Source organism: Ochotona curzoniae, unplaced genomic scaffold (genome assembly GCF_017591425.1).
Source record: "Ochotona curzoniae isolate NIBS_2020 unplaced genomic scaffold, NIBS_Ocur_1.0 scaffold_3438, whole genome shotgun sequence".
NCBI classification, from domain to species: Eukaryota; Metazoa; Chordata; class Mammalia; order Lagomorpha; family Ochotonidae; genus Ochotona; species Ochotona curzoniae.
This window is the reverse complement of record NW_024467110.1, coordinates 109,471-181,559: the sequence shown is the minus strand read 5'-3', so window position 1 is coordinate 181,559 and position 72,089 is coordinate 109,471. Positions and strand designations below refer to the sequence as shown.

The window sequence follows — 72,089 nt, the reverse complement described above, 5'->3', positions numbered from 1 at the left end:
TATATCCAAAGCACCTGCTATACAAGAAACCAACATGCACCCACATTTTCATAGCAGCTCAATCATTAAGTGCAAAAGCTTAGACGCAAACGAAATACCCATCCACAGAAGACTGGATAAGAAAGCTATGGTTCATTTACTCCATGAAATACTACTCAGCTATTTAAGCAAAATAATGAAATGCAATTTTTTTTTTTTGTGGCCAAATGGGCCCAACTGGAAACCATCATGCTAAGAGAAAGGAACAAATCCCAAAAGGTTAAATACCACATATTTGTCTTGATGTCTTGATGACAATGATATCTTGATGTCTTGATGTGTTGATGACAATGATATCAATCTGGAAAATAGCACCTATATATTGCAATATTATTGCAATCTCAAACAGTCTTATCTAATGCAATAAGATAATGTGATGTAATCTATAAATCAACAATTAATGTGAGTCAGACTGCTTATGATCTACTTCAAAGAACTGTAAAGCCTACAACACTCTTAATATCCTATATTATTCTGTAAAATAGGGTGGGAGTGCAGAGAAATCTTTCATCTCCCTAAAAAGTGAGAGGAAGATGTGAAATATAAGCTATCAGGTGATCAGGTCATACCTGGTAACTCATAGACAACAGACTCGAGTTGGCATTAGACAATAGTAAGCTACAAAGGCATAAAGGGAGAATCAGGAGTGGTCCTTACACTCTCTTAACAGGAGGTTGTGCGCATGGAGCAAGGGGGCGACCGCAGAGTGGAGCAGGTGGAAAATATTATGCCAGGCAGTGGATTTCATTGCGTTTGGAACACTGAGATTGGTAGTAATTCAATACTGTTGAACTATCAAAACTGCGTTAGCAGGACCCTCAGAGCATGCCTCAAATCAGGGACCTGGCATGGGTGGGATGCTTCGTGGGGCTTCTCTTTCTCCCCTCACCCCTGAAGTAGGGGGTGGGAAAGTGATGGTATTAGTGTAGAAACAATGGTCTTACTCACTCTCCTGTAGCCCTTTACTCTTTGTACCCTAATCAACTAAGCAAAATTATATTTTAAAAATGTAAACCAAAGACATTGGCAGCTGGAACATGGTTGCAAGACTGAAAATGTGTCCTCAGTTAAAGAAATGATTGGGAAAGAGAGAGAAAATTTTGGGTTTCTTGTATTTTTTCAAGAGGAGAATGGTTACATTACCCTGCAATGGAAAGGGAGTGGTAAAGTGGTAAAGATCTGAGAGGAATGTCTTATGTTGATACACTAATAAAATACTTGACTTAGCTGAGGCTTAATTTTGAAATATACTTGCAAAAACATTCTTGAAATTCAAGTATGTAAGTAGGCTAGCAAATACCTGGGAATAGATATTTCAGGGAAAAAAATTCTTAAAATCTCAATCTGATTGGAGGGTCAGAGCTTAAAAACTTCTGACTTTGGCTGAGAATAGTATCTCCAGGAGTATAGCAGTAGCTGGTTTCAATAAACTTGGAAAACATAACCTTCTACTAACATCCTATACTTTTGTTTAACATGATGTAACTCATTCTCTGTGAAAGGATCATCATCTGTTGCATTCTCAGGTCATTGGGGAGCTGGACTGTAAACAGAGAAGATGGGAGTAGAATCTGTGTATAAATATAAGATGCCAGCGTTACAGGTGGCAATTTATACTACTGTGAAGACAATATGAGACAGACAGACAGAGAGACACATGGAAACTCTATCTCAGAAAGTATAAATAAAATGTATCATTCTACATACTGTCTGCATACTGTTTGCATTAATCAGTTCTACTGACCCCAGAGATAGATAATGCTATTATCTCCACTTCACAGATAATTAAACTGAAACACAGAAAAGTTAACTAATCCAAGGTTGCAAAACTAGTTACAAGTTAAGACAAGAGCACATTTTAAATTGACACTTAACTAAAAGGTTATTTGTTTTAAGTTTTTCTCCTATTAATATGAATTGTTTTTATTTTAAAAATCTTTTTAATTATTATTATTATTTTATGATACAGTTTAAAGAATCTCTTGGGATTTTCTTTATCCCCTCCCCAAACTCTCCTCCCACCACCTAGTTCCCCTATATCATTACTAAAGTGTAGTTCCGCATACACATTTGTATGTCCATCTTTGCAGGCATGGACAATGGCAGAGAGTCCAGCATCCTATCTTCAAGATATAGTAAACAGTTTCATTGTAAGTCCATCTTTGTATCCTCATATCTGGATATGTTAGTCTCCATTTCACAGTTACTGTACATCCCCTTCAATGTAAAGCCACAGTACAAAATCAACAATAGGAAGAAAAGTAGAAATTTACAATGCTCTGAAGTTAAATAACATGTTACTAGATGACAGTCTCCATTACACAGCAACAATACATCCCCTTAAATGAAAAGCCACAAAACAAAATCAACAACAGTAAGAAAAAAGAAATTTGGACCCAGCGGCATGGCTTAGCGGCTAAAGTCCTCCCCTTGAACGCCCCGGGATTCCATATGGGCGCTGGTTCTAATCCTAGCAACTTCACTTCCCATCCAGCTCCCTGCTTGTAGCCTGGGAAAGCAGTTGAGGATGGGCCAAAACTTTGGGACCCTGAACCCATGTGAAGTTCCTGGATCCTGGCTTTGGATCAGCACAGCTCCGGCCATTGCAGTCACTTGTGGAGTGTATCATTGGACAGAAGAGCTTCCTCTCTGTTTCTCCTCCTTTCTATATATCTGACTTTTCAATAAATAAATAAATCTTTTAAAAAAAAGAAAAAAGAAATTTACAACACCCTGAAGTTAAATAACAGGCTACTGAATGACTAATGTGTCACTGAAGAAATGAAAAAGAAAATCAAGAACCTTCTTGAAGAAAATGATGCTAATGTATGATCTATGAGTCATTGAATTTCAGAAGAGACTGCTTTGAAGAGATGAAACTAACAAAAACAAAAACAAAAAATCAAAATCCAAGAGATAAAGTTCCGCTGAGTTTTGTTTGTGAAATGTGTCTCTTCTAGACAACAAATAGCTGTGTTTTGTTTTTTTAATCCAGTCTACTAATCTATGATGTTTGAGCTTAAGCCATTTACATTCAGGGTTAATATGTGTGAGTGGTAATTCGGTCCTGACATTTTAGAAATGGGTTCTTCATTCATTTAGACTCCTGTTGTGCCTTTACTGGGATGTTCTTCCCATTTGTCTTTGGTTTTGTTGGGTGCTATTCTCTGTCAAGAGTACATCTGGAACTATCATTTATAGGGTAGGTTTGAAAGAGGCATATTCTTTTGACTTTTCTTTGCTGTAAAAGAATTGTATTTCATTTTCAAAGACAAAAGAAAGCTATCCTGGGCTGCCTTTTTCTTTTTTATTTATTTTAGAATCAGGAATATGTTACCCCATTGTGTTCTTGCCTATAGATTTTCTTGTGAGAGATCTCCTGTGAGTTTACTTGGCATTCCTTTATATGTCAATTGAATTTTTTTCACGTGCACATTTAAGGATCTTTTCCTTATGTTCAACTGAAGAGAGTTTGATGATCATGTGCCTTGGTGAAGATCACTTTTGATGAAGCCTGTTGGGAGTTCTGTGCCCACCCTGGATGCTGTTTCAAAATTCTTTTTCTAGATTAGGGAAATTTTCCCTTATTATTTTATTAAGTATATATATGAAAAACTAGTTTCTCTTTCTGCACCTTCTGGGGCTCCCATATAAATTGTTATAGGAGAAACACTGCAATTTTACCAGCCTCCTCTGACAGGTCACAAATAGACATGGGGAAACTCACATGGGAATAATTCTTACCTTCACTTGCTTCAAAAATACCAAATTGCTGTCACCAGAGTTAAGTGATACATCACAGCAATCTGTGGTCACTGCTGACTTTATATTCAGGATGTTTCTCAGTTCACACCTAGGTTCACACCAAGGCTCCTGTTCCAAAAGGCAAATTACAGGACAAAAACACAAAATTCTACACAAGCTTATAAATAATTAAATGTGTATAACGTGACATAGCTCATGCAAAAGCATCTGAGGATAGTCCAAGTACACACAGAGAAGCTCCTGGCTTCAGATTAGCTCAGCACTAGACATTGCGGCCAGTTGGGGAGTGAACTCATGAATGCAAGAATTTCTCTTTGTGTCTCTAATTCCTTCTTTAGATCAATATGCTTTAATAAATCAAGGAAGGCATGATAATGCAAGATAACATGCAGGGCCTATTTGGTCAGAGTCCTCTCTGTGTCCCTAGATTATTAGAAATGACATTGTTTCTTTCCTCATGTTATCCAGAACACTCAACAGGAGAGCCTTATGACCTGATTCAGGATTGAATGACTAGGGAAGGCGACTGTGTCCTTCCTTCTGCTGCTTTCTCGGGTTGTATGTAGCCATATTATACAAATATGTGTCCTGAATCCAATCAATATTAACCCAATCACCCCAGAAATGTCCCTTACTGACATTTCTCTACAAAATCAGAGATATAAATGCACAGAAAGAGAAAATCAGCCATGTACATTTAGTGGAAAGCCTGTCAATGTGCATTGAGGATAGAGTTGGGAAGGGTCAGTTCAAGTGGAGGCAGATGTCAGGGCAGATCTTCAGTCCAGAAACATGAGTAGTAAACAGTATTAACAGTAAATCTTCACAACTCACGGGGCAACATCCCTGTGGTTAATAGTAGCAATAAATCAAACTCAGTTACTTTCCTTCAGAATGAAGTAAGTCACTCTGAGAAGTGTCCTCCAGGAACTTGATCTAGCATACTGAACTTTCATTACTTATTATATATCTCCTGGCTCCTGGTTTCATTTTGATATCATACCACCCATTGCAGACATAGGAGAGTGAACACAGATGGAGTAGCTCTCTGTCTCTCCCCCACCTCTCTCTAGATCTGGCATTACAAATAATAAATAACCTTTTTAATTTTTTAGAGATGAGGAGCTGTCCTGTTTTTCTCCTATTGTGACAAAAAAGTTTTTTTTAATTATTTATTTAGCATTAATTACATTGCATTATGTGACACTGTTTCATAGGCTCCCAAATTCCCCCACCCCTCCTTGTACCTTCCCCCCATGGTGGATTCCTCCACCTCGTTGCAGTATTATACTTCAAATTCAGTCAAGATTCTTTCATTGCAAGCATATTTATGTTATCATAGCAATAAAATTAGTATTATGAGAGATCAAAAGTGATAGGAATCCACTCAGCTTTACTCATTGTTTCTTGAATAATATCTCAGCTATAGCATCAGACCTCAATTTCAAACTCTAAAGAAGATGACTAATGTTTTCTTTGTCAGCAAATAGCCACACCACCCTAGATGTGAAGCTTATTCTTGTATCAGACATCCTGGACCAACACTGCTACACAAAGATGATAGAGTTCTGTGAGCAGCACAAGCATTCTTGTTGCTCTATGTGTTTTTCTCTATAAATCATTTCTAAAATGCCAGTGAACATATCAAGCTCCACACATTTTACATCCCTTCAGCAAAATAGTACTGAGGAGGCATTCCCCCACAATTCCAAAATATGACCCACTCACCATATTGGGCAAAACAGCATCAACTTCCATCTGTAGTTTCTGCTGGACATTAGGAGGAGTGGCCAATAAATAGATAAGGAAGGAAAGAGTATTGCTAGTGGTCTCATACTCACCATTTAAAAAGGAAACTGGGGCCCGGCGCGGTGGCGCAAGTGGTTAAGTCCTCGCCTTACACGCCCGGGATCCCATATGGGCGCCGGTTCTAATCCCGGCAGCCCCGCTTCCCTTCCAGCTCCCTGCCTGTGGCCCGGGAAAGCAGTTGAGGATGGCCCAAAGCTTTGGGACCCTGCACCCGCGTGGGAGACCCGGAAGAGGCTCCTGGCTTCAGATCGGCATAGTATCGGCCCGTTGCGCTCACTTGGGGAGTGAATCATCGGATGGAAGATCTTCCTCTCTGTCTCTCCTCTCTGTATATCCGCCTTTCCAATGAAAAAATAATAAAAATAAATCTTTAAAAAAAAATAAAAAAGGAAACTGATTGGGCTAAAATCTCAATATTACGCATTTCTAAAATGAGAGGAAATGTCTTTTACCTAAAGCAGACCAGTGTGAATCAACACACTGCAAATGAACAAATTCCACACAGTGATAGGCATGGTAATGCAGTAGGCTAAGCAGCAGTACATATGAATGCTGGATTCAAGTGCATATGCTCCACTCCTAATTCAGTGTTGTGGTTCTGGGAAAACAAAAATGATGGCACAAGTGCTTGGGCACATGCACACCAAAGGAGTCTTGAATGGAGCACAGAACCTTAGTGTAAAATACTGACAGATGGAATGCAGTGGGAGGATAGCACTGTCTGTAAATCATGGCCTGAATGTCCTCTTCCTGTGTGCATGCCCCCTCTTTTTTTCTCTCCACCAAATCAGTACTTTCACTTATAAGCTAGCATCCTTTTTTATTATTATTATTGTTGTTAACATTGTATTATGTGATACAGTTTTATAGGCGCTGGGGATTCCCCCCACCCCTCCTACACCCCTCCCCCCATGGTGGATTCCTCCACCTTGCTGCATAACCACAGTTCAAGTTCAGTTGAGATTCGTTGCTTGCAAACACATATCTAGCATAAAGTCCAGCGTCTTATTGTCCAGATAAGTTCAGTGGCCTCTTGGGGAGACCTTCTCTAGTCTGAAGATAGGTCTAACAGAGTAAAGATCCGGTCAGTTAAAAGCCCCAACAAAACCTCAGTATCAATATACAACATTATGGAATTAATTGACATAGTATTGGGTAAACAATATGTTAAAAATAATGCAAGTTCCATTCTTCGAAACATCTGGGTTGAGACAGTATCAATGACAGGTTCAAAAAGTAACAAACAACCAAACAAAAATTACAAGTTAAATCAAGGCAAACATGTGGTATCTAACCTTTTGGGATTCGCTCATTTCCCTTAGCATTATAGTTACGTTGTTTTTAAGAATATAAACATTGATGTGAACTGTTCTGTATATTCAAAACTGAATTATGACATTTTTATAGCCAGAACTGTGAAATACATAAATGCCGACTCTGATTATACAATTCATGATGTACAATACTCTTAATGGCAAAACATATATGCAGGTCTGGCTTACGATGAACTACTGCTATGGTGTGATTATTGCTAATTCAACAATCAAATGCTTTCTCTGTTAGCAGAAACTTTCAGAAGCATCCATGGCCATTGTGAAAATGTGGGAAGTAGATTAATTAATGCAAGGGTATACTCACTCACCTGCTTTATCTTATTTCTCTCCAATAATAATAAAATTTCAAATAATGCAAGACTATGTAAAGAAAAATTCAAGTCAAATATATACAACAAAATGTTTACACGGATGTAATGGAATCAGCCAGTCTTACACCTTTATTTATGTAAAAATTTTGTGACATGACAGTCAAAATCTCTTAGGTTGAATGTCAGTACGAATAGAATGTGAATTGTGGTAACTTTTTGAGAGAGGAAAAATGTAAAGCATAAGAGAGAAAATGAAAGCCCGACACTTGGAATGATACGTAGGGGAATATTTTATTTCCAGTTACCTGTGGATACAGTTGATTTTCCTCATTTTGATCAAAAAGTGATCCAGACAACAAAGCCATTATAGTAGCAATGATCACTTACAGTTCCCAAATATGATGGAATTAGGTAGCCATTTTACATCCAGTACAATGACCATGGAATCACATGAAAGCCACTACTGCACATCAGACTAGTAGGTAGAGGCTTACAGATAAACTGAAAATATACAAATGCTTTAAATTTTCCCATACACAGTGCTTGTGTTATTCAACATTAAAAAAAATAATTGTTAGAGGATATTAGGCCAATGAGCACATTTATACCAAGTAGCCCCAGCTAGTAATAACAGAGTTCTGGACAGAGTGACTGATTGTATGTCTAAGTGAATATTTCCAGGCAGGGGCTGTGATTCAGTGATCTGTATGTGACTGGGGATCTGCCTCCATTCCAACAATAACTGATCCATTCACTTTCTTTCCAGCATAGAATACCTTGGTTCTCAGGCCACAGACTTGAGAATTCACTCTAGATACCACTGCTAATATCTGAACATGCATGATTTGGCAGTCTGGCAGAATGCTCCTCTGCAAGGAAAATTGCCTGTTTATTTTCAAACAAGCCCTCCTCAGAGATTCCCATCCATTCTTGGTTATTTTTGTAGGAATCAACCTCTTTGGAAATCTGGGAGTTAAGCAACAGTTGCAGAAAAATCCACTTGGTGCTAAAAGAGAAGTATAAAACACAAAGAATAATCAAGATGGCAGAATAGCATAAGGACACATTTAAACAGATAGAGAAATATTAGTCAGTATGAACAAGAGAGGTTACATTCCAGAAATTAAGAGAGAACAAAACAACAGCAGAGGGCTACATGGAGACTGAGAATCACAGTAAAGCAGTGAAAACAATGGTGTGGTGTTCCAGCAACATTCAGGGAATGGTGATTTGAACTCCACCAGCAGCCAGTACTCCACAGCAACAAGGTGGGAAGAGATGTTTAAAAGGAGCATCAGAGGTGAACCCAGGCAAAGAACTGCCCATCATGCTAACATAAATGAATGCCAATCAAACTCACAGGAGACCACTCACAGGAAACTCTATAGGACAGAAGAGAATGGAGCAACATATCCCAGATTCTTTTTTTTTTTCCATTTTTCAATGTATTTTTTTTGTTTGTTAGTTTATATATTTATGTATGTTGACAATCTTTACATAGTTAATTGGAGTGAAAAGGATCAAGGGCTATAGGAAATTGGGTATTAAAGGAGAAGGCCCATCCAATATCGCATCCTCCACAGGTCCCACAGGTAGGATATGCTCCGAGATTCTTGCTCAAGTGGTTTTGATAGTTCACCAGTTATAAATTGCTGCCAATCTTGCCACTCCAAGCACTATGAAGTCTTTGAAGAATCCACTGATTGACATAGTCCATCATAGAGTCTCCCTTTGCCCTGTATTTCACTACCAACATATAGCAGAGATGGTTGATTGACTTGTTCTGTCTTCTCTCTTTTCTTGGCTAGGGTTTTGAGACTGGCACTTCGGTTGGGGAAATCTCCAAAGAGACTTTGTCTGAGGTGTTTTCAAATCAGATTCTTGTATGTACTAGCAAGTACAGGGCCCGGCTCAGTCCATGGCCCCAACCAGCTGGTGGTTGCAATCCCTGGGTTGGTTCAGTTTCCAGTCCTGACTTCCAGTGGAACCAATGGGTGTTGCAGTCCAGCCTGGTGTTGCCCAGCACATACTCAACCCTCTCATTAAAAAGTGGGAGTTGCAGCCTAGTTGGGGCGACCCACAATAACCCCCACCAGGGTTGCCCCCTACCCTGGTTTGCCAATATGTGTAGCAGTAGTTCAGTCTGTTCCACACCCCATTCCACCCCAGCCCTTTTCCTGATTTTCATGCCCTCCAGTGGAAGTGGTAGCCTAAGAAGGATGAGCCCACTACTTCCCTCCCAGGCCACTCCCAATCCCAAATTATGCACTTTCCAGGTAGTTCTGTGGTTTGACTTGACAGAACTAGCCCCCAGTGCCAGCTTCTGCCAGCTGATGCTGTGGCTAAACCCAAACAACCCTCACCCACTCTGAATTTGTTTGCACCAGTAGGAATAATCAGCCCAGCCTGGCTTTGCTCTGATCTAGTCCACATGAGGCATACAGGTGTTATAGCCCTGCTTAGTCTGGTCTTCCCACATCCCAGCTCATGCTCTCTAGTGGGAGTAGTTGTCCAGCAAAGGAACTACTCCTTATTCCCCTGCTGGCTCCGCCCCTCCCTTCCTGGTTCTAACGCTTGCTGGTTGAGTGCTGTGCTCACTTCTGGCACAGGCAACCTCACCTTGGCATTCCGTATTGTGCACTAATTTTTGTTGTTACATAACCCGGCTCAACCCACACTGTTCTGATGTCTGGATTTGCCAGTGGATGATGTGGACATATTCAGCCTGGTCTTCCCCCAAACCATGCCAGATGTATGCCCGTGGATACCTTTCCATGGCCTGTTCTGGGCTGTTTCCCATCATGTTTCTTTTTTTTTTGTTGTTGTTTTTTTAAAGATTTATTTTTATTATTTTTTATTGGAAAGGCGGATATACAGAGAGGAGAGACAGAGAGGAAGATCTTCCGTCCGATGATTCACTCCCCAAGTGAGCGCAACGGGTCGATACTATGCCGATCTGAAGCCAGGAGCCTCTTCCGGGTCTCCCACGCGGGTGCAGGTTCCCAAAGCTTTGGGCCGTCCTCGACTGCTTTCCCAGGCCACAGGCAGGGAGCTGGAAGGGAAGCGGGGCTGCCGGGATTAGAACCGGCGCCCATATGGGATCCCGGGCGTGCAAGGCGAGGACTTAACCACTTGCGCCACCGCGCCGGGCCCCCCATCATGTTTCTTGCACTTTCCTGCCAGGTCTGTGTCCTGCTAGAGGAGTTGCCCAGGCTCCTCCATCAGAACCTCCCCCAATGCCAGATTTTGCACATACCAGTGTGTCCATGAGCCAGCTCTATTCAGTTCACCTCCTGTCTTAGCAGCAACAGTGGCTTTTCCTGACTGGCCTTCAACCCAAACCCATTCTTGGGATACTTCATCTGTCTCTCTTACTCTGCCAATCAGATATATAAAATAAATCCTAGAAAAGTAATTATTATATGTGAGGTTAACCTGTGATGTAGGACTTAATATTACACACATGGAAAGTCATTTCTAATAAATATACCAAGAACAAAAGGCCATAAAAATTGATGAGAATGGTGATTTCATTCTCAATAATGATCAAATCCAGCATTTGGCATTAAATTTAACTTGAAATTTGCAATTTTTGTTTCAGAACACCTAGAGTGGATAATTTCTAAAAGCATGTAATATACAAATTATTTCTCATGGAAAAGTATAAAACCTTTTGAATCTCATTGATTGACATTGAGAGGATATAATATTTCAACTAGCTTTCACAGGGCACTTTCTTTGGCAAATGCAATTTTTATTTATTTTTTTTTAAAGATTTATTTTTTTATTGGAAAGGCAGATATACAGAGAGGAGAGACAGAGAGGAAGGTCTTCCGGCCGATGATTCATTCCCCAAGTGAGCGCAACAGCCGATGCTATGCCGATCTGAAGCTAGGAGACTATTCCGGGTCTCCCACATGGGTGCAGGGTCCCAAAGCTTTGGGCCATCCTCGACTGCTTTCCCAGGCCACAGGCAGGGAGCCGGAAGGGAAGCGGGGCTGCCGGGATTAGAACCGGCGCCCATATGGGATCCTGGGCGTGCAAGGCGAGGACTTTAACCACTTGCACCACTGCGCCAGGCCTGGCAAATGCAATTTTTGACAATATTAATGTGAGTTGTCCCTCTTGTTCCTGGGAAATTCAGTTCTTATTCTCAACTTTAATCTTGTTTTATCCTAGGACATATATGTAATTCATAAGAATTTGTATGTTGTTGCCTGATATGTAGGTTTGTTTCTAGGATGTCTATTATCTACCTATCTATCTATTTATTTATTTATTTATTTATTACCAAAAGGTCTATGTTCTTGCCTGAATCAGTATATTTTTTAAGATTTACCTTTTTTTTATATTTGAAAGGCAGATTTACAGAGAGAAGGAGAGACACAAAAAGAGCTTCTATCATTTGTTTTACTCCCAAACAGCCACAACAGGCAAAGCTGAACCAGCTTGAAGCTGGGATGTAGGAGCTTCTTATGGGTCTTCCTATGGTTGCTTTTGAGCCATACTCTGCTGCTTTCCCACTCCATCTGCAAGGAGCTGGATTGCTAATAGAATAGCGATGATAAACTATGCACATACAAGAACCTGGTGCTTGCTAGGAGATAATTAGCTAATTGAGCCATTGTTTGGTCCCACACTTTGATATGATTGCAGTCAATCTTGAAGTGTGGTGTTGTGATATCTCCAGCTTTCATTTGGTTGCTAAAGATTGATTAATCTATTCAGAGTCTCTTTGTTTGCATATGAATGCTTTTAAAAGATGTATGTATTTTATTTGCTGAAACAGAAAAGTAGAGACAAAGAGATATCTTCGGGAGGGGAGCGAATATGGCCGACGTAGGAGGAAGGCTGTGAGGGAGCGTCTAGTGAGAGAGGGATAGAACGCTACAGAAGCAGCAAAGAGGAACAGCAGGGAACCGCAGGGAGAGGTCTGTGAAGCTCCCTGGGACAGTGTGGAGCCAAAAAGATCCACACAACTCGGAAGAACAACCAGAACGGAGCAGGGCAAAGGTAGAGAAACCGACATCCCACTCCAGACCTGCTGAGTCACTTTTGAAAACGGCCTGACGGGAGACGCGGCCAGCTCGGAGACAGGGAAATCAGAGGGATCGTCGCTGGCGGAGAGCAGCAGAGGCAGACTGCAACAGCCGGACGTTTGGTGAGCAAAGGGTTAACATAACAGCCTCCGCATTCCTCAACACCTGCTGAGGTTTCAGCCTCTGAGAACTCACAGTGGTGTTAGTGGCTGAGGGGGCCCCAGGAAGGCGCCTCGGATGTTCCTGCGCTGAGGGGACCGGTGCGTCTCGGTGCGCAGAGGCTGCTGGCGAGGGTCTAGATTCCCCCACACCCTACCTGGTGGGTGCGCGAGAACACCAGAAGGCCTCTGAACGCTGCCCCGAGCGGAATGGGCGGTCCCGCCTGCAGCAGCCGCCTCCACAGCGCAGCTGTCAGGTGTCAGGAGGGCTCTGAGCTTTGGGAAGTGTAGCGCTGTGTGTCTCTGACATGCAGGTACCACTCCCATAGTGTGAACTGCTCACTTCTCGCCTCCCACCCCGCAGTTCTGAGCGTGGGTGACCCACCAGGAGAGCTCTGAAAACTCCTGCACAACACTGACACGGCGTGAACCTGCCGTGAAATCATTATAACAGGGCGCCTGGGCCACTCCTCCGCTAAGGGCCTGTGTGGGGGAGCCACACGGGAGCAGGGGCTCTGAACACCCACACACCACGAGTGGTGGATTCACTGCACAAGAGCCACGCCTGGAAAGTGCCTCACCCACAGTCCCGTGTGTGGGAGAGGCACCAGGTGGGCTCTGAAAAACCCTGCAGTCCCTGACACGGAGAACGCAGGGAGAAAGCACATAAAACCTTCTACGCCCTGTGGATTCCCGTGAAGGGGGCACACCCAGAGAGCGCCTCCATCGCTCCATGCCCTGGGGTGTCATACCTGTAGAAGAGGTGCCCAGAGTGTGCCTGGAATCCACTGGGCCCCCAAGGTGGTGCTCTACAGCCCCGGGCCCTGAGAACGCACCAACGGTGCCTTGAAAATTACCACGCCCGGCAACACCATGCCTGCAGGCTCCAATCTCTACAGGAAAGCACCTGACAGCCCCTCAACACACGGGTCCATTTGCCTCACCAGAATACACCAACGCAATGGGAAAAACCACCAGAAAGAGTTGTGCTCCAGATGAAAGAGCCAGCACCCCACCAAACAAGGGCCAAAAGCCATTATCAATATCGGCGATACGAGATGAAGACATGGAAGTGTTACCAGCAAAGGAATTGATGAAAATAATGCTAAAATTTCTCAGAGACGTGGACACAAAGCTGGAAGACCTCCAGAACCGCATAATCACTGAAATACAACAAATCAAAACCAAACTGGATGCCCAAGATAATAAGATTGAAAGCCTCATCAACAGAATAAATGCGGCAGAGGAAAGGATCTCTAAAACAGAAGACACACAAAATGAAGGTGCCCAGCGAATTAAACAGCTGGAGACAAACCTCAGCAAAACTAATAAAATGATGCAAGAGATGAAGGATTACCTTAGAAAATTGAATATTCGGATCATCGGCCTCCCCGAGGGAGTAGAAAGAGAATCTGGGATGCAAGCAGTGCTTGATGAAATTATACAGGAAAACTTCCAAAACACTTGGAACACAAATCCACCCCGCATACAGGATGGACAGAGAACTCCCAACAGACATGATCCAAAGAGATCTTCACCCAGACACACGGTGCTCAAGTTCTACTCCAATGAAGACAAAGAAGGAATCCTGAGACAAGTACTAAGTAGAGAAAAGATCACATACAGGGGAAAACCCATCAGAATCACTGCTGACTTCTCCAAAGAGACCCTACAAGCAAGGAGAGAATGGACAAAGATCTTCCAAGTCCTGAAACAAAACAACTGTCAACCAAAAATAATCTACCCAGCAAAGATCTCATTTGTATATGAGAACGAAATCAGATACTTCAATAGCAAAGAAAAACTAGAAGAATATGTCTACACAAAACCAGCCCTGCAAAGTCTCCTTAGAAATGCGCTAGTCCCGGACAAAAAGGAGGCAAATCACAAACAAAGTTGGCAAATAAGAAGGTCTCCAAACTAAAGGCCGCACAAACAAGACAATTACATAGGCAACAACACACACACAACACAAACACATGGCAGGGAAAAATTGCAACCTCTCAATTTTAACTCTCAACACAAATGGTCTAAATTCACCAATCAAAAGACAGAGATTAATAGAATGGATCATCAAACAAGACCCAACCATCTGTTGCCTACAAGAAACGCATCTAACCAGAAAGGATGCAAAGAAACTGAAAGTGAAGGGATGGAAAAAGATATTTCACGCTAATGGACGAGAAAAAAAAGCTGGGGTAGCTATCCTAATTTCAGACGAGATAGATTTCATTCTAACTAACATCAAAAGAGACAGGGAAGGCCATTTTATACTGGTGAAAGGAATGATCCATCAAGAAGCAATCACCATCATTAATGTTTATGCACCGAATCTTAATGCACCTACTTACGTAAAGCAATTACTTACAGACTTAAGGGAAGACATAGACACCCGCACAATTCTTGTAGGCGATCTCAACACACCTCTAACAACAATGGACCGGTCTACGAAACAAAAACTCAACAAAGAAACAACAGAGCTCACACAAACAATAGAACAACTGGACTTAGTAGACATATATAGAACTTTTTATCCTAAGGCCACAGACTATACATTCTTCTCAGCGGTGCATGGCACCTTCTCCAGAATCGACCACATGATAGGACATAAAGCGAATCTAAACAACTTCCAAAACATTAGTATCATATCATGTACCCTCTCAGACCACCATGGGATGAAACTGGAAATCAACAACTCAAAACTCCCCAGGAAGTATAGGCACTCTTGGAAATTGAACAATATGCTATTAAACGAACATTGGGTCAGAGAAGAAATCAAAGATGAGATCAAAAAATTTATGGAAACCAATGAAAACTCTGATACAACATTCCAAAACTTGTGGGACACCGCCAAAGCAGTGCTACGAGGTAGATTCATCGCAATCGGAGCGCATGTCAAGGCCCAAGAAAGACGCCAAATACAGGAACTAACCTCACACCTCCAGGATCTGGAAAAACAGCAGCAGAAGAGTCCCACGCACAATAGGAAACAAGAAATCATCAAAACAAGGGAGGAGATAAACCAAATAGAAATCAAAAAAACTATACATAAAATCAACAAATCAAAAAGTTGGATTTTTGAGAAAATAAACAAAATAGACACTCCACTGGCCCGATTGACCAAAAAAAAACAAGAGAAAGTGAGAATCAATAGCATTAAAGATGAAAAAGGCAACATAACAACAGACACTGCAAACATTAAGAAAATAATTAGAAATTACTACAAAGAACTGTACTCCCACAAATTTGAGGACCACCAAGAAATAGAAAAGTTCTTGGACTCCCACCACTTACCAAAACTCAGTCCGGAGGCAACTGTAGAATTCAATAAACCCATAACCGAGGTAGAGATTGAAACAGTCATCAAGGATCTCCCAACGAAAAAAAGCCCAGGCCCAGACGGCTTCACTACAGAATTCTACAAAACATTCCGAACAGAACTAACCCCAATCCTCTACAAGCTCTTCAAAACAATAGAGGAGGAAGCAACCCTCCCAAACTCATTCTATGAAGCCAACATCACCTTAATCCCAAAACCGGACAGAGAACCATCAGAGAAGGAAAACTACAGACCTATTTCTCTGATGAACATTGATGCTAAAATTCTCAACAAAATCCTAGCCAATAGAATTCAAAAAATCATCAGACAGATCATTCATCCGGATCAAGTAGGATTCATCCCTGGAATGCAGGGATGGTTCAACATTCGGAAATCCATAAATGTTATAAACCATATCCAAAAACAGCAAAACAAGAACCACATAATAGTTTCAATAGATGCAGAAAAAGCTTTCGACAAAATCCAACACCACTTCATGCTAAAAACTCTAACCAAAGTAGGCATAGATGGGAAAATCCACAACATAATTAAAGCAATTTATGAAAAACCCAATGCCAGTATCATACTGAATGGAGAAAAGCTAGAACCCTTCCCACTGAGATCTGGAACAAGACAAGGATGCCCGCTATCACCACTGCTATTCAACATAGTCCTAGAGGTACTTGCAGAGGCCATAAGACAAGAAAAAGAAATCAAAGGCATACGTATAGGAAACAAAGAAGTCAAGCTTTCACTATATGCAGATGACATAATCCTATACATAGAAAAACCAGGAGACTCAATACAGAAACTGCTAAAACTTATACGAGAGTTTGGCAGAGTGGCGGGGTACAAAATTAACGAACGAAAATCAACAGCCATAGTGTACGCAAATAACACCAAGATGGAAGAAGATCTAACCAACAGGATACCATTCAAAATAGCAGAGAGAAGTATGAAGTATTTGGGAATAAATCTAACCAAAAGCGTAGGAGACATATTCGAAGAAAACTACAAACTATTTAAAAAGGAAATTGAACAAAACCTCAAAAGATGGAATAACATCCCGTGCTCCTGGATAGGCAAAATCAATATCATTAAAATGTCTATACTACCACAAGCAATATACATTTTCAACGCAATTCCAATCAAATTGCCCAAAACATTCTTCACGGAACTGGATACAATGATTCAAAAGTTCATCTGGAAACACAAAAAACCACGAATAGCTAGAACCATCCTGAAAAATAAGAAGTTATCAGGGGGAATCACAATCCCGGACCTCTGGACATACTATAGAGCAGTGGTTATCAAAACAGCCTGGTACTGGCACAAAGACAGAAAGGAAGATCAATGGAATAGAATAGAAGCACCAAAAGGGAACCCACACAAATACAGCCAATTAATCTTTGACAAAAAGACCAATGACAGCTCAAGCAAGTGGGAAGGCCTCTTTAGTAAATGTTGTTGGGACAACTGGCTGATAGCCTGTAGAAACAAAAAGATAGACCCACATCTATCACCATACACTAAGATCCAATCTACATGGATAAAAGACCTAAACCTACATCCAGAAACCTTCAAACTCTTGCAAGAAAATGTAGGAAATACCCTGCAAGACCTAGGAGTAGGTCCCAACTTTCTAAGAAGGACACCAAAAGCAATAGCAGTTGAGAACAGAATAAACAAATGGGACCTCATCAAACTAAGAAGCTTCTGTACAACAAGGGAAACAATCAACAAAGTAAAAAAGCAACCCACAGAGTGGGAGAAGATCTTTGCACACGATATAGGCGATAGGGGGCTAATTTCCAGGATATACAAAGAACTTCAAAACAACCAAAAAACCAAAACAAACAAACCACTCAAGAAATGGGCACGGGAAATGGGCAAACATTTCACAAAGGAACAAGTCCAAATGGCAAACAAACATATGAAAAAATGTTCCAGCTCCCTAGCAATAAGGGAAATCCAAATTAAAACATCGATGAGGTACCACCTAACACCAGTAAGATTGGCCCACATAAACAAGAACGCCAACGACGCTTGCTGGCAAGGATGCGGGGAAAAGGGAACCCTACTCCACTGCTGGTGGAGCTGCAAATTGGTACAGCCTTTATGGAAATCAGTCTGGAGAACACTCAAACAACTCAAAATCTGCATACCATATGACCCAGCAATAGCACTCCTAGGAATATATCCAAAACACCTGTTTTACGACAAACCAACATGCATCCCTATGTTCATTGCAGCACAATCAGTAATTGCAAAAACATGGAAGCAACCGAAATGCCCATCAACAGAAGATTGGATAAGAAAGCTTTGGTTCATCTACTCCATGGAATACTACTCAGCTATTAAAAAAAACAAAATGCAGTTCTTTGTGGCTAAATGGGCCCAACTGGAAACTATAATGCTAAGGGAAATGAGTGAATCCCAAAAGGTTAGATACCACATGTTTGCCTTGATTTAACCTGTAATTTTTTGCTTGGTTGTTTGTTATTTTTTGAACCTGTCATTGATACTGTCTCAACCCAGATGTTTCGAAGAATGGAACTTGCATTATTTTTAACATATTGTTTACCCAATACCATGTCAATTAATTCCATAATGTTGTATATTGATACTGAGGCCTTGTTGGGGCTTTTAACTGACCGGATCTTTACTCTGTTAGACCTATCTTCAGACCATAGAAGGTCTCCCCAAGAGGCCACTGAACTTATCTGGACAATAAGACGCTGAACTTTATGCTAGGCATGTGTTTGCAAGCAATGAATCTCAACTGAACTTGAACTATGGTTATGCAACAAGGTGGAGGAATCCACCATGGGGGGAGGGGTATGGGAGGGGTGGGGGGAATCCCCAGCGCCTATAAAACTGTACTACATAATACAGTGTAAGCAACAATAAAAAAAAAAAAAGAGAGAGAGATCTTCCATCTGTTGGTTCACTCCCAGGATAGCTGCATTACCTACAGCTGAAGCCAAGAACTAGCAGACTATTTTGGTTTCCCATGTGTGTTCAATGACCAAAGTCTTAAGCCATTCTCCACTGCTTTCACAGATCACAAGGATTTCTGGATAGAAGGGAAAACAGTTGAGACGTGATAGAAGGTAAAGCAGCCATGCAGATGAAGGGGTGGCTTGATTTTCCTCTGTGTTGGTCCCCCTGCATATGAAGTTCAGTATCATTTTATCCAGATCTGAGAAGAAAGTTATATCTATTTTGATTGGGATTGTTTTGAATATGTAAATTTGATTTTGGTGATTTTGATGATTTTTAAAATTTAATTATTTTTATTGCAAAGTCAGACATATAGAGAGAGGAGGAGAGACAGAAAGGAAGATCTTTTCTCCGTGATTCACTCCCCAAGTGATGGCAATGGCTGGAGCTGAGCCAATTGGAAGCCAGGAGCAAGGGGCTCTTCTGAGTCTCCCATGTGGGTGCAGGGTCCCAAAGCTTTGGGCCATCCTCAACTGCTTTCCCAGGGCACTAGCAGGAAGTTGGGTAGGAAGTGGAGCCTCCAGGATTAGAATCAGTGCCCATATGGGATTCTGGTGGGTTCATGGCAAGGACTTAAGCAACTAAGGCACTGCCCTGGGCCCTGGTGATATTATTTCTGAAACTCCACAAACATTGGGGATTTGTTTTTACTTTTGTGTCTTCTGTTTATGTTTTGTCATTTTTATTTTTAAAGCAGTAGTTTTTATTTAGTTTTTATTTAGTTTTTATTCCAAAAGCATTTTAGTTTTTTAAAAGTATTATGTCATTTTCACCATTGAGATCTCTCAGATCCCTCTTAAATATATTTCAAGATATTATAATTTTTTAATCTATTGTGCATAGGGCATACACATTTTTTTTCAGCCATGGAATATTTTAGGAAATCAAAAGCTATTGATTTCCACATGTTGATTTTCTACCTTACAACTTTACAAGTAGTCTTTGGTATTCTTGTTTCTCCCCTAGAGAGAATCATGTCATCTCTAACAAGGATAGACTTACTTTTTCTAGTACATTTCATTTTTGTGAGGACTAGCAGGGCAGGCAGAGGGTTAACCACCTTGGAGAAACTAGATAGCATATGATGGTGATATGACGGTCTCTGGGAGCTTGTTCTCCCACAGTTGAGCAGAACATCAATGTGATAAACAGAGTTGCTTAAGCCAAGTGACCAGGAACAAAGTCGAAAGTCCAATCTTAGCAAACTTCCAACATTTAATTTGGTTTTAAAATTAAAACTTTATCTTCTGCCTCTTCTACTCAGTAAGAGAGAACACATTGTGCAATTTGAGGTTAATTTATAACTCTCACCCTTGTTTAGCCGTTAATGGATTTTTTTTTTTCCCTATCTAGAATCAACTGTTTTTTTCAGACAGCTGAGGACCAGGTACCGGGCAGGTTCTCTCTTCTCAATATCTGTAATCAAGTCTTAGCATAAGCCAGATTGGCTAATCAAGATCCAAAGCCCTCTGCAGGTCACAGGTCAGGGTCTGCCGTAATGAACAGTGCTCTGGAAGGGGAAGATATACTCCTGAATGTCCCATTTCCAGATCAGTCAGTTGATGCTCAAGAAGTGTAAATAACTGGTATGAAGAGGCGGTCTCAATCACATGCTGTGGCTCTCTCTGTTAGTAATTTACAGGATGGAATAGATGGCCCTGGAGTACAGGATCACCAAGTGAAGTTCCAAGCCATAACCTTTTCTTTCACCATGTCCTTGCTGTTTCTTGTAATTCCCCAAATTTAAAATATCAGGAATGTTATCACCCAAAAGATGAATCAAAGCAATCAATAAATTAAAGAAGGGAAATTACAGGTATTAGTGACAATGTACAGAAATGACAGCACTTATATATTTTTTAAATTTTCCATTTCTGATTATGATGATGATGATGGTTTTATCATACTGTTCCAGAGGCCATAGGATTTCCCATAGCCTTTCCCCAAGTTCTCTCCACTTCTGAATTCCCCATTTTATTATATTTGTATAAGTGCTTCATAAACTGTCATAAGTTCATCATTGTAGGCATGGACAATGACAGACAGTCCAGCATCCAATTGTTAAAATAAATTTAAGAGTTCCACAGAGAGTCCATCTTTGATCTGGGAGTAGAGATATAAACTGCATTGTATCCTCCCAACTGGATATTATAGTCTCTATTAATTAGTATAAATCCCGTTAAGTGAAAAGCCACAAAACAAAATAAACAACAGAAGAAATAGAAATTTACAATGCCATGAAGTTAAATAACATACGACTGAATGACTAATGTGTCGCTGAAAATGACAAAGATTATCAAGACCCATGATGAAGAAAATGAGTCAGTAAGAATTTAACATGAGGAGAAAAAATCTATTTTGAAGAACTGAAAATAAAAACCAAAACATCAAATCCATGAGTTAAAGTTTTCACTGATATTTGTTGATGGGATGTGTCTCCTGTAGGCAAAAAATAAATGGGTTTTGTTTTTTAAATTCACCACTAATCTATGACATTTGATTAATGGGCTTAAGCCATTTACATTCAAGGTTACTATGAATGTATAGTTATTTGGTCCTGTTATTTTATCAATAGAATGTTCACTGATATAGTCTTTTATTGTTATTTTACTGGGATGTTCTTCACATTTACCTTTGGTTTTGGTGGGTGCTATTCCTTTTCTCTGTCAAAAAAACATCTTTATCATCCATAGGGCAGGTTTGGAAGAGGCGTATTCTATTAGCTTTTCTTTAATGTGGAAGAAACTTATTTAATTTCTTTATTAATTAATTCATTCATTAATTATGCCTGGCCCTATGCCATCTCTCAGTAAATGATTCTATTTGTCACTTCTGCCCTTCCATCTGCCACCCTCCCAAAAACTTTCTATGTATTTACAAACATATTAACATATAAATAAAAAGGGCATCAGCGGGTACCCAACCCCTGCATCTGTGGATGGGCACATGCTTCGTGGGTGCCTTCAGTCCAGGCTCCATTCTCAGGGCACACTAAAGAGCAGCCCCACAGCCCAGTCATCACTCAGGTTCCAGCTCCTGCAGGTATGGGCAATATCACTCCTGACAGTTCTTCCTGTGAGCGAGCCAGTCCTTCTGCTTGCAATGGGACTCATGGTACTGGGCCATTGGCAGCACCCCTAGAAATTTAAACTCCAGGAGCTGTTTCTAAACCACCGTGAAAATCAGATAGTGCCACTCCTAGTAGGTGAACCAGTTCTCCTCTTCCTCCACCACGTTCCTGTTGGCATTGTAGTGCAAAGTCTCATTCGGGATGGGTAACTGCTATGCTATAGGGTCTGTAGGTAACTCCTGAATCAGGAGCCAACACAGGCTCTGCTGCCTCTACTTGCTGTTGGTCTCTTTGACTCGGGGCAGCCAGTCCCAAGGCATGAACTGCAGGTTCTGCAGGCAATTGTCCATGGTCACAGCATTGAATGTACCACCTTGAATCCAGCACCACCCCAGTGCTACTTGTGCAGCAGCCTGCCAAATATCAGCCTGGTTCTTGTCAAAAGTGTGCACAAAGATCTTAGCAGCATTTCTCTTCACAACTTTTTGTAAATGTGTCTAGATACATATTTCTTTTTTTTTTTACTTATTTTTTATTATCATTTTATGATACATTTCCATAAGCCCTGTGATTTTCCTTATGCCCTCCCACTTCCCTCCTCCTTCACTGAGTTAACGTATATCATTACTAGAGCAGAGTTCTTCATACACAATCATATGTACATCATTGTGAGCATAACAATGGCAGAGAGTCCAACATCCTATTGTCAAGATATAATAAACAACTTCAGTTGGTGTTCAATTTTGTGTGGAAGTAGAGATGCATACTGCATTATATCCCCACCTGTTGATATGATAGTCTCCATTGCACACTTTCTATATATCCCCTTAAATGAAAAGTCACAGAACAAAATCAATAACAGGAAGTAAAAAAAAGAAATTAGCAACACGATGAAGTTAAATAACATGTTACTGAATGGCAAATGTGTCATTGAAGAAACAAAAAAGAAAATCAAGAACCTCCTTGAAAAGAATTATTATACTGTGTGATACATGAGCATTGAATGATTTAATCAGAAGAAAGTCTTTTGAAGATATAAAACTAACAAAAAAATCTAAATCCATGCGATATAGTTTCTGCTGATTTTTGTTGATGAAATGTGTCTCCTGTAGGCAACAAAGAGATTGATTTTTTTTTAATTTGCTCTACTAATCTATGACACTTGATTAACAAGCTTACGTCATTTCCATTCAGGTTTAATACACATAGGTGATAATTTGATTCTGTCATATTAGCAATGGATTGTACATTGATTATTATTCTGTTATTATTTTACTGGGATGTTCTTCACATTTGTATTTGGTTTTGCTGGGTGCTACTCCTTTTCTCTGTGAAGAGAAAATCTTAATCATTTGTAGGTGAGGTTTGGAAGAGGCATATTCTTGTAAGTTTTATTTAATGTAGAAAAATTGTATTTCATTTTCAAAGACAAAGGAAAGCTTGCCTGGGTATGTTATCCTAGGCTGACAATTTTTTGTTTCTAGAATCTGGAATATGTTGCTCCATTCTCTTCTGGCCTGTGAGAGGTCCATGAGTTTACTTGTCACTCCTTTATAAGTGAGTTGATTTTTTTTTTTGTATTCACATTTAAGGATCTTCTTCTTATGTTCAAATGAAGAGAGCTTGTTTATCATGTGTCTTGAAGAATATCTCCTTTAGTCAAACATGTTGGAGTTCTCTGCCCCTTCTGGATATTGTTTCCCAATCTTTCCTCTAGACTAGGGAAATTTCCCCTTATTACATCATTAAATATATTTGTATGCCCACCTTCTATTTCTGTACCTTCTGATTCCTTTTCTCTTGTATTTGGTCTTTTAGTAGTGTCTTTCAATTCTTGAACAGTTTTCACTTATTTATTTATTTATTTAGTTAGTTAGTTAGTTAGTTATTTGCCTGATCCAGCTCTGCTTCCAGTTTTGTCGTTGTTCTTGTTTTTGATTATTTCGCCCTCATAAAAGGAAATATCTTTTAATTTTGACATTCTTTGTTCTGCCTCCTTCATTCTATATTGGTGACTCTCCACTATACTTTAAATTTGCTCCACACTATTCTTCATTTCTAAAAAAACAACTTTCATTTGTTTCATTTCTGTTAAATTACTTCAATGCCAGGTTTGCGTGCTTCTTGTCATGGATAGGACATTTTATAACGAGTTTTGAATTCTGTATACCCCATTTTCTTAATGTATTCCTCAGTTAACTATGAGGTGGAAGAAACTTGCTCCTTTGCAGGGAATCTTCAATAATATCCATCATGCCTTTGATCTTCCTTTGATCATTGTACTTCTGTTTTGCAGATTCTTCTCCTAGGGCCAGGATTCTAAGCTCTGTCACCCAAAAGTCTACAGTTCAGTTTTACAGTTCAATTTTGTAGTTTGCTGGAAGCCATTAACATTTGTAATATTGTAAATTACTATACCTGCAAAAAAATCAAGGATGTTACTGAGAATGAGGTTGTGGAAATGTGCCTGACCTACACTATTTCACACATTAGCCTGATTTTGCTATCCTCCAAATACATTGTTTTTGATTTTAAAAAAAAGAAAAAACAATAACAATTATTGCTTGATATATGATGTCTAAAATATCATTCATGAATCTGATGATCAAGAATGTCTTTCCAATGTTCTACTCCCCCAGGACACCAATTTGAATTTCCTCATGAGAATCCAGAAGTGTCCTCCTGTAAAAATGCTAGAGCCAGAGGATCTGATGCTGTCTTGTGCCAGAAGTCTTACCTTACTGATACCTGCTCCCACCAGCTAACCACGAAGAAAGAAAGAAAGAAAGAAAGAAAGAAAGAAAGAAAGAAAGAAAGAAAGAAAGAAAGAAAGAAAGAAAGAAAGAAAGAAAGAAAGAAAGAAAGAAAGAAAGAAAGAAAGAAAGAAATTTGAGTTTCAACACAACAGTGGGTACAAAGCCTGTGTAGGAACAAGGCTGGAGGGAGCAGCCTCCACTGCTTCCCTGCAGATTCACATACTAACATTGAGGTAGACCCATGACTTGTGGAGTGGGAAGGCAGTGTTGAAAAACCCAAGGCAGCTCTCAAGGGCACTGAGGGCGAGTTCATTTCCCTGCCTCAGCACTCAGCATGGAGCCCAGCAGGGATAGGCTGAGGGTGGTGGAGCAGCATCCTCAAATGTGTCTGGGACCTCTCACACACAGCTCTTAGCTCCCACAGCTGCCTGCTGCCACCATTGCCACAGTCCAGAATGCCCAGTGCACCAGCCTGGGGAGCCATACAGAGCAGCCTGGGTGCTAGCTTGCTACCTCTCCAGCCGACGGCATACATGTATCTCTATGGCTTCTTGTTTAAACTGCTTGGGTAAGACTCTCTTCCATTTGTTTGATTCCACAATGACAAAGTGTGCTGGAGACCATCTCCAGCTGACTTCAGAGCTTGCAAAGAATGCACGGATTAGCTAAAAGACAAGAAGAGTTGACAACTTGGACCACTACGACATGATGCTCCTATTGGACAACTCAAGAAACATCCCTTCATGATTTATACACAAAACATCATAAGCTTTTGCACAACATTCAATTGCTTCATTTTCACTTCATTATAAAAGAATGATTACAAAAATAATCCTAAAAACCATCATTATTATTTTGCTTCAGGGAAAATGTTTTCAGTAAGCTATTGCTCATTTAAGCCTGCAGACATCCGGCTGAAGCCAGGAACTCCACAGTGGGCAGCACATGTGGTTATGGAATAACAGGTGTTTTGCTTATATCCAAAATCAATTTTCACTAAACCTAAACTAATATTACTTAAATATCAAAAATACTAAATTAAAAAGAAAGCTCATAAATGAAAGGAATTTATAAGACATATATCACAAATTCTTTATTAACAATTTTAATCAGTCATATATCAATTACCATCAACTTACCTAGTACTGATTAACTTGTTTTTTTTTTTTTGTCTGTTTGTTTTGTTTGTTTTGTGAAACAGCAGTGAAAAGGATCAAGGCTACTAAGCCTGTTCATAGAAATGAACAGAAGGCTTTTACAAGAAACATCTTTTCATCTTTTTCAACTGTTTTCTTTCCCTTTATATAAGTGCAAATATAAGTTTCAAGTTTTAATCCACTCTTTGAAGTTTCACATTTGCACCATATACTGTCTACTTGCCATGGTGAGAAGCCAAAATGCGTCATTCATGTGTTGCAACAGTTGAAACCTGCAAATAAATAAACTTTCTGTACCTCGATTATTCCTTCTGTTCCAAGATAATAACAAGCCATTTCTTGAGGAACACAATCCTTATGTCAGGGCAAGCTCCAGGTCAGATTGGCACATATGGATGTTGGGGAACATCGTGGGCTCAATTGCATTATTGTATGCTTTTAGCTGAATATCATTGATTTCAGTTGCTAAAGACGCTTTCACCATAATCTGGTTGATCATTTTTTGCTGCTTTACCAGTTACAAGAATCATTTGAAATTTGCAGAAAAAACAATAACACCATCCTCAGGAGAATTCCATGAAATATCAGAGAGGTGATCGAGTATCCATATAATGGGGCGAGGCAGCAATGAGATGACCAGACACATTCTGCTGCATCTTGACATGTAGGCAAGAACCACTTGTAGCCTTGCTAACTGAAGAGCAATGCTCATTACACACCCATGTCATCTGACACAATTGCATGACTTCCCGCAACTGTGGGAACCAGCACAGTCTCACTACTGTTTATCTCCTAGGACTGCTATGAGGATTGATTAAGAAAGGTGTGAGATATTTTGTTAAGCCATGCAGTACTGTGGAGAGGCACAAGAGTTGTCTATCAGGAGAGAGACATTGCAGGAGGAGCTAGAACATGAGCAGTCGTGATAAAGCCCCACTTAGCCTTTGCTTAATAGCTTCAGAGAAGTGCAAGGAGGATAGAAAGGACATCCTATGCCTTCTCCCAGCCTTTGTCAGCTGAGGTATGGAAACCATCCATCCATTATACCTCCTACTGACTGGAAAGTGGTATGGTATGTTTTTTCTATCCCTTTAGTCCCAAAGAAGAAATACAGAGTTGTCTTTTCAAAACTCTGCATGGATTTTAGGCTACCTAAGGTGACATCTGCCATAACCTTGATGGCCAAGGTGGTAGAGATCCATATGGACATTTGGCCGGTTCTCTTGTGTTTTTACTTCACACCCATTCTTGGGATGCATAATCTTCCTGCTGATAGAAAACCAAAGTGAATGAAATCTAATTAGTCTACTGCTGGGCTCTGGGCGCACAGAACACAGCCTGAATTAATGTAGCCCAAAGGCAGCAATGTTTCCATCTGGTCCACACATCAGGAACTCTGTGGCAACAGAATCCTAGTGGATCACCCAAATGTCCAGTCATGGGGACTGAGGCCCTGATAGCTCCTCTTGCTGTGGCAATAATTCAGGAAGATGCAATGTTCCCAAGGGTCACTGAGAATGTTTATAAAGGGTCTAGCAATAGGACCTGACTCAACCAACTTGATGACACACACTGTGCTAGACACCCGAGGTAAAACAGAGACTAAGAACCATGGCATGGTTTTGAGACGCCTGTGATGTGGTGATGAAAGCACAGGTGGAGCTGATGGTGGTGCTGGAAAGCAATGAGGACAGTGACACAAATGAGTGTATGGGACTGATGACACCTGGAGGAGAGAGCGTTTGTTGTGTTAAAGGAGTTTGGTGAAGAATGATGCTACAATAGGGTTTCTGTGTGGTTTTGGATTTGAGGGAGGAATAGCAGAGGGTCTACTCCTATCTATTGGCAGAGGGTCATTCTCGTCAGAGGAAGCTTCATGAGTAAGATGTCTTGGTGTAGGTTGTTTGTGAATTTCAGATTATTTAAATGTGGGCAGCTGTAGAGACACTGGTAGTTTGAGGAGATTTGCTATTGTAGTTTCCCTTGTGTTTCTGATGTAACTAACAAATCAGTAGCAATGATTTTTTTAGAATTAATTTAACACAGAATATGAACCTAAGAGATAACCAAGGGGTGTCTAAGATTTTTTGCCAACTGCCAAATTGGAGTGATACCAGACAGCAAGCAGGGCAAAAGTAAATCTTCTACTCTTGCAGTTCCAGCCACACTAATTCCTCAGTACATAAATATTTCAGTCACCTGGACTGGATCACAGCTGACAGGGCAGGGCAGCTGTGCACACAGCCCAGCAAAGAGCAGCACACACTGCTGCAGGGAACACTCAGAGAAGAGAGCTGCAGCAGTGAGTGGCAATGGACCTGATGCCAGACTTTTCCTTAGGAACCTGGATTCTGGTGGCTACCAGCCTGGTGCTCCTGTATCTGTGAGTAGCTGTCCATCTGATTTCTCTTGTAGTCCTTCATCTGCAACGGAAATAAGGCTTGTATTGCATTTTCTATTTTGATGATCAGAGAGGAAGTTGTCTAAACGCTGAGAGAGCGATAGAAAGGTAATTACTGATTTCAGTGAGACAGCTACTGTATCCAGTTCCCCATCTCTGTTTGTAGGAATGCATAATGGCATCTGTTTCTGAGATAAGATGCTGTTTGACTCTCAGTTTGTCCCATGCTGTCTAGCTAGAATTCAATGCAGATAGGTTGTAAAAACATGGCTGCCAAGTGCAATGAGATCCTCAGTCAGGGCCTACACTCCAGAGATTCTGAGGGCAGAAGAGGTTTACTTGCACTGATTTGGAGTAGCTTTGCCTTTTGAGTCTGCATCAGTGCAGGAGGAATGTGGGAAATTATTCCCTGTGTGTTTGGTTGCCTCTTTTGTTTCTCCCTTCTGCTGCACAGGCATCCTAGACACCGAGCAGTCCACAGCCTTGGACTTCAGTGAAGGCTCTGAATCTGTTCTTCTGCTCCTAGGGCTCCCACCCAGAACTCCCCTACTCTCAGTCCTCTCCTATGAATCGAATCTTCAGCCTTGCGGTAGGTGAATGGTGATTTTCAGAGAAGGACATACATGCCAGTAACCCAACAAGTAGCTTTTCCTTTTCTCATAGTTTCTGTGAAATCGGCAATTAGTATAGAGATTTTTTTTCCCTTTATATTGCTCTTCAAGTAGCCTCAAGAAACCAGAACACCAACAAATCAAATCTGTACTTTCTTTTTCATTTTATCTTTTCCTTTTAATATTGTTCATCATTCAGAGAGATCCATCACCATTTAATAGATTTCTGCTTAGGGTGAGAGATTGAGATACGGAGGAATGTGTGCATGACATATGCTTCAAATTGTTTGTTTGTTTGTTTGTTTTGTCCTGAGTGTGCAGTGGAGTGAGCAGCAGGCTTTATTCCTTGATGTCAGACTTCCTCAGATGTTATAAATGGGGATCAGTCTCTTGATGATGCCTTCGAGAACCACATTTGGGAAGAATGTCTCAAGGAAGTTATTTCTGTAGTTTTGATACTTTTGAGAAATTGTTGCTTTCTTTACTCCAGTGGAAATTCATTCCAAGATCTGATGGTTGACAAGGTCCACCTATTCTATCCACAAACCTAGGAACATGTCGCAATGCTTGGCCAGAATTGTCCAACCCATTCTGTTCTCCAACCTCAGATGAGTCATTTGATATTCCCTACTGGCCTAGATCATCTTACTGTCATGGTCCAGGCATGCATCTGGACATGCTGTCACATGCATCAACAACTGAAGCAGCACAGTCCCAACACATGTTCCCCAAAGTTGCATCATATACCATGTAATTTTCCTTGAGACCTGCTTCTGAATCTAGTAGTTTCTTTGCAGTCCTCTAAGAAACCTCACTTGGAGTAACTCATTCTTGATTCTTGATTTTCAGTGCAGGTCAGATGTGCTATGTCACTTGTTGCAACCAACACATACACCAGTGCATGCAAATGCTTCATCAGTTCCCCCAAACACCCCAGCAAGGACAGCTCCCAGCCCTGGTTTTTGCCATCTTCTGCTGCAGCCTAGCCCTGCTCAGTCCACATCATATCTGGTTCTCAGGAACACTTGTTGGTGCTGTAGCTTAGCTCAGCCTGCCTCAATTAAACACAGCCCTGACTTGCTGCCAAGTGTCACCACTGCCTTGTCCAGCCTGGCCCACTTTCAGCTCTGGTTCTTGTGCTCACCAGCAATAGATATAGCCTAGCAGGTGAGTGGCCATAGTTCCTAAGCCAGGAATGCTCAGAGCACTGAATCATACGCCATCCAGAAGGTTCTGCAGTTCAGCCTAACACAACTCATAAAGAGTGCAGGCACATGTTAGCTTGTGTAGCAGTTCAATTTTGTCCAACCCAATTCCAGATGTGCTCACCCACAGTCCCAGTTCTCATACTCTCCAGCTGAGGCAGCAGGTAAGCAAGGGAGGCCCTGAATTTCCCCCACTGGACTTGCTCCCAGGCTTGGGAATTTTGTGTGCCACCAGGTGCTGTAGTCCAGTCTGAAATGGCATGCCTCAAATTTCAGCATTCACCAGCAAGTGCTGAAACCTGACTCAGGCCTGTCCTATCCCCAACCCAGGATCCCACTGACAGTGTAGCAACCTAGCCCATACCAAGCCTTCAAGAGAGCTGGCAGGTTTTGCAGTCCAACCCAACCGTGTTTGCACCCTGTCTTGCCTTTCACTTGTACCAGTGTGTGCTATAAACTAACAGCGCCTGGACCACACACTATCAAGGCTCACGTGTATGCCAATCTGTGCTTCAGCCCATCCTGTTCTAGCCTTTTCCAGCACACCAGCAGGATCTGTGCTCAGCAGGGGCGCTTACAATGTTAACCTACTAGGACTGCTCATAGATATAGTTCTTTCATATGTTGGTAGGTGTTGCTACCCAGATTGGCATGGTTAGACTCAGTCCTGGCTCTCACTGCTGAGTATTTTGGCATAACCCAAACTTTCATGAATCCCTTCTGGTCCATAGCAATGGGTATTACAGCCTAATTCATCCTGGTCCACCTCCAAACCACGCTTTCATGTGATGCAGCAGGCGCTGTAGCCTAGCTCTGCCTGACCCATACCCATTATGTCTCTCCTGATTACCAGTGACTGATGAAGTCTAGCCCAGTTTTGCCTGCCCAAACCCAGTCAGTACATGTTGATGGATGATGGGGCCTTGCACAGCATGGTCCACTCACAGCCATGGTTGTCATATTTACCACTGAAAGTTACAATCCAGATAACAGTTACCCTACAAGAACTGGATCTTCTTTGTTAGCTAAGATTGTGCTTGCTTCAATTCAGCCAGGCATGGCCCCTCCATATTCTCAGCTCCCACAGGCAGGTGTTGTAGCCAGCCCAGCTGGTGACCCATACTAAACTGGCTCCTATGTGTTGCAGCAGGTGCTGTGCCCTGGCCAAGCCTGACCTTTATCCAGTCATAGGCAGACACAAATGCTGGCAGATGCTGCAGTCTTACCTGGCCTGGCCTGCCCTCAGCCCTGACACTTGTGCTCCCAAGTGGGATCCGCAGTTGAAAAAGGGGCATTCCCTAAGTTCCACTGTCAGGATAGCTCCCAGCTCTAGATCTTATATGTGCCCTACATTCCATCATATGCTCTTAGTGCTGGTCCTTGCATGTACTGAGAAGTGTTGCAGGGTGGCATTTTGTGGCATCTCCCAGTCCCAGCTCCCACAAGAGTCATTTAGATTCCTTTCAAGTGAGTTATGTGGTCCAGCCTGGCCTGGCCCATTACTGCCCCCAAGCTGTAGGTGCTATAGACCCACAGAGGTGAGCCCATATGTTCCCTACAGAATCTAGCCCCAGATCTGATTTCCTTCCATTCTTTTGTGTTCTGTAGCTGAGCTAGATGCAGAGAAACTCCTTCTGCACTACAAGCAGATGGGCACTGTGACCTAGACTGGCCAGTCATATTCCCCAGCCACAGCTTTTGATAGTATCAGCAGGTGGTGGACCAAGCCCTTTAACCTAGCATGAATCTTCCATGTGTGTCAGTGTCTTGGCCTTATGTAGAAGTCCCCACTGTTTTTCCCACTCCTAAACCACTCTGTATTGGTTCCCTCACCTACCTGCAAGTTCAGTGTTCTGGAGGGTGGAAGACCCAGAAGTCATTCCTTCCTTATCAAAATGCACCTAGTCATTCCTCTTCTGCAGGCCAACCACAGTGCTGCCATATAGGGACCAGAGTGACGTATTCCTCCTGGGAATCCTCTGTATTCTTCACTAATCATGAAAAAAAATCAGAAACTTTCCTGGCATAGTGGTATAGGTAACACAGATTTGGCATGAACCAGGCCCAAATCTCTGCAAGCTACTTGTTTTTTTTTTCCTCAGCAGTGTAGCACTTGCCTAGGAACATGTACTCGGGATCCATTTTTAAGTGTTCCCCTACCTAGTCAGTTCTCACACAAGAGCATGAACCAAAACCGACTAGGAGATCCAAGAGAGGAATTGGATTTTTTGGTAAGATTCCTTGTCTCACCGAGCAGTTGAGGAACAGGGTTCATTTGGCTTAGGTATGGGAGAGACATCATTCAAGTCACATTTGATCTCTACTTCTATTATACCTCTGTGGGGATTGGTGAATCTTACTGAAACAAAAATAAAAGCTGCAAATCTTGACACTTGAAATAAGGTTTAGGAATTCTTGTGGTAAACACTTAACTTTCTGATGATATTAGAGTTTTGTTTTGTTTACATAATATTATTGTTTTTCCTATTTGTTTTGCTTTTGCTTTTTTTTTTTTTGAGAATAGGAAGCTAAGGATTCTCCAACCTACACTCTACTTTTATACTGTCCAGTGTGAACTTACTATTATTTTTAAGGGACTTATTTTTATACGGCAAAGCCAACAGTTTTAAGGAGGTGCAGGGCTTCCTAGCACCTACTTTTTCATTCCCAAATGGTTATGGTGACTGGTGCTGAGCTGTTTTGAAGCCTGGATCCGGGGGCTTCTTGTAGGTCTCCCATACTTATGCAGGTTGCCAGAACTTGAAAATCCTACACTTTTCCAACCCATATGCACAAAGGTGGATCTGAACTAGTAAAGCTTTACATGAACTGCTTCTCTATGGGATGCTGGCTCCAGAGGCTCATGATTAAGCTTCTGCTCAACTGTGCTGACTCCTGAACTTATGAATGACATAGTGTCTCCCTACAGAGGTGGTGGCAGAATAAATTATTTTGTCCATTTCACTTGAGAGGTTATGTGACAGATGAAAAGATTAGAGATTTATCATATGCATATATTCTATACATTTTATGTATAATAAAGAGGTTAATTATACATAAATAATGAAGGATTACAGAGAGAGTGAATCCAGAGAGAAAAAAGATTTTTCATCTGTTTGTTGATTCAACAAGTAGCCTCAACAGCTGGTCTGAAGCCATAAGCCAGAACGTTTCTTGAGTGTCCTATTTGTGTTGCAGGGGCCCAAGCACTTGCAAGACTTTGCTTTGCTTTCCCACACACATTATACTGAACTGGACTGGAAGTGGAGAAGCCGAGACTTGAACTAATGTTTTAATAGGATGCTGGCACTGCAACATAGCTTAAAAAAAGTAATTCCTTAGCCATTGTGGCAATAATAAAGCATGTAATGGAGTGGGAATAAGCAAAGCCCTTCAGCCCTGCAGAATTTGGCAGCTGGTGTCTTACTTTCAATACCTGTCCTATGGAGGGATCCCAAAGCCCTAATGCAATAGCTTGGGGTATCTGGCGATCAAATGCATGTGTGTTCACACAGTTTTTCAGTTTTATGAAATCCCATATGATCTACTGAGTTGACAGAGTATTGTTACCTTATCCTGCCCTAAAGACTAATATCTCAAGAGGTTATTAGATCACAACTCACAACATATAGAACATGTCATATGTATTGCATAATGCATGCAACTGTTATTGTGAAGAAGAAAGACTTGTTGCTGATAGAGTGGTTGTATATGTGAAAGCATTTGTAAAAATTATATACCTTGGTAACACTTGCTAAATTTAAAGGGCAGTGAAAGGAATCAAGTCAGCTCAGCCAATGTACAAACAGAGGGCCTTTATAAGAAATACTCTTTCATCGATATAAACTATTTTTTTCCCTAAATATAAGTGCCAGTGTAAGATTGTAATCTTATGCCATTTTGAGGGGGTTTACATCTATTTCCTTATAAAAGATGCCCCATATACTTTTGCTTTCTGTGGTAAAAAACTAAAATGTGTCATATCATGTGTTGTAACAGTTCAAGGTGCATGGTAAACAAACTTTTGGTACCTCCATGATTGCCATCTGTTTCAAGATATTATCAAACCATTTCTTAAGGAAAACATTACTTATACTAGGGCAAACTTCAGGATAAATGTTGGCACATAACAAGATGTTTGGAAACATTGTGGGCTCAATTGTACTATTGTATATTTTTAACTGTGTGTCATAGCCTTCCGTTACTAAAGGTGTTTTTTATCATGACATTATTGATCAATTTGAGGTGTCATAACAGTTACAGGAATCACTTCACATTAGCAGAAAAACAACAACAAAACCCTCGGAAGAATTCTGTGTAATATCAGAGAGGTGATTGAGTTCCATACAATGGGGAGAGGCAGCAATGAGGTGACTGGAAACATTCTGCTGGGCTTTGCCTTGCAGCCAGAAACTCCTCACAGCCTTGCTAACTGAGGAGCGGTGCTCATCACAGAGCCATGTCATCCAACCCAACCGCATGGCTCCCCACATATTATCCTGATCAATTAAAAGCCCCGACATAACATCAACAACAATTTATAACATTATGACATTATGGAGTTAATTGACATGGTATTGAGTGACCAATATGTTAAAAAATACAAGTTCTCAACCACATCCTGTAGTTAATATACAACCAGCTTTTATACACCTTTAAATGCCAATAGGGTACTATTCAGCTGTCTTGTGTCTATTTTCATTTTAGTATTTAGCAGTTTACAGTGTTGAAGCATTATTTTCCTGAACGTGGCAGTTTTTAGGGTAGTCAAAACTGGCTTATAACTCTAACAAAGCATATGTCAACATTTTAGGTGTAGTACAGTTTTAGGAGGGGTGTTTAATACCCTAGTGAGGAGTAACTGATCAGTTGTGTTCTACCTAGTAAGGCATATGTGAATCCATACAATAAATAAATATTAAGAAAAAGAAAAGAAAAGAAAATACTTACATTGCTGAAAATTGCTCACAATTTTTATGGCCAATGAAACCTGCGTGCACAACTTTAATTTTGTGGAAATGGGGATTGCAATAATTCATTTTGAGTAGTTTTCTCCCTGTTCATACCTTACATATAGGGCAGTATCCCCAAACATGAATTTCAAACAATAACATATGTTTCATATATAATATATATATTTGGTGTGAAGGCAAATTTAGGAAGAGCCATGCCATAAATAGAATATGGGTTATAGAAACAGAATGTAAAGTGTAAAATTGAAAGCGAACTGCAAGAATAATGACATCCGAGACTCTTAGTGACTCCCATATTTGTTGGAGGCACAAATGCAACAACTTGTACTCAGAGCAAAGAGAAATTATTTTCCCCAGTTTGCACCCAGAACAGGAATTCTCACTGTATTTATGAGTGAATGAAATAACTTGCGGGCATTCCAGCCTGAACCTCAGTACCACTGTCATTTGGGGGAGATTTTCAGGGACTCAGTCCAGGACGTTGAAGACTTCAGAGTCTTTATCAAGTAATTACGACTTCTTGGTGGAGTTGTTGTAATGAGGAAGTAGATAATGAGTTCTGCTGTTAATCATTTGGCTATGTGTTACCTCCCTAGCTTGTCTATTCTGGTATCTGAACAGGTGTCCACTAAAAATATCTATTACACCTGTGACATGATTCCTTCTTGATTTTACAGATATGGCACCTCTACACATGGCCTTTTTAAGAAGCTGGGCATTCCTGGGCCAACACCTCTACCTTTCCTGGGGACAATCATGGGTTACCGCAAGGTGAGTGTCATTTGAACTGTTGTTTTTCTTCACATATTGTGGTTTATGAAACGAAGTTCTCCACAGGGGACAAGTTTTAATTTACTAACTTTCTGACGGATGTGTGGATCACTTACAGGTGATGGAGAAATTTAGTCTGGGTTCAAAATCCTCATATTTGCCTCAATAAAAGAGGGCATTTTGGCTCTGGTGTGGTGGCCAAGCAGCTAAAGTCCTTACCTCAAATGCTGCATCATCACATATGGGCTCTGGTTCTAATCCCGGGTGCCCTGCTTCCCATCTAACTCTGTTTGTGGCTGGGAAAGCAGTTGAGGATTGTCCAAAGCTTTGGGACCCTGTATCCACATAGGAGACCTAGAAGATTTTGTGGCTCATGGTTTTGGTTCAGCAAAGATCTGGTCATTGTGGTCACTTGGGGAGTGAATCATCAGACACAAGATTTTCATCTCTGACTCTCTTCCTATCTATCTATCTATATATCTATCTATCTATCTATTTGACTTTGCAATAAATATAAATAAAAATTAAAAAGGAGATGTCTGTGTTTCATCAACACTCAGTGTTCAGCTGTGACTTGATATTTACACTGTGTGAACATTATGAAGAGAACGTTGAATTTGCTTTGGGACTTTCTCAGGAACATAAAACCAAGTTTGCTATTTGCACAATGCAGCATGTGGACCCCATGTTGACTCATGAAGCTCTGTGTTCTAGACTCCAGTTTCCCTGATTGTAGCAAAGAACATAATAATGTTTGGTTTCTTCTCAATGCATAGCTTTAAAACTTTAGTTTATTAGGCACATAGCTTTTTACAACCAGAATATTGGACAGATGTTATGTATTTAATTGTTACCAAGTAGTTCTGTGATAGAAGAGACAGCTTTGATGTGCTGTGTACTCTGCAAATACCTTCAATATCCATGAATAAACTGGGTCAGAAGCTCAGAAGTTCGATCGAATCCATGTCTTCTGAGTAGAATGGAGGTACCTTGATAGTTGAACGAACCCTCATGTAGGCAAGGATATGTAACAGTGGATGTTTAAAGTGAGGAAGCAGGCTCGGATATGAGACACAGATACACAAATCTAAGATAGAGGTGACTTAGCTACTATGCTGGAATGCACGTCCATATGCAGTTATTATAATATCCTGTGTCGGGACACAACTAGGTAGCCTAGCAGTTAAAGAACTTACCTTGTAGAGCAGGAATCCCATATGGGCACTAGTTCTAATCTTGATGGCCCTGCTTCCCATCCAACTCCCTGCTCGCGGCCTGCAAAAGCAGTAAAAGATGGTACAAATCTTTGGGACCCTGCACCCATGCAGGAGACCCAGAAGAGGAACTTGGCTTCTGCCTTTGCACTGGCTCAGCTTAGGCCAATCCGGTCACTTAGAGAATCAATCATTGGATGGAAGTTCTTTCTCTCTGTGTATCTGATTTTGTAATAAGAATAAATATACGTTTTTTAAAAATAATAATATGCTGGGTTCTGTGTGTATAAAGGTGATATCTGTTCCTCTTGTCCATATTCTGCTCCTAAACTGGAAGGTGAGTTCACATGCATACTTTCACCAATGCACATTCTTACTCAAAGACATTCCCAAGAGTGACCTACATTTTTGAAAACAACAGAGATTAACTGGTGTCTTTACCTTCTTAACTCTGTCAGAAGTCTAGAAATTTCATGAGATCTAGAGAAGTGAGTGGATGGATCCTTGGGACCTCACAGCTTTCCCCAAGCCTCAGTTTCCTCAAGTGCTTATGGAGGAAAATATTTGCTGGTTTAAGAGATTTATGGAGAACATAGAGGCCCAGGAAAATTCTTCACAGTGATGAAGGTTACATCTTATCTGTAGACAAGGTTAAGCCACCGGGTTTCCACAATAATCAGGGAAACTCAAGATTGCCTTAGATTTCTGCACTTCCAATGTCTTCTCTCTTTTTCTCCCAGGTGTCAGCAAATTTTGAAATTCTGGATAATTAAAGTATAATACAGTTAAGCTAGTTGTAATTGCATTTTATTCAGTTTGGTTCTAATGGAGATCAGATTTACTCTGTTTACAATAATAATCACATTTCATTTCACTTGCCTTCACAGGGTGTGTGGCATTTCGACATGGAATGCTATAAAAAATATGGAAATATGTGGGGGTGAGTATTTGGAAAACTTCCTCATTCTGGTGAGGTACTCACGTATAAGGGACAACCTTGGCTCAGAGCCTTTTGATATAAGCTTGTCCAGGGTAAAGTTGTAAAGGCTTGTTCTACCAAGGACTGCATACAGCCCAGGTGTCAGTTTCTGCATTTGGTGTCCAGCTGCTGCACTTCTGATCCAATTCTCTCCTGACTGCTTTGGAAAACAGTGGAGAGTGGCTCAACAACTGGGGCCCTGAAGCACATGGGAAACTAGAAAGAAGCTCCTGTTCACATATTTGCTTCAGCTGAATTCTGGCATTGATGGACAATTAAGGGGTGAAACAGAAGATTGAAAATTTTCCTTTTGCATCATTCCATCTCTGTAAAATATACCTTCAAAAAAATGAATGAGTGAATTGAATTCTTTAGGAAAGAGAGAACAATTGAGAGGTACAAGTAAATATGTTGTATATACACATCATATCTATGCAATATATATGCATATATGTATGTATTAGTCTCTGTAACTGTATGATTTTTTTTTTAGTATTTAAAAAATTTAAACCAATGCTTTCAGTAAAGATAAGCATACAAATTTCTTTGCTTTCTTCTCCTGAATCTAGAGAGTAAACATAGGATTATTTAAACTAGTTGGGCCTCTCTTGGGTTGATATACATGATGACATACAGGGCACACTTTTTATTTTCAGCATTCATCAAGAGGTATAACTGATAGGCTTGGAATCTATGTGCAAATGAGAGAAGACTTTGCCTCTTCCTATTTTTTTGTTTCATTTTCAGGTCTTGTCTCATCAAACTCTTAGAGCTGGTCCAAAGGGCTTCTGAGGTGACATGGCCCACAAAAATGTTCTGATAACATGCAGCACTAGACTTCTTTTCACTCAATCCTAAATTCCCCTTGCAGGATTTAGTATTTGTCAGTCTTAGATGATTCACTTGCCTTTGTGTTTTACTTGTGTAATATCATTTTTAAAAAATTGAGAGACACACAGAGAGAGATGAGTATCTCTGCCATTTGTTATTTCATGCCACCAATGCCAAGGAATGCTAGGGTTTGTCTGGTTGCAGATAATGGGTGGTAGGTGGGAGGAGCCAGGAACATATTCCAGATCTCCCATGAGGGTGACAGGAAGCAACCACCTGTGTGATCACCTTTTGCACCTCAGTGTCTTCTCATGCATCTTATGGAATCTAGGGTTGGAGCTTCAATTTGAACTCAGCCAATGCAGTTTAGGATGTGGTGACTGACTGCCATCATCACTAGTAGGGAAATGCTCACTGCCATATTTGACTTAATGTTGTTGCAAATTTTCTGTTTTTCTTCCTGTTCTTAACCTTGTTTTATGGATTTCATTTAAAGGTATATATAGTAGCTGTGTAAGGAGACTATCATATCCAGACATGAAGACACAATGTACTATGCATCTCAAGTTCAAAATCAAAGATGCACTCACAATGAAAGTGTTACTTATAACAATAGGATGCTGTACTGTCTGTTACTATCTATATACATAATAGCAGGTTATTGAAATAGCAGCATGTTGGACCTGTGACTGTTTATGAAGGACTTTACCACGGTAATAGAGTGGAAGGGTAATCTAAGCATTTATGGAACTGTATCATAAAATGACAAAAAGGGAAATTGAAAAAATAATGAAATACATGATATTACCAAAGGGTTTCTTGAAATTGTGTATGATGAACAAACTATGCATAAGTTGAAACTTTACCTCAAATTCAGCTTATCTTTTACTTAGTGAAATTTGAAATTCTCTTATCTTTTAAATTCTTTGAACCTAGATCTAAGACATGCTCTAAAGTTCTTCCAAAATAGTTATTGATTTTGTTTTCATAATCATAATGGCAAACAGAGACACAGAAAGGGATATTTTCCTTCTGGGGGTGGAGTTCCTGTGTGGCTAAATAGCTTGTATGAGAACAAGGAAGGCCAGGAGCCAAGAGGCTTATTCAATCTTCAACATGGGTGTCAGGGCCACAAACACATAGGCCATCTTCTGCTGCTTTCCCAGGCTGCTACGTAGGAGCTGATTCTAGTGTTGAGCAGCCTTTCCGATGAGATTTTCAATTGCTATGCCACCATGGCAGCAATCTAGTTATTATTTCTAGATGTGTGGTTTTCATGATGAGCTATTTTGTTTCTAAATTTATTTTCCTTTTCTTGGGTGATCTTGCCTTTATGATGACTAGTGTGTCTGCTGTGGTTGGAATCTTATTTACATCCTACTCTAACTTGAACCAAAAAGGGATGTTGCACTGTGTTATACAAAGGGAGTATGAGAAACATGACACTAGTGTCGTTCCTGGGCTTGGCTGTGGCTATTGCATTAGGCTTGCTGTGTTTAATCATTTCTGTTTTCCCATAATAGATTGTACGATGGTCAACAGCCTGTGCTGGTCACCACTGATCCAGACCTGCTGAAAACAGTGCTACTGAAAGAATGTTACTCCAACTTCACAAACCGACGAGTAGGCATGCCTTATTATTCAAGTTTAAGTATTAATTGTTAAGTTTCTATTCTAAAATAACATAGTACCAAACTTATCAGGGAAGTTTCATTTTGTTTTTCATTTCATTTTGTAATTAGTGTATTTCTCCAGTAGCAAGTAGAGAACAAACAGTATTCAGATCAGATTTCATGTTTCATCCGCCTCACTCTCTTCCTCTGTGTGTGTGTGTGTGTGTGTAGCTAACTACATGGAGCAGATATGTAGATTTGTGTAACTAGCAGCACAAACTAGATGAGAATTCTTTCATTACAGAGACTCCCTCTTACTATTTTGTTGGGGACACAACATGTATCTCATACAGTACTTTTAACAGATTCCTTATAGGAATTTTTACTTTTATATTTAGTTTTTGAATAATGTTCCCTTTATTTTTTCAAAGTTGAATGAAAATATTTATTTAAATTTTTAACTTTTTTAAACTTTTATTAATGAGGTTTATTTGGCGCTAGTGTCTCTCTTCCCTCTCCTCCAAGTTCTCTCCCCTTCCTCTTTATCCCCTGCAGTTTCCCAATGTCTCTCTTCCAAGAATTTTCCCAAGTCCATTATGATGCCACTGGAGTGTCTCCCAACCATGCAGGAGACAATGTCCCTCCAATCACTACTATTTCTACTGCCCATAAATAACAAAGATCTAGTTCTACTGTGCCTTCATAAGGACCTTGGTATACAAGAATGAACTCACAACAAAATGCCTGACAGTCTCATGCATGCCTTTTCTTCATTGTGCTTTTGATATCAAATCTAAAATTTATTTGCCTAGCACTTCTGTTTTGTTTTGGTTTCTTTTTTTTTTTTTTGCATTATTTTTATTTTTATTGTTATTTTATTATTATTATTATTATTATTATTTTATTACATTGCATCATGAGACACAGTTTTACAGGCACTGGGATTCCCCCCTCCCCTCCCCAAAACCCGCTCCCCCCCCCATGGTGGATTCTTCCATCTTGTTTAGAGCCTTACAATTTTACAATTCTTTGATGTAGATCAGAAGCAGTCTACTCATATTGATTATTGATTCCTTGATTACTTCACAATATCTTATTGCATGAGATACAGGTTGTTTGGGGTTGAAATAATATTACTGTTTCAGATTGACATCAATTCATAACAACCACATCAACAATAATACCAACAACATCGACAACAAAGTATATCACCCTGAAAAAAAGTAACACCACTGAATAGCCAACACATGCATGACAAAAAAGAAACACAGAAGTCTCTCGGGAAAAATGGTGCCATCATATACTTCATAAGCACATGATGAATTCTACTAGAGAATAGAGATTATTTGGAAGCAACCAAACTGAAGTAAAAACATCAAAAAACCAGCATAGATTGGACTGTTGGAGTTAACCTTTCCATGTTGGCTTCCTTATATGAGAGAGAATATATGGTATTTGTTCTTTTGTGATTGACTCATTTCACTCAGCATAATGGTTTCTAGTTGGGACCACCTGGTTGTAAATAGAATAATTTTGTTTTTCTTAATAGCTGCATAATATTCCATGGAGTAGATATACCACAGTTTCTTTAACCACTCTTCCTTGGACGCACATCTGGTTTGCTTCCACGTCTTTGCAATTGTAGATTGTGCTGCTATAAATATAGAATTACAGATCCCCTTCTCACAGGCAGATTTCACTCCTTTTGGGAATATTCCTAGGAGTGGGATACTGGGTCATATGGCAGGTTTATTTGCAATTTTCCCAGCACTCTCCATACTAATTTCCATAGTGGTTGTACTAGCCTACACTCCCACCAGCAGTGAAGGAGGGTACCTTACTCCCCACATCCACGCCAGCAGGTGTTGTTATTCGAGTTCTGGGTGTAGGCCAGCCTCACTGGAGTTAGGTGGTACCTCAACGTGTTTTTCATTTGTATCTCTCTGATGGCTAGGGAGCCTGAGCATCTTTTCATATGCCTGTTAGCCATTTGAACCTGTTCTTCTGAGAAATGTCTGTTCATTTCTTTTGCCCATTTTGTTACAGGGTTGTTGTTTTTGCTGTCCCTGGGTTTCTGAAGCTCTTTGTAGATCTTGGATATTAGTCCCCTATCACTTGTGTAGTATGCAAAAATTTTCTCCCATTCTGTTGGTTGCTTCTTCACTTTATTAATTGTTTCCTTTGCTGTACAGAAGCTTTTTAGTTTGATGTAGTCCCATTTGTTCATTTTGGATTTAATTGCCTTTGCTTTGGGTGTCTTTTCTAAGAAGTCTTTCCCTGTTCCAATATCTTGGAGTGTGTTTCCTATATTTTCCTTTAATATTTTGATGGTTTCTGCGTGTAAATTTAGGTCCTTGAGCCAGTTAGAGCTGATTTTTGTATAATGCGACAGGTGTGGGTCTTGCTTCTTTATTCTGCAAGCTGCTATCCAGTTGTCACAACAGCATTTGTTGAATAAACCAGGTATTTTACCTGGATTGTTTTCCGTTTTCTTGTCAAAGATTAGGTGAGTATACATGTGTGGATTTCCTTCTGGTGTTTCTATTCTGTTCCACTGATCTTCTTCTCTGTTTCTGTACCAGTACCAGACTGTTTTGATAACCACTGCTCTGTAGTATGTCTTGAGGTCTGGAATTGTAATTCCTCCAGTTTGATTTCTATTTTTCAGGATAGCTTTAGCTATTCGTGGTCTTTTGTGATTCCAAATGAACTTTTGTATCATCTTTTCTATTTCCGAGAAGAATGTTGTTGGGATTTTGATTGGGATTGCATTGAATCTGTATATTGCTTTTGGTAATATGGTCATTTTGATAATGTTGATCCTGCCAATCCAAGAACATGGTAATGTTCTCCATTTTTCAAGGTCTGCTTCTATTTCCTTCCTAAATGATTTATAGTTTTCATCATAGAGGTCTTTCACATCTTTAGTTAGCTTAATTCCTAGGTATTTAAGATTCCTCTCCTCTATTTTAAAGGGGACAGTACTTACAATTTCCTGCTCAGCCGTGGAATTATTTGCGTACACTAGCGCCATCGATTTGTGTTCATTAATTTTGTATCCTGCCACTCTGCCAAAGTCTCTTATGAGTTCCAATAGTCTCTTGACTGAGTCTTTTGGCTCCCCTATGTAGAGAATCATGTCATCTGCGAATAGTGATAATTTCAATTCTTCATTTCCAATTTCTATACCTTTAATTGCTTTGTCTTGCCTAATAGCTCTGGCTAGGACTTCCAAAACTATATTGAAGAGTAGCGGTGACAGTGGACATCCCTGTCTAGTTCCAGAATTTAGCGGAAAAGCTTCCAATCTTTCCCCATTTAGTATGATGCTGGCATTGGGTTTCTCGTAAATTGCTTCGATTATGTTGTAGAATGTTCCTTCTATGCCTATCTTGCTTAGGGTTTTTAACATGAAGTGGTGTTGGATTTTATCAAATTCCTTCTCTGCATCTATAGAGAGGATCATATGGTTTTTATTTTTCAATTTGTTGATGTGGTGTATCACATTTATTGTTTTGCGAATGTTGAACCATCCCTGCATGCCTGGGATGAATCCCACCTGGTCCGGGTGAATGATCTGCCTGATGTGTTGTTGGATCCTATTGGCTAGTATTTTATTAAGGATCTTTGCATCTATGTTCATCAAGGATATTGGTCTGTAGTTCTCTTTTTCTGTTGTTTCTCTCTCTGGCTTTGGTATTAAGGTGATATTAGCTTCATAGAAAGAGCTTGGGAGGATTGCCTCTTTTTCTATTGCTTGAAAAAGCTTGTGTAAGATTGGGGTAAGTTCCTCTTGAAATGTTTGGTAGAATTCAGCTGTGAAGCCATCTGGTCCAGGACTTTTCTTGGTTGGGAGGGCTTTAATTACTGATTCAATCTCAGTGCATGTTATTGGGCTGTTTAGATTGTTAATTGCTTCTTGATTCAATTTTGCTGGATTGTATGTGTTCAAGAATCTATCCATCTCCTCTAGGTTTTCTGATTTGTTTGCATATAGTTGCTTGTAATAGGTCCTGATGATTCTTTGTATTTCTGAGGTATCTGTTGTTATATCTCCTTTCTCATCTCTGATACTATTGATGCATATTTTCTCCCTCCTTTTTTTGATTAGTTGAGCTAGTGGAGAGTCTATTTTGTTGATTTTCTCAAAGAACCAGCTTTTTGATTGATTGATCTTATGTATAGTTCTCTTGGTCTCTATTTGGTTTATTTCCTCCCGTATTTTGACAATTTTGTTTTTCCTACTAATCTTGGGACTCCTTTGTTGTTGAGTTTCTAGTTCTTTCAGTTGTAAGGTTAGCTGATTTACTTGGTGCTTTTCTAGTTTCTTGACATAAGCACTGATTGAAATGAACTTTCCCCTCAGCACTGCCTTGATTGTGTCCCATAAGTTTTGATAAGTTGTGTCGATGCCTTCATTTGTTTCAAGCAATTTTTTAATTTCTCCTCTGATTTCCTCTCTAACCCATTGCTCATTTAGTAACATATTATTCAGTCTCCACATGTTTGTAATTCTTCCTTGGTGTTTCGACTGCTTGGTCTCAAGTTTCACTCCTTGGTGGTCTGAGAAGATGCATGGTATGATTTCAACTTTTTTAAATTTGCTGAGGCTTGTTTTATGGCCTATAGCATGATCAATTCTGGAGAAAGTTCCATGCACTGATGAAAAAAATGTGTATTCTCTGTCTGTAGGATGAAAGGTTCAATAGATGTCAACTAAATCCATTTGCTCTAGAGTTTGGGTGAGTTCTATTGTTTCTTTGCTGAGTTTCTGGCTTTTTGATCTGTCCATTTGTGTTAATGGGGTATTCAGGTCTCCCACTATGATCGTATTGGAGTTTATTTCTCCCTTTAAGTCCGTTAATATTTGTTTCATGTAGCTAGATGCTTTGGCATTTGGAGCGTAAACATTTAGTATGCTGATCTCTTCTTGCTGCATGCATCCTTTGATCATTATGTGGTATCCTTCTTCATCTCTTTTGACGCTCTTTACGTCAAAGTCCATGTCATCTGATATAAGAATGGCTACACCTGCTCGTCTTTCCTTACCATTTGCTTGGAATATCTTTTTCCATCCTTTCACTTTCAATTTTTTCTGATCTTTGTTGGTGAGATGTGTCTCCTGTAAGCAGCAGATAGTAGGGTTTTGTTTTTTGATCCAGTCCTCCAATCTATGGCGTTTGACTGATGAGTTTAAGCCATTTACATTCAGAGTTATTATGGATAAGGGGCAGTTTGGTCCTGTCATTATGGCGACGTGTTGTTCTATAATTGAGTCATTTGTTAGCCTTTTAGTGGGATGTTCTCCACATTTGCCTCTGTTTCTGGTGGTTGTTATTTCTTTTTTCTTTCATGGGAACATCCTTGAATATCATTTGTAAGGCAGGTTTAGATGAGGCAAAATCTTGAAATTTTTCTTTACTGTGGAAGAATTTTATTTCATTTTCAAAGACAAAGGAGAGCTTTGCAGGGTAAGTTATTCTGGGCTGAAGATTTTTCTCTTTTAGGATCTGGAATACGTCACTCCATTCTCTTCTGGCCTGTAGTGTTTCCTCTGAAAGGTCAGCTGTGAGTTTGATTGGAGCTCCCCTATAGGACACTTGATTTTTTTCCCGTGCCCATTTAAGGATTTTTTCTTTTTGTTCAACTGAAGAGAACTTGATTATCATGTGTCGCGGTGAAGTTCAGTTTTGGTCAACTCTATTTGGAGTTCTGTATCCCTCCTGTATATAATTTTCCAATTCTTTGCTCAGATTAGGGAAGTTTTCCTTTATTATTTCACTGAATACTCCTCTAATGCCAACTTCTCTTTCTGCACCCTCTGGAACTCCCATAACTCTTATGTTGGACCTTTTAATCATATCTTTTAATTCTTGGATACTTTTTTTAGCTTGACCTAGCTCTGCTTCCAGCTTTTTGCTTGTTGCTTCATGGTGACAGGAAATATCTTCTAATTCTAATATTCTTTCTTCTGCTTCATTCATTCTGTTGTTGAGACTCTCCACTGTATTTTTAATTTGCTCTACTGTGTTCTTAATTGCTGATATATCAGCCTTAATTTGATGTATTACTGCTATTTCTTCTTTGAACTCTTGTTTGTACTTCTCATTGTAGACCATCAGCTTTGCAACGAGTTTTCTGAGTTCTTTGTCTCCCATTTTCTCAATGTCTTCCTCAGTTAACTCTGAGAGTGGGCGGAGCTTTTTCTCTTTTGTTGGAGAGTCTTCAGTAACATTCACAGTACTTTTGTCTTGTCTTTTACCTTTTGTAGTTGCCGCTCTGTTTGACGAAATCATCTCTATGGTATATTACCTACAGGTCTATAAGTTGATTTTTATGTTCAATCAGTGCCCCGGATTTGGGAAACACAGCTGTCCTGACAATTGCTTTGTCTGTGGTACTGATTTTGTAGGCAGCACTGAGCTTGTCACCCGCTGCTGGCCGATAAGTCAGAGTACCTCCTGGGGGTATTTTGGGTGGAGTTGGCGGCGTGCCTTGTATGGGCTGTTTTCTCTGCGGCTGTGCAGTGCTCTAAGATGGTGGTATTTTTGTCCCCAGGTCAGTACTTGGGTGACTCAGCTGTTCTCCCTTCAGTGTAACACTGTCTGGTCCCGTGACACTGTTATCTGAGAGCTGCTGAATTAGCACATGCGCAGATTGCCACTCCTCCTCTTGCAGCTTATCAGTGTTTGGAGCACTTGCCACAGTGTCCAAGATGGCGCCCGTAGGGGCACCAGCAAAGGTCGGGAGGTGGGGGGGCTGTCCGCCGTCAGCTCCAGGGACCACACCAACCCTGCAGGGAGCGAAGCTGGCGTTTCCCTCCCCACGTAGATCAGTCCCGGGTAAACAGCCAGAAAGGAGCCGCTGTGCGGCTCTGTCAACTCCCCGTTCCGTCTCTCCGCACAAGATGGCGCCCTGAGTCCCCTGCTCCCTCCGCCTATTGCTGGTTCCAGTCACTCAGCTTGATTGTCAGCGCCCAGACTATATTAACTTTCCTATTCCCCACGCGGACCCAGGCTCTCACCTGGCAGTCACAAGAGTTGTGTGGAGGCCGCTGCTGGATGTTTGGCTGGCGCTGGAAACGGATCGCTAGAGCCTGGATCACTGGGATCTGAGTTGCTACTCGCCAACTGCTGGCGGGTTCTTCGGTCCACTACAACACTGCTGTCTCATTTCCGCAGCTTCCCTGTGTCCAGGGGAGTTCCAGGTGCCCCCTGCTTACTGCCTGAGCCCTATTTTTTCCCTGAAATCTACTTATTGTACCTCTCCTTGCCTAAAGACTCTCCATTCCACCAAACACGTCTGCACTCTATGCCGCCATCTTAAAAAGTCTCTTTTTTTTTTTTTACAATTTTATAGCTAAGCTTTATGCATAGAATCCATATTGTCCTAATATTTATGTCAGGTTTGAGATTCTGAACCGTGTTAATTTTGGACTATGTGCTACCCAATTGTTTCAACATTCCTTCACTCACTTCCTTGAATTGCTTTATCGCCTTTGAAAATCAGTTAGGAGTGATTGTGTGGGTCTAGGTTTCATCATCTGTTCTGTTGTACTGATCACTCTGTCTAATCCTCCAATAATACCATAGTGTCTTGGTTATGGTAGCCTTATAATAACCCTTAACAGGTAGAGAGAATTCTCCCACCTTATTTTTCAGAACTGGCTTAGCTGTTCTTGGTCTCTTGTCATTCCATACAAAGTTAGGATAGTTCATTTTTATCTACAACAACCCACAGATGAACTGTGTTAGAGTCTGTGTCCTGAGAGTTGTGAGTCTGTCAGTCTATGACCATAGCATGCCTCTCCCCTGTGTTAGGTTTCTTGGATTCCTTCCATTAACATATTTCTATCAGTATATAGATAGATCGAGAATCTAGTATCTATCTATCTATCTTTCTATCTATACATCTATCTCTATATATATCTATATCCTCATCTATATCTATATATGTATCTGGTGAACTTTCTATTTCAATTGTTTACATTCATCAGAAGTGACTGCAATTGTATTTGTATGATGGCTTCACAAGTTTTCACATTAAGGTGATTTCTGTGCATTGGTCTTGTGTTCTGGCTGATGGGAATGGGAAATATTGAGTTTCCCCATTACATTGTGTACTGACTGAAAATCTTTTCTTCTGGTCTTTTTTATATAACAGTATGCTTTTTTTCTTCATTGAGTTGAGGAAAATTGCCTGAATTTCTGTATTTTAGGTTTTTTTTATGCATAAGTATTGGAAATGTTCATTTTCAAACAAAGTATAGCTTTACAAGTTGGAAAAATGCTTCCTAGATGTTTGAATTGCTAGGCCAGTCTGAGGATGGTCAATATAACGAAGTATGGATGTGCCACTGTATCAGATGCTGAATCTTATTATGACACAGTGTTATGATGCCTGCCATTCAACATCCTTCTCTACTTCCTGTTGCAGTGCTTCAAAGCCTCCTTTTTGTTCAGAATGTGTTATAAAAATTGTACACATGAGAGAAACATTTGGGGTTTGCTTTTCTGTGTAATTTTTATTGGTTTTAATATAATAATAAGCTTCCATTCCATCCATTGTGCTGTAAATAACAGGATTTCAGTGTTAAGTTCTATGTTAGATACCATGATTTCATGGTTGAGGGGGTGAATAAATATCTCGAAGTATAATATCTAAACCTAAATGAAATGCATTTTTACATTGTAAGGAATGTTCTTTTATCAGTTGTTGTTATTCGTGTGCATGTTTTTGTGTTTAGAGTAGGGCAGAGTGCAAAACAAAATTGTTTCAAAGAAACATACAGGATATTTTGGTCATCTGGATGTGCATCAGCAATTGATTTCTGTTCTGCTCTTTGTTAGAGGATGTTTCTAGTTCTGTTTAGTCTCCTGGAATGACAGATTCTCTGATATATGGCTAATTGATTTTTATGGGGAAATGGAAAATAAATGCCTCAGACCACAGCACATCTATTCTCTTATGAGGCTAGGCATTTAGAATAATATTTATTGAGCACATAATCTTAGCATACAAACTGGTAGACTTCTACTAAATACTTGGAAATGCCTGATTTGTGTGTAATAAGCATTTACAACAGTGATGATCTTCAGAACTTATGCTGGGCAAAATGTCTTTATTTATTCGAATTTTAGTCTTTTGGACCAATAGGATTTATGAAAAAATCCGTCACCAATTCTGAGGATGAAGAATGGAAGAGAATGAGAATACTCTTGTCTCCAACCTTCAGTAGTGGAAAAATCAAGGAGGTAATAAATTAGACCTTATTGAGTCTGGGAAAAAAAACTGGAAATACAACCATAGTCCACTGGAAGCAGAAAGTTTATTGGCACCAATGTTTCTTAAACTGATCTTTTGTCTTTAAAATCTAGAAGAGAATTGCATTCATTAAAAATGTTGGTGAGCTACCTCTGTTTTGGTAGTCCAATCATTTTGACTTGAATATTTACTTTTAACTGTGGATTAAGTGGTATATATAGGGAGTCCTTTTGTCATTCCTGCTTCATTAGAAAACTACTTCCTTATGTGACCTGGATCTCTGCATCTCACTGTGGCTGGTGTGTGTGTACATTTAGATGTTACCCATCATTGTCCATTATGGAGATGTGTTGGTGAAAAACTTGAATCAGGAAGCAGAGAAAGGCAAGCCTGTCAATTTGAACAAGTAAGTAAGAATGTATTTGTGGAGTTCTGGGCTGTTTCGGTACATGGCATGGAGTTGAAATTTCCCTTCTAGAATCCCTAAAGTGAGCATACAAAAAGGTGTATGTTGTCTTACAACTCCAATGATTCCACCAGAAAGGGTCACATACAACACAAAGGAAGTTGTGGACAGACTGGGTTTTCTTGCAGTAGAGCACATAATACAGTTTTGGCTTGGCTGTCACTTTGGCTATTTCAGAGACAAAATTCATGCGTAGAAAGAAGGAACATGATTTTGTTTTGTTTTGATTTTTGTTTTGTTTTGTTCTGTTTTGAGATGATATGGAATTGGGATTGCGAACTAAGGAAAGAATTTGGTACAAATCAGGAAGCAGGGTCTATGCCAGGAGAGTTCCAGTATGTGTAGGAAGAACCAAAATTTCTTCATGGAATTGCTGATTATATTACTAAAATGCTAAATATTGAAGTATATCTTTTACTTCAAATTTCTTTTCCTATTTATTTATTTATTTATTTTTAACAATCTTTACATAGTTAATTTGGGTAAAAATGTTCAAGGGCTACAGGAAAGCGCATGAGATTATTCTTTCCATATTGTTTTCTTTCTGTATCTGAGGTAAAGTGGAATATTGAGGGAGAAGACCCACCCAGTTTCCCACCCACCCCAGTCCCGCATGAGGGCATGCTCTGAGATATTCGTGCAAGTGGTTTCAATAGTTCACCAGTTATGAATCTCTGCCTATCTCGCCTCTCCAACCACAATGAGGTCGTTGAAACATCCACTGATTGACATTGTTCATCATAGCATCTCTATTTGCCCAGTATTTTGTTGCCAAGCTATAGCAGAGGTGGTTGATTAACTTGTTCTATCTTCTGTCCTTTCATGGTTAGGGTTCTGAGTCGGGCTTTGCAATTGGGGAGATCCCCAAAGAAACCTTGTCTGAGGGGTTCCCAGGCCAGATTCTTATATGCACCAGCAAGTACAGGGCCCAGCACAGTCCATCAATCACCCCGATCACCTGGTGGTTGCAATTGCTGGATGGTTGCAATTGCTGTTTTTAGTCCTGCCTTCCACTGGAGCCAATGGGTGTTGCAGTCCTAACTGGTTCTGTGTGATTATGGTCTTTAACTCTGCTTGAGCTTAGATGCATCTCTAATTTTACTAGAGTCCCTGCTACCCAGGGCAAAGACAACTGTATCTTCCACCCTTGATATGCTTGAATGTGAGTGATAGTGGTAATGATCATTCTGATGATTTAGGTGGTAGTTCTATTTTTAAAACAAAGATGTTTATCTCAATGGGAGAGAAAGAGAGAGGTATCTTCCATTTGATGGTTCACCAAACTAGGTGTTTGAACTCCTGCATGTACTGCATGTGTGATAGGGTAGCAAGCTATGAAAATACCATCTTTTTCATTCCAGGAAGTTGTTAGCATAAAGCTAGATCAGAAGTGTGGTCAGGTGGATTTGAAACAGAATTCTGACTGGTGGTATGTGCTTACTAAAGTTAAGCCCCTGAGCCTCAATGCCTGCCTCTGGATGTGGTCCAGGAATTGTTTGGCTTTCTGCTGTTTTGCTTGACATGTGCTTTCTCAACACTTCCTGCTGCATGTGTGGCTCAAGAATGACAAGTAGGTGCTGGTTTTAATTGTCCTTGTATTTTTCTCCACAGAATCTTTGAGGCGTACAGCATGGATGTGGTCACTGGAACATCATTTGGAGTGAAGTTTGATTCTCTTAGAAACCCAGATGATCCTTTCTTAAAAAACATCAGGAGGCTATTAAATCTTAATTTCTTTAGTCCTTTACTTTTCTCAGTCAGTAAGTATTGCACCATTTCTTCCTCTTTTTAAAATATGTCTTTGAGAAGTAATTCAGAAGCAACAATGTACACATTTTAAATGTACAGTTGTCATCATTATTGCCAATTCTAGAATATTTTTGTCACTCCAGCAATTCTGTACCTTCTCGCATCACTCCTTGCCCCTGTACCACTAATCTTTTATCTCCACAAAGTGACTATTTCTTAAATTGTATTCAAATGGAATTGTGTAATACATGTTCCTTTGTGATTGGCTTATTTCAATAATTGTTAGGTTCTTAATGATTTTCTATGTTGATGTGTGTGTCATAACATCATTTCCACGTAGCAGCAAGTATCATTATTCCATTATGTAACTTTACATTTTTTTATCAATGGATTCATTAGTTGTGGGGCATTGGAATTGTTATTGTGTTGGCTTGTAAACTGTGTTCATTCTCTGAAAATATATGCTAAATTTGTGATTTTATATCCACTTCAATCTTTTGAATATAAGTTCAGTAGTAGGATTTGTGGCAATAATTCTATTTAGCTATTAAGGTAACTTTCAAGGGTTTTCCATAATACCTGTATAATTTTGCTTTCTCACCTAGAGTATGTAAGGTTCCAACTTTTTCTCTTCCTTGCCGGTGCTTGACTCTTCCATCTTTTTCATCATTTACCTCTCTAGTGAAGAGAATTCATAGCCCGTGTTGGTTTAAATGTTCATCCTCAAATTGATAATCACATTAACCATCATTACCATTTTCATGCCTTCTCTCAATAATTGTCTACTCAATTTCCAATGCCATACTAATTGAATTATTTTTTCCTGTGTTTTTGACCTGCAAGAAATCTTTCTTTTTAGATAAATCTCTTTACAGATAAATTGCTTGTAAGATTTCTCCTGATTTTTATCTTTTACCACTCTTGACAGCTTCTGCGTTAGTGTGAATCATTTTTTGTTTATTCCAGTATTATTTATTACTTTTTTTAAGATTTATTTTTATTGTTTTTTTTATTGGAAACACGGATATACAAAGAGGAGAGACAGAGAGGAGGATCTTCCGTCCGATGATTCACTCCCAAAGTGAGCGCAACGGCCGATGCTATGCCAGTCCAAAGCCTGCAGCCTCTTCTGGACTCCCACGCTGGTGCAGGGTCCCAAAGCTTTGGGCCATCCCAGACTGCTTTCCCGGGCCACAGGCAGGGAGCTGGATGGGAAGTGGGGCCGCTGGGATAGAACCGGTGCCCATATGGGATCCTGGGCATGCAAAGCAAAGACCTTAACCAAAGCGCCATTGGGCCGGGCCCAGTATTATTTATTTCTAAGTAATTTTTATCTTACAATACAATTCCATAGACTCTTTAATTTCTTTTACCCCTCTTCTTAGACATGCCTTGATCCTGCAGGTACAGAAGTAGCAAAGGGTGCACCATCCTACTTTTTCCTGTTCTCTGGGTACCTTTTAGGTATATACATAGTAGCTGTATAAGTGCAAATGATTAACTTTGGTGATGTACAATTTATGTATTTCCCTTAATTGTTTGAGATTTGGGTATCAATTCTAGGCATCCATTTCCAAGTCTGAAGCCATTCACTCAGCCCTCATGGCTTTTATGGTAGAATCGCAAACTTTTATATCTGCTGTTGATGCATTTAAGGGTTTAAAGATTTATTTACTTTGATTGGAATGGCAGAGTTACAGAGACGGTGATGAAGTTGGGTGTAGAGGTGAGGATGAGGGATTGAGAAATTTTCATCTCTGTTGTGGCTTATTCCCCAAATTGCCTCAACGCTGAGTGCAGGGCAAAGCCAAATCCAGGAGTAGGAGCTCCATGAATGTCTTGAAATTGTGCAGTGCTCTGAGAACTTGTGCCATTTTCTGCTGCATGTCCAAGGTACATTAGCAGGAGCCTAGATGGGAATTGGCTCAGCCAGGACTTGAACCAGAACCCATATGAAATGCCTCTGCTGCAGAAAATGATTTAATTACTCACAACACAGTGCCAGTCCTTGGAGTTAGCTTTGTACACAATGATAAATAAGGGTCTGACTCTTTTCTTTTGGTCTGTCTCTATCCAATTGTACCAGCACTAAATATTGAACTGAATGGCCCCCTCTCTTATATGGAAATAAACCATTCACATTATTCATTGTAAAAATGGAAATAATGTTTACTTCTGGACTCTACTTCTGTTATTTTGATCTCTGTCTTTACAGAAGGCCACCTCCCATTTGCTGTGGTCTAATAGCTTTCTGTATGTTGAAACTGGGAGTTATGAGAGTGATTTTCCATCTGCCGATTCCTTCTTCAAATAGCCATAACATCTGGAGTTGAGCTCATCTGAAGCCAGTAGTCAACATCCTTTTCTGGCTGTTGCAGAGATTCATTTATTTATTTGAAAGTCAGATTTACAGAGAGGAGGAGAGATAGACAGTAAGATTGTCCATGCACTGGTCCACTACCCAAGCAGCCATAACAGCAGGAGCTGAACCGATCCAAAGCCAGGAGCCAGGAGCTTCTTCCCTGGATTGCCTTGCAGGCACAGGGTCCCAAGGCATTGGACCACCTCTACTGCCTTCCCTGGCCACAAGCAAGAATGAGTAGAGGAGTAGCAGGAATACAAACTGGTAGCCATATGGGATCCTAGCTTATGGAAGGCAAGGATGTTAGACCATGGGTTATTCTGCCAGACCCTGATTCAGTCATTTAATCAGCAGACAGATTATTGGTCAGGTTGCCACTGCACCGGCCTTGATATCTAATATTATTAGCAGAGTAATGTTAGGCTCAGAGTATGAATCTGGAAGTTTATATTCTTCCAAATATTTTAATTAATTCATTTATGATACAGTTCTATTATTTCTGGAATTTCCCCTCCCACCTCCTAAATCACCTTCCCTTCATTAATATCCCTTTCAGTATTACAAGAGTATGTTCCATCATACACAGTCCATGATTTTGTTTTTTTAGTGTATGGACAATGGCAGACAGCCATCATCCTGTGTTAAGATATATTTAAGTTTCATTGGAAGTTCATTTCTAAGTTGAAAGTAGGGTTGCATACTGCATTGCATCTTCACTCCTGTTCATGACAGTCTGTATGGCTTTTCATTAAATATGCCCTTAATGAAAAGTCATAGAAAAATGAAGAACAGGAGAAATAGAGAAAATATACACCATGAAGTTAAATAACATGTTACTGAATGACCAATGTGAAACTGAAGAAATGAAAAAGGAAATTAAAAGTTTCTTCAAGAAACTATGCTACTGTGTGGCCTATGTGGCCTACTGAATAAATCTGTAGAAAAAAAAAAACTTAAAAAAAAAGGAAAATAAAAAATTTTACAACTCATGATATGTGGCCAAACAACATTGAAATGGATATTTATAACATGAGATGATTACAAAGCAATCAAGAATTTCAAAGAAATGACCTGATAATGCAATTTGAAGTACTATTAAAACAGAAAAAGTGAACAGAAAACAGGAAATGATAAAAAAGAAAAAACACATCAAAATGAATTGAAATTTAAAAACTATACATTGCAACAGGGATGAGCAGTTTTTATTATTATTTTTAAGAAAAAGTTTTTGGTGATGTTTATAATTCAATTGAAGTAGAAAAGGTGTAGGATCAAGGGAAAATGGGTGAAACCATTGTGTCCTCATTTTCCTCTCCTTCTTCCTGTATATGGGGAAGGAGAGACTACAGGGAGAAGCCACACGCAGCCTCCAAAACACCTCAGTACTCAAGGAATAGGGCATGGCACCCGATGTCATTGCAAAGTCCTTGAATTGGAGCATGCCTCATTGGTTCTGGTCAAGAGATTTCAACAGTTCTAGAATACTGTTGATCTCACAGATGCAAGGATGAGGATATCTTTCCAAGGTTCATTGGTTGGCACAGTCCACCTCTAAGTTCCCACTGGCTCTGATATGTGCTGTCATGCTTCACTGGGGTAGTTGACCAGTTTGTTCTGCCTTCTTTCCTCTGCTGTGGTACCAGGTGTCCTCTATAGCATCCAATGACCTGACCTACCCTCCATGTGCTTCTGGATATGCTGTCCGTTGCTCTGTCAAAGCCACTGAGGAGGCCCAATTGGACACATGCACTCCATTGACAGACCACTGATACTGCCACTCTCCCCATGGTTGGAGTTATGAGTCTCCAGTTTTGCTCTGGGATCCTGGAAGCACTCTTATCCCATGTGGTATCAGACCTGTCTCTTCTGTGTGTGCCCACTTATATGGGGTACAGATTGTTCTTTCTTTCATATCATCCTATGTTTGGACTGATAATTGCAATTACTAGGTCAGATCCTCCTCGAGCCCCTTTATTTTTTAGTTTTATTTGATTATTTATATGCTTTATTTTTATTATTATCACCATTATATGAAACAGTTCCATCAACCCTGGGATTTTCATTATCCCATTCTCTAATTTCACCCCACTCACTGAGGTCTCCCAAAACATTGCAACAGTATAGTTCATAACAGACTATCACAAATCCCTCATTGTGGGAATGGACAGAATCCTATTATCAAGACACATTTTCAACAGTTCCACTGGGAGTGCATTCTCGATCCAGAAGTAGATTTGCATACCGCACTCCATCCTCACATCTGAACATGTTATTCTCCACTGCACAGTTAGTGTAAATCCCCCAAAGTGAAGGGCACAAAACAAAATCAACTACAGAAAGAAAAGAAGAAATTAAAAACACCATGAAGTTAAGTAGCATGGTACTGCGTGAGTAATGTATTAATAAAGAGTTTAATAAAAGGAAATAAAAAATCATCATGAAGAAAATGATACTACTGTATGACCTGACTCAGTGAAAATCAATGAGGAAAAAAATGTGTTTTGAAGAAAGGAAACTACATCATCAAAATCCATGAGCTCTTGTTTCCACTGATTTTTGTTGGCGAGATATATCTCCTGTAGGTAACAAATAGATGGGTTTTGTCTTTTTAATCCAGTCTACTTGTCTATGACATTTGATTGATGAGTTTAAGTCATTTACATTCCGGGTGAATATAAATAGGTGGCAATGTGGTCCTGTCATTTTACCAATGGGTTCCTCATTGATTTGGTCTATTGTTGTTTTTTTACTGCGATGTTCTTCACATTTGTCTTATTTTGCGGTAGGGGCTATTCCTTTTTTTTTCTGTCAAGAGAAGATCTTTATCTACTCCTTGTAGGGCAGGTTTCGAAGAGGCATATTTGTCTAATTTTATTTATTGTGGAAGAGTTTTTATTTCATTTCAAAGACAAAGGACGACTTTGCTGTGAACATTATCCCGGGATGACAATTCTTTGCTTTTAGAATCTGTAATATGTTGCTACATTCTCTTCTTTCATGTAGAGTTTCCTGTGAGAGGTCAGCTGTCCATTTGATTGCCATTCCTCTGTATGTCAATTGATTATTATCACTAGCATATTCAAGGATCAATTCCTCGTGTTGGATTGAAGAGAGCTTGATTTCCATGTGTCATGATGAAGATTGCTTTGGTTCAACACTGTTGGGAGTTCTGTGCCCCTCCAGAATGTTGTTTCCCAATTCTTTCTGCAGATTATGCAAGATTTCTTTTATTATATCTTTAAATATGCTTTTGAAACCCAGCTTCTCTTTCTGTTCCTTCTTGGACTCTTGTAACAATTATATTTGTCCTTTTATTTTATTTTCTTTAATTTTTGTTAATTAATTTATTTAACTTTATTACATTGTATTATGTGACACAGTTGTAGGTACTGGGTAGTGTTTTTCAGTTTTTGAGTAGTTTTTTCAGCTTGACCCAGCTCTGCTTGCAGCTTGTTGCTTGTTCCCCTTGCTGAGAGAAAGTTCCCCAATTCTGCAATTCTTTCTTCTGCTTCCTTCATTACATTTTGGAGATTCTCTGCTGTACTTTTAATTTGCTCCACTCTATTCTTTTTTTTAAAGATTTATTTTTATTATTTTTTTTATTGGAAACACGGATATACAGAGAGGAGAGACAGGAAGATCTTCTGTCCGATGATTCACTCCCAAAGTGAGCGCAACGGCCGATGCTATTTCACTCCGAAACCAGGAGACTCTTCTGGTCTTCCACGCTGGTATAGGGTCCCAAAGCTTTGGGCTGTCCCAGACTGCTTTCCCAGGCACAGGCAGGGAGCTGGAAGGGAAACAGGTAGCCTGGATAGAACCGGCACCCATATGGGATCCCGGGCATGCAAGGCGAGGACCTTAACCACTGCGCCACAGCACAGGGCCCGCCCACTCTATTCTTAATTTCTGATATATCAGCTTTCATTTGATCCATTCCTGCTATTTCCTGTGTAATATATGCCTGAAATTCCTTGAACGCCTTCTTTAAGTGCTTCTTGATGTTGATAAGAAGCTTTAAAACAAGTGTTTTGAATTCGGTATCCTCCATTTTCTCGATGTCTTCCTCAATGATCCCTAAGGTTGGCCAAGATTTTTGCTCCTCTGCAGGGGATTCTTCAATAATATCAATTGTGCTTTTGTGTCATCTTTCGCTTTTGGTCATTTTGCTTCTGATTATCAGATTCATCTCTATGGGGCAGATTTCCAAACTCTGTCACCCACAGGTCTGCGACTCAATTATACTTATTGTGGTTGGTACACAGTGGTTTGTTTGCAGTCACTTTTACCACTTCCTCCAGCTAGTCTCATATCTGTGCTTTTCTGTTAGACTTCTACCATGGTCTGCATAGCTCAGCTCCTGGCTCACCATTCTCTATTTCCTGTAACCCAGTACTATTCTTGCACCGTTGTCTGTTGAATGCTTCTCTTAGTTTCAGTTCACGTAATTTCCAAGATGATAGGCTATGTGCAGCTCACTCTTATCCCTAAAGTGGCAAAGCTTTTACCACACTGTACCAAATGACACCTCATGTTAAGCTTGAGGATTTCTTCATCTGATGGCCAGTAGGTCTGGAGGCTACCTGGACCTATTTTGGGTGAAACTTGCAGTTCATTGAGCGAGAATTTAGTTGACTTACAGCTTGGTTCATGCACAGTTCTGTCCCATAGCCATTGCCTCCCTACATAAGAGGGCACTCAATTTGGCTTTAGTGGACTTAGCTTATAAAATCCACCCCGTTCTGGCACTACCTATTTGAAATCTGCTTCTCTGTCTCTGCTCCTGGTTAACTCAAACAAACCAGCAGGTTGGGCAATGCTTTGACTTGGTTCACCTCCTGAGTTCTCAATGAGCTCCACTTCTCACTTGGTTCCTGGTGGATTTCTGACTCCTGGTGCAGTTCAAATCACCACTCGCTGAATGCTACTGGTGTATTCAGTCACTGCAGCACCACACCATTGTATTCACTGCTTTGCTGTGTCTATCAGTCTCCAAATGTCTCTCTGATGTTAGTCTGTTCTCTCTTATTTCCTGAAAGGCGCCCTCTCTGCTTGACCCTGGCTAATATTTCTGTCTATTTAAATGTGTCATACCCCTATTCCACCAGCTCTATTATCTCTAGCCCCATTTCTTACTCGAAAGAATGGGTGCTATGGCTCACCTCAACCCTGTCCTCCACATAGTCAGCCCTCATGTACACCATTAGGAACTACAGTCCACTCAGAGTGACCTCCAAAACTTCCACTGAGCTGGACCCAAGCCCTAGATTCTGTGTCTGCCAGCAAGTGCAATGGATTGGTTCAGTCTGGCTTATCTTCCCTTCAGCTCTTGTACACATCATTGGCCATTGAAGCCTAACTCATCTCAGCTCACTTCACCCTCCACCCCACACTCTTGCCAGTGGGTATCAGCACCTGTCTAGTCAGGTCTGCCTCCAGTCCTGGTTCTCAGGAACAAGCTATTTTTTAAACAAGTTGAACAAAGCACTGTTTTACCCAGACTAGCAAAGAAAAGCAAGAGGGAAAAACAAGTAAATTTAGAGATGAAAAAAAAAAAAAAGATCCTAATAAACCTGTCAGTTGATCTCTTCTTGCTGTTTGGATTCCTTGATCACTATGCGCTGTTCTTCATTGCTTTAAATGTTTTCCAGTCTAATATGGACCCCTCACATCGGCAATTTCCAGTCTGTGTTCTACCATGGCTCAGCCTTGCTTGCCTCCTCCAGCCCCAGCCTTAATGTGAAATTGTTTGTATTGTGGTCCAACTTGTCCAACCCACACTGCATTGTTGTGCTCAGATTCACCACAGGGTGATATGAATTGACCCATCCTGGGTTGCCCCCAATGTGAGCCATATACTGGTCTAGTCTTGGCTGCTTCCTGCATTGAATATTGTGCTTACCTGCATGGACCATGTAGCAACAAAGGAGTTCTCAAAATTCCTCCATCAGATACTGTCCGTGTGCCAGGTCTCTCACATACAGGTGGGTCCATGCCCACTTGACTTAAAACATGTCCTATCCTAACAGGAACAGTGGCCTTTCCTGACCTGACCTCACACATTTGGGTTTTTATTGTTGGGTGCTTAGCCCATCAAAGCCTGGTCCACACCCAGGCATGGCTCACACATGGCTGTCCTTTACCCACCCTGGTTCTCATGAGCACCAGTAGGTTCTGGATTGTAATCTAGTCTGTCACACACCATATGTAGTCCACACCCTTGCCGAGGTACATTGCAGCCATGTCCAGACCAGATTACAGACCCCACTCAAACCTTGCACTCACCAGGTATGACATTACTCAGCCTGGATGACCCCTTAACTCCACAACCAGGCTTGTTCCCAGACACAGATGATATATATGCCACTGGTTGCTCTGGCCCAGCTTAGTATACCCCCTCCCCTGTCTTGTGCTTTGCCTTCAGATGCTGTAGCCTAGCCTGCTTTGGCTGGCCCTACTCCCAAATCCCATAGGCAGTGCTGCATCCAGGCCTTACTCAGGCTATTCCCATCTCTGCATCATATAAACTAGTAGGTATGATAGTCAAGCTTGAATGATCCAAACTCCTGCATAGTTTTTGCACTTGTCATTTTGTTAAGGTTTGCTTGGCCCTGCCTATTCCACAGCCTTTCAAAGCCATCCCACACACTTGTCATCTGGTGGAGCTACCATGAGAAGCATGCCCATTACCCAGACCTGAAACTTGTACTCACTAGCAAGAACTATGGCCCACTGAGGGAGTGGGGGTTCCAAAGTTCCTCACCTTGTTCAATCCCAGACCTAGATCTCACACATGCCAGGTGGTATAGATCCATACCTGGCATAGCTTGCCCTTTCATCCTAGCCTTTTCATGAGCTTTGGCCTGGTCTGCCCCATACCCTATTCTGTGGTGCATATACAGGTTCTGCAAGTGTAACCTGCTGTGTCTGTTGCTACCCCATCCATAAGTGTCTGCTAGTTTCGTAGTCACACCTAGCTCAGCATAGCACTATCCCAAATCTTAGACTAACCAGCAGTATTTGTGATTCCACAGGAGTAGACCCACATATCACCCACAGAATCTACCCCTAGACCTGCTTCTCTTTTGTGCTGGTGTCATGGGCCAGCCTAATATTACCCTTCCCCTATGATGACACTCACTGACAGATACTGTGATCTAATCCTGCCAAGAAGGACCTTAGCCCTAGCTTTTGTGTGGGCTGGCCTGTGGTGTTTAGCAGTGTTTAATGCTAACAAGCCCAACTCAGGTCTCCTATTTTGTAGTACATCAGTCAGACCCAGACGCAGCCTCTCCCCTCCATATGGTCAGCTCTCAAGTACAGTGGCCTTGTTGCCGGGAGTTCGTCAGGAATCATTTCTTACTGCAACAAACTCCCTCAGTGGTCCTCCCTTCCTCATGTCCCTTTACCCCTTTCCCTAATGAATCCACAGTCATTGTGCCCATCAGTGCCTGTGTTCTGAAGCTCAACCTTTGCAAGCCTAGTGAGTGGTGTGCTGGTCCAGAGCTCTACCTGCCCCCAGAGTCCCAAGCTTCTGGTACATATGCTAACATGTTGCTTTACCCTTTTACTCACCCATAATTCATGCCTATTGAACTGTTGCAGGCATGGTCAACCAGCCCCCAGGACAACATGTTGCCCTGTGGCTCTGCCTGCCCCTCTCCTCACCTCACCTGGCACCAAGAACGTGAGGAATTCCCCAGGTTTACTTGCTTGCTTAGATGTGAACTCTAAGGCCCTCATGTGCCCCACAAGTGATATGCCCTTCTCCCCCTACCAAGCCCATATCCTCAGGCTCCCATGAGCTGATACAGACACCTACCCATTCCCTCACCATCTCAGCAAAGGAATATCAGTTTTAAATTCTTTATCCCCCATTTCCTCAATGTATTCCTCAGTTTACTTTACCATTGATAAACATTTTTACTTCTTCTTATGGAGGAGGCGTGATAATATTCTTTCTGCCTGTCTCTTCTTTTGCTCTTGGTCATTACACTTCTGATTAAATTTCTCTTAGGCTGTTTTCTAAGTTGTGTCACCATGGGTCTACAGTTCATTGTAAGGAATGTGTTCAGTTCCCTGTTCTTCATCTGCAGTCACTTGAGCCATTCTATCCAGTGGGTTTCAGTCCACGGCCCTTTCATTGCAAAAATGGAGAAAAAGTCATTGATGGTTGTTCTAGAAATGGCCTCTGTATGTGGTTGATCAATTGTTCAGTGTTTGTTCTTGAAGACTAAAGATAATGCTGAGGAAATGCTTCCTTGTTGAGAACCCTGAGGACTTTTACTGTCCTGATTCAGAGATTGTAATTGTGCTACATAAATTTTGCTTTTCATTATCATTTCTTTTTTTTTCTTTTTCCTGTAGCACTCTTTCCTTTCCTTACCCCAGTATATGAAGCATTGAATATCAGTAGATACCCCAAAGATATTACAGATTTTTTGAAAACCTTTGTGGAAAACATTAAAGAAGAGCGTCTCAAAGATAAGAAAAAGGTAAATCTGATGCTACTTGCATGAGCAAGTTCTTTTTTCCCCAGGTTTTGGGGTTTCAACCATATGATCATTTTAAGATATTTTATTAAGATGATGACTCAGGCCACTCCTGGCACACCTCTAGACTTGAGTGGGGTCTCCTCAGAGAGCAGTCACAGTGCTGAGCTCCTGATGGACTTCTGACCTAGGGTTATCTTGTCTTTGACCTCTCTTTCAGCACCGAGTGGATTTTCTGCAACTCATGATTAACTCCCAGAATTCCAAGGAAGTTGATTCCCACAAAGGTAACCAAGAATGCATGGGAAGCTCAGAGGGAGAAATGACTGTGTCAGATGGTAGATCTTTTTTCAGAATTCTGAAGAATTTCCATGTTGTCCTGTGTAATTGTTGCTGGAAATCTGAATTTTTTGTGAGCTCCTAGGTGTAGTTCATCTTTGGACTACATTCTAAATGACACAATTCTATCTGTAAGCCATTCTTGCCCCATTAATTTAAGTCACATATATGTAGGTGAAACATCCTTTAGTTTTTATACAGTAAAGTCTTATTATTTTACACTCAGTGTTTTCAAATATTTTAATAAAATTCAATGTATTTTCCCTAAGGACAATGCTACTCCATATTATCCAAATGATGTACTGGTTGCAGTGTGCATGTGTGACAGAAAAGCTTTCTCCTGACATCACCTAGCTGAATTGGTGATGAGGATGGTGTAATAAAGAGAGGATAGCAGTGCATTGGGTAGGCTAGGATAAAGTGAACTCAAGCCATTTTTTTTATGGTATTGTGTGAATAACATTCATTTCTTTACATTGAATTTCTTCTTCATTTTTTTCTATTTTAAAATTCCTATTGGAAATGCTACTCAGAAGAAAGACAGAAAAGACTTGAACCAATGATTCACTCTCTAAGGGCCCCAATGGCAAGAGTTTAGTCGATCCTAAACTGAGAGTCAGGGGCTTTTTCACACTCTCCCATGCCACTGCATAACCCTTACGTTTGATCCTACTCTGTTGCTTTCCCAGGCTGTAAGCAGGGAGCTGGATGGGAAGTAGAAGAGCTGGGATAAGTACTGGCACCCATATGTGATGCTGGCAATGGGAGGTGAAGCATTAGCCAATTGAGCCAATCTGTTGGGTACTTACACAGTTTTATTTTCCTACAAGAATTTTGAAACTTTTGTAAACTTTTTGTTCCTTTAAGTATTTATTTATGAAAATAAGAAAGTGGGAACCAGAGAGTGAGTATTCCTCCACCAGTGCTTGATTCCACACATGGTGCCATGGCAGAGGCTGGGCAGGGATAGTCCAGGAACCTGGAACTCTGTTGAAATCTCCTGTGCATGTTCAGGGGCACAAGTAGTGGAGCCATATTTTTTTTTCCTTTCCAGAATCTGTACCATAATGCTGAATTGGAATCAGGAACCTAGCCGTGAATCCAGCAGTCAAATCCAATGCTGTTTTTGTAGGCAGTAGTTTAACTTGATGTACAATAACATCTGTTCTTACATGGAATTTTTCATCTACTATAGGGTGATTCACAGTGACCTACTCTGCTTAAAATGCTTTTCTTCTCTTGTTAGCTCTGACTGATACAGAATTGGTAGCCCAGTCAATTACCTTTCTTTTTGGTGGCTATGAGTCCACTACCAATATTCTTTCTTTCATCACATATTTATTGGCCACTCACCCTGATGTTCAGCAGAAACTGCAGCAGGAGATTGATGCAGCTTTTTCCAATAAGGTGAGTGAATGAGTGGTACTTGGGATGGGTGCACTGTGGGGCAGGAGTAGTGTCTTGATAGAATGCCTCCAGAGCACTGTTCAGGGGACTGCTTGCAAAGTATTCAGTGAAGATACTTCATTTACAAGTAAAGGAATGATCTAAAGAGAAAAACTCATTTTGAAAAAGGGCTGAAGGTGCTACTCACAGTACTATAACAATTTTGTAAAGCAGTGTTTGTCCTACGTGTCAATTACAAGAATCCATACTGGCAGCTAGAAGGAGTCTTTGTTACTCAAGTCTGTGGTCATTAGCTCTGCTTCCATTGGCAGAACTTTGTCTGGTTGTGCTGCTGGGTGAGTGAGGCTGGCCTGGGCTGTCCAGAACTGGCATGGGGAGGCAGGCTGTGCTCTGCTTCCTGGCACACGCATCCTCCATTCACACCACCAGTGTTAAAGAAGGCAAGAGATGATTCAGGGTGTCTGCTCTTGATGGTGAAGGAGCCTGGAATCTAGCATGGCATGGCTGTTTCATGGCCAGATAAACACAGCCTTAAGCTATACACGAGGGACTATTCTAGAAATAATATGTGGAGTGAAAGTGGTTTGCTTTCGCTGTAGAACCTCACTTGATCTGAATTTATTGTCATATTAACATGTATATAAAAAGTAATGGGCGTCCTAGTAGGAAAATTAGAAAAACTATTTCTTTCTTCATTTATTTTGAGAGACAATGCAGAGAAAGCAAAAAAAAGAAAAGGAGGGACAGAGAGATCTTTCATTTTCTTGCCACCCTTTATGTCCACAATGACAAGTGTGACATCAGGATGAAAGCAGGATCAGAGATGCTTATTGTTCCCCTCAATTGTGACAGAGACAGAAAGTCCTGCAATGCACTATGTTGCCATTTCCCGATCATTATCTGTGAGATGGATGAAAATGGAATAGATACCTCCTGGCCCTTATAAGGGATGGTGTCATTGCAAGTGGTGGTTTCACCTGCTACATGCCAATCTTTGCCATTTCAGATAATTTATATGGGGTCAAAGCAGTTTCTCAAAAGCATTTTGAGGAGAAAATTCTGAGGCAGATTAAGGGATACTCTGCTTTTAATGTTCCATCTTGCTGGCAGTGCTGTAGCCCTGTTTAGATCCAGCACCCATTGAGGACCCCGGCACAAGCAAGGCAAGTTTGTTAGTCATTAGGCAACCATGCCAGGCCCAATGTTTATCTCTTCCATACACATGAGACAACATGAGTGTTGTAAGGCCATGCTTATGTTTTCTGGGCCTGGTAAGTTTTTTGTGCTCAAAATCTCCTTGTGCGCAACCACTTTCCACATGTGAATGCAGTGTTCATTGAACAGGATGGAAGACACATCTGTTTTAATTTCAAATTTCATTTTGTCAAAATCTGTTTCTTTCTACCCAGACACTTGCCACATACGATGCTGTCATGCAGATGGAATATCTGGACATGGTGGTGAATGAAACACTCAGATTATACCCAATTGGTAGCAGAATTGAAAGGACATGCAAGAAGGACATTGAAATAAATGGGATATTCATTCCCAAAGGGACAATTGTGGGAATTCCGATCTATGTCTTCCACCGAAATCCGAAGTACTGGACAGAGCCTTGTGAATTCCGCCCTGAAAGGTACAGGATCCCTGGAAAGGGGAACCTATGTGGAAACATTCTGGCTCAAGCATATGTGGTAAATCTGTATGAAGACAAGGAACTCGTGGGAATAGAATCATTTGTATCCATTATTTTTAGTAGTTTTGCTTATGGAAAAAATAATGATTGTTTTCAAAATTCCCAAAGTGGTAACTGGAGAAAGGGTACTATTGTCATCCTTAAATCCAAGCAGTTGTTGCATCTCGTGAGCTTAAATTACACAGGAGGCACTGAAAATGCTATGTAATTTTCTGTTAGGAACTTGAGTGTGTGGATTGTGTATTACTGTGGATCCTGGATGTTGTCTTCTACTGATATACATAGAAAGTATACACATATAAATATTCATATAGCTTTGGTAATATTTTTATTTAGCTATAATTTGTTAGCTATAATTTATTTTAGATGTACAGGCTTATAAAAATTCTTTCCAATTTTCTTATGTTAATTACTTTGGCTGTGAAATGTCACTGTACTTATAGACAAGTTTTCCACCTTGAATCCAGTGCCCTCTTCCTGCAAAACAATTGTAAAAGCACAGGCTGTGCTAATGAGAAGTCCTCATCGAGGATGGACAGAAGAGTCAGTCAGGTCTGTGTGCACTGGACCTGGTTCTAGTTGCTGTCTATTTGCTATCTTCTGGCAGCCCACACGCTTAGTTAGTAATGGGTGAATCCTTGCAGTGTGAAATCACTGTCTCTCAAAGCTGTTTGCGATGCTTGGAAGCAGTAATATAGGTCATGCTTTTGGACATTGTACACTTTGGAAATGGTTGATCAGCTACCATTGTTGTCTTGGTAAAGAAAAATGAAGAAATTTGTAAGTCCAAAGTCTTGGGATGCAAACATTTTTATCGCCTACACATGGACTTTCTGTTGGCAGAAATTTTATTATTTTCATGTTGACCCTACTGTTGGCACAGAGTGCTCATGTGGTAATTATGAGTCAAGTAAATTAATGTTCATATAACCCTTTGTTTTCAAAGCGATGAATTCTTTGTGTCCTGAGGTCAGGACTTCTACTTTCTGTAGCTTCATTCATGCTAGGTGATAAGTCCGTAGGGTTCTCTTCGGTTACTTTAGTCATCAACCTTTAAGTGTCAGTGCTTGGGCCAAACAATAAGAACATTGCATGTTATCAATGTTGAAGCTGGAGAATGTTTGAAATATTCTCATATGTAACAGAGAAACACAAGTCTATGGGGGCATTTATTCTGCATCTGCATGGGCCTAATACTTATACAAATACCCACAACATATGTCAGCTCTCTCATACACTACATTGCTCTGATGATATGCTATTGTGACTAAAATATTTACTGCCCTCCTCTGTTGATACGATATTGTGAGCCAAACAACAAATAGTGCCACAGTGTGTTGGCATTGCAGCTGAAATCTGTGCCTTGTATGCACCAGGATTTCATGTGAGTGCTGCTTAGTGACTGGAAGCCCTGTTTCCTATCCGGCTCCTTGCTTATGTCTTGAGAGGCAATCAGGGATGGAATAGAGCGTTGTGAACCTGCACTCGTGTGGAAGACTTAGAGGAGCCTTCTGGTTCCTGTCTTTGAATCGGCTCAGCTACAGCCAATGTGGCCACTTTGGGAGTGAAAGAGCAGATGGGGATCTTCCTCTCTGTCACTCTTCCTATATGTTTATCTGACTTTCCAATAAAAATGAGAGATTACTGTTTCGAAAAGGAAGAAAAAAACTATAGAATCTTAAGAATATTGTACAAAACTGTAACTCTATTTTAAAATCAAAGAACAATATTCCATGGTAATTTTCCAGTATTATCATTATCTTCCCAATACCATCAATTATTCAGTAATTGTATGAACAAAAATCACTTTATATTCTAATAATTTATGGCCTGATTGCAGAAATATATATCACTGATGTTATTAAAGTGTGATAGCATCAGATGTCATGTCAGTATCTCAAACAATTGTGGTAAGAGGGAAGGAGTATGCCGTGGGGAGTAATGTCGGAGTATTTGATGGAGAGATTAGAAAGAGAATATGTATGTGGATAAGGAGTGAAGTGAAAGAAAGGTGAAAGAGAATGAGGAGGAAGACAGGTGGGAAGGAAGTTGGAGAAGAGAGAAAATGGGGGGAAGTTTTGTTTAGATACTAGGAGACATCATCTTCTTCCTTAGTTAACATATGTCCACATGGTTGTCAGTTGAAGCAGGAACCTGCTTTCCCATCCACCATCCTCATTTCCCATATGTGTTCCAAAATGTGAACTCATCACCACCTTTCATGTAATTTTAAGGTGCAAAGGTAAGTGTCTTTTTAAACAGCACTCACATTATCTCACCAACAAGACAGAAAAGTCCTGTGTGATGAGGGCAATTGCTAAATGGAACAGCTCTCCAATTTAGAACACTTAAAGCTCAATAACACTAACATTTGAATGGCCAAGCCATAATTATTTCACAGGTCCAATTGATAACTCCAACTAAGTGATTCTTGTGGTTCTAAGCATCACTAACGTGTGCTCATTTCTGTTGTGGAATCAGGTTCAATAAGAAAAACAAGGACAAAATGCATCCTTACGCATACCTTCCCTTTGGAGCTGGTCCTCGAAATTGCATTGGCAGGAGGTTTGCTCTCATCAATTTAAAACTTGCTCTCATCAGATTAATGCAGAACTTCTCCTTCAAGCCTTGTGAGGAAACTCAGGTTAGTGTACTTCATGTAGTGAAAATGCTTTTCTGGCCACTTTAAAAAAAAAACTGTGTGTTTGAGTAGAATATTTTGTCATTACATCATGAGGTTTGGTTCTGTTATTCCTACATCTCTGAATGCTTCCTCAAACCTATAGTCTTGAGTGTCACTTGTGTCCTTGAATAAATCTTCAATAAAATGCTTTACGGGGCTCATCCCAGGGACAGCATGCAAAAAAACATGCTTATAGAAGGATTTGATTTTGAATTGATATTTATTTGAAACAATATTATCAAGAGATCTCAGTGTATTTCTCCAATGGATATGAATAAATGGAATTTCAAATTTAAATATGATCACTGGCTGTGTTCATAGTAAACAATGATCTTTTACCTTCATGTCAATTAATGTGAGAAGTTATAGAACGGAATCAGTGAGAATCAATAGCTCATTCTATTTGATCATCAGCATCACATGTGTCGGGTTTGTTTCAGAACTCCAATGTGATGATCAAGATAGATGAGAACTAATCTGTGACTTTGCCTATGCCTTAGAAGGCAAATTAATTGTTACATGTTGATGTTCTGAAGTACATACTTTTGTAACGCTCAGGTGAATATTTTCATTTTTATGATTACTTTAGTTTTAGTGTTTTTAATTCCTCTCCCAGGATGTTTCAGTTTATAGCCCTCTTGATTCTATCTTCAAATGCAAACCGTTAATACCATGAAAATGCAATAACAGAGGCTTGAACAGCCATGTGATTGTGTGGAATGGCTGCTGAAAATCCCAATTCTAGTGGTTGTCAGGAACAATCCAGTGTTCATCTTTTTCCATCTTTCTCTGGATTTGGTCCTGTGATGAGTTGTGGCAGAGTGTCATTACAGAGTGTGGGCACATTGATTCCTACCAGGGAAGGCCCTAGGAAACTTATGTCTAGAGTTTAAGTTGCATTTAACATCAATGTCCCTGATTTCACTATGATTTTTACAGAGGAACCTAGGAGAGTAGAATTGGTCACCAACTGAAATTCAGTGTGTAATTTATAAGTATGTGAAGAAAAGGAGTCATCACTTGGGGAAAGCAGGTCTCTGCCACACGTGCTATGGGATGCCTCCTGCTTAGCAGGCTTCCAGTCATCTTCATGCTGCTCTTGCTCATGTTGTGAGCAGTTGCTGCAACTCTCATCCCCTTACTGAGATAAGAACAACTGCCTGCTTCCCCACACTAAATGAATGGATCCCTGAGAATGACGTGAAGAGGATTCATGAAAGCTCTTCACAACTTCAGAATTCCTGCATTTACAATTCACACTACAGTTGGAAAACAAAAAGGAATGTTAGAAAAAAAGCACATATTTTCTTTCGCATCACTACTAAATGCAATTGATTTTTCCATAAGTTCAGAATTATTTATACACTTTAAATATGTTATCCACACAGGAGTCATTTTCGTTTCCACATAGAAAAATTAACTTCATGAGACTTTTCTAAATGTGTCAACCATATGGTCAGGAATGATGTTAGTATTTTTCAGTATCATTATTCTTGTAGCTTTTCTTTTTGCTTCTGTTATTGATTGTGCTTAATTTTCTGATGCTCTGTATGTTTATTTCATTGTTGCAGATTCCCCTGAAATTAACCACACATGGTCTCCTCAAGCCTGCGAAGCCCATTATTCTAAAGGTTGTGTCAAGAAATTGGACTGTACATCAAGCTTGATTTTGTGTGGACTTTGTCTTTGCTCTTCAAGGAAGATGTACACAAAACACTAGAGACCTCAATGCATTTTGATGATAATGGTTAGGAATAATGTTGTAACCAATCTGTGGCACAGAAGGAAGCATTGCAGGGAATGGGCACACTGAGCCATCTGTGTGTGCAGAGGACTCTCTTTTGTGTAATAGAGAGGAGCTGACTAAATCAGTGCCAGATGTGTAGATTCAAACTCTCTGGTTATTCTTAATCTTCTCTCTCCATCTCCTTTTAGTCCTCTCATCCCTTGTTTAGCTGGATCACACCATATAACATTCTTAGTAGTTTCTCAATAATACTAATAAAAATATTTGATTAAATGAGGTCGTCCTCATGGTGACATTTGTATTTTTTATTGTGTGTATTTACTAGAATAAATATCCACTAAGTATGCCAATCTCTTTTTAGAACTTTCTTCTAATACATTCTTGCTATTTAAATGGCAATCTATGGTACTGAATCAGTGAGAACCAATGGCTGACATTTTACATCCACATGAGCACACTGTGGGATGCCTCTTCAGGAATTCCACATTGATTCTTAAGGTATATTACAGGGAGAGGATATTTAAACACTGTTCATCATTTTCCAGATCATATAAGGAACTCAACAGCAAAACCCAAGTACCTTGACCAAAAACTGAGAAATTAATGACAGTTCTCCATAGAACTTCCAAACAGAATAAAGAATATGAGTAAATTGTCAATATTTCAAGTCACCAGGTAATGCAAGTCAAAATGACAATGAAAAGTAACCTCCTGCCAGTTATGATGGCTATTTTGAAAAAAGCCTATGAGAATTGCTGTGCAGTTGTGGAGAATATTGAGGAGAGGTAGTGTTTTCAAAATTGGACAACAGGTCCCAACATGGCTAAATGGAAGGTATAATTGCGAATGCTCCACATCACATTCTGCTGGGTGACTGCAGTTCATACTAACAGGTTTTTGTTTTCTTTTTTAATAAAGAGCTAGAAGAACTTAAAGGCCCCAAGTGTAAAAGCAGTGATGTACAATGTCTGTGCTAATTAATCTGAATTGATCAATACATGCTGGTAGACGTATTGAGACATCGGAGTGTGGCCCATTATTCTGTATCAATAATGTGTGCTAATCAAATCATTTCTTCCTAGAGTGCTCAATACATTTCAGAAACAATGTGGTAAATTCAATGTTTCAGATCAAATCCCTAGAGGTCACTGCTCAGAGTGACTAGCTGGATTCTGGAGGGAACTTTCTGAGTTTCAGTCATTCCTACTATCAGCCTCAGGGATGTTGCCCTGTGAGTTGTGAAGAAGAGAATTTTATGGCAACACTCTTGACTACTTGTATTTCTGGACTAAGGAACTGCCCCACTATCCACTCCCCAATAATCGTGCCTTTCCTCTTCCAATTTCTGTGCCATGTGCAGAGTTATGGATTATCCCTTTAATGCATTTTGATGAGTTTTCTCTTTCTGTAGACTCATGTGCCTGATCAGACAGAGAAATGCAGTGAGGGACTCTCCTGACCTCATTGTGTTGATATCAATCTAAATCAGGACACATACTTCTACCATATGGACTCTGGACATTGGG

General features: G+C 40.2%; 1 protein-coding gene and 1 pseudogene across 1 annotated transcript; one reads left to right on the top strand and one right to left on the bottom strand.

Annotated features, from left to right (window-relative positions):
* Positions 1-21,795: 21,795 nt before the first annotated feature.
* LOC121145547 lies at positions 21,796-26,970 on the bottom strand (annotated as a pseudogene).
* A 1,001-nt stretch (positions 26,971-27,971) lies between these two features.
* Positions 27,972-70,483, top strand: LOC121145548 (cytochrome P450 3A6-like). The gene is made up of 13 exons (XM_040964450.1): positions 27,972-28,143; positions 35,628-35,721; positions 37,823-37,875; positions 40,269-40,368; positions 49,499-49,612; positions 49,940-50,028; positions 51,700-51,848; positions 62,567-62,694; positions 62,912-62,978; positions 64,277-64,437; positions 65,847-66,073; positions 68,615-68,777; positions 70,388-70,483. The coding sequence occupies exons 1-13, from the start codon at positions 28,073-28,075 to the stop codon at positions 70,481-70,483; spliced, it is 1,512 nt and encodes a 503-aa protein (XP_040820384.1). The 5' UTR covers positions 27,972-28,072.
* Positions 70,484-72,089: the final 1,606 nt, after the last annotated feature.

What these genes read in the sequence shown, in the direction of transcription:
- LOC121145548 (XM_040964450.1), top strand. Translation starts at nt 28,073, where the DNA reads ATGGACCTGATGCCAGACTTTTCCTTAGGAACCTGGATTCTGGTGGCT. An exon ending in AGCCTGGTGCTCCTGTATCT is followed by an intron (nt 28,144 to 35,627) that starts GTGAGTAGCTGT and finishes TTGATTTTACAG; the next exon opens with ATATGGCACCTCTACACATG. An exon ending in TGTGAATTCCGCCCTGAAAG is followed by an intron (nt 66,074 to 68,614) that starts GTACAGGATCCC and finishes TTGTGGAATCAG; the next exon opens with GTTCAATAAGAAAAACAAGG.